Below are 72,089 nucleotides of genomic sequence, written 5' to 3' on the forward strand. Positions count from 1 at the left end.
GATACGCCTCTAAATTTTTAAGATAAACCTCTAAAACTTCGTAGCCATAGTCTCAATCATGTTTCTCACATTGTTGAGTTCCCGCGTTGTGACGAAATCATGTGATTCGGGAAAGGATTTTGGAATGGACCATTCACATCCTCGTGGTGGCTTGAGCTAGATGATATGAGGTGTTTTTTGCTTGTCATGTACATGTGTTGAGTTGTTTGGTTTCTATGATGTATATTCTATAATATCATGAGTCAACATTCTATCCCATGCACTTGAGCAAACTTTCTCGTTAGTCAAACTATGAAATATGATCAAAGTTCAAGGTAAGTGAATAAATACAAAGCATGTTAAACTAACAATCATTGAGATTAGCATGTAAAATAAGCTCTACGTAAGCATACTAGTTTAACTCATGATGCAATCCATTTGGATCCTCTTAATCATCAAGCCCAACTAAATTGGTTTCCACACAACAACAGGACACATCATCAAGGACGAGCACTTTAATGGTGCCAAACAGAACACTTGAGAAGGTTAAAATCATGTTTTGATTGATTTCCCGACTCTCATAGATCAATGTGTGGCCACCTATTCTCTTGCAAGTATTTCACCGTGCTTGCATCCTAGAAACTTGTGTGTACGACTAAGTGAATGCTACCCTCTGTACCTTCATACATCTGATGGCGGCTGTACCTCCATGGGTAACTTTTTTGTCAAGGCTAGAAACCAGCTGCATAGCATGCATAGATGGAGTCAACAGCCTGAAGCAGGATAGGAAAAGGCATATCAAAAATGGGATGAAGTAGAAAAACAAGAATTTAGTTTGAAATCATGCCTCCGGGTGTCATTGTCATAGAGATGTTAAGGAAAACGGATACCTGTGGCAGACAGCTTGAGCCCCTCTGTGATGTTGCTGGATTGGGGCAGATTCATCATAGGAAAAAAAGCAAGGGAAAAATGGTGGGGCGTGGGCTGCTGGGCAGGCGCAAAAAAGTACCGACTGCCTATTTTTTGTGAAAATGATCATTTGACCTGTCCATATGACTAGTATGAACTACCCTAAGGGCTTGCCAGACAGGTATACCCTACGTCTACGAGCGCAGTCTTCAGGTGCGTCGACCAACAAGCTCACATTTGGTGCAAATACTTCAACAAGAAACACGCTCAGACAGTTTCTGTGATGACATGACTTCACTACGAGCATTCTTTTGTAATCCCTCCAAATTAGGCATCGACGAGATTTGAAACGATAGACCAGTGCAAACAAAGGTGGGTTGTACAGAAATTAATACGTAATGAAACGAGACATCGAGCTTTCTTGTGTCTCACCTGCCGCGTAGCATAGTGGTGAGGGGGCTGGAGTCTCAAGCAGGTCGTCTTCAGTTCATCCCTGCTCACGCGACATGACAAGGGGCAGAGGGAGGGACCGCTCTGGGTGCGTGAGTATGGATGTGTAAATCTCTCGAAAGAATAAAAAAACCATCCAGTTCTTTCAAGGCTACTTAATGGAAATGAGAAGAGAACCATCAACTTGATGAGGAAATTTCTCGAAAGATTGGTCCTGGACTAGTAAGCATGCAAGCCCAAACTCTGGAGGTAGAAGCGTCTTGTCTTAAAACCAGGGTTCTATAGTGCATACGTATTGAAGCCGAAAGATTATGTACAACAAACACCTCACGCACACAGTAGCAGTAGCCTTTCATTTGTAGCCAGTTCTTTGGGGGGGAAAAACCTCCACATAACCTACACATTGGTAGTCCAGTCATAAGGCTGGTAGACAATCTTGAACTGATTACCATCTAGCAACTCCAGCAGATTCTCAGCTTTGCTTGGCTCCAAGTGATTGACAAGCCATCTCAAAATCTCCGACTCATTTTTGCCAAAGTCGACACTATACCTACATTTATATCCAAAGTCAAAGATCAGCCCGCTTCCAAAAGCTGTCATCAGTGGAAAGCAAAGATAAAGATACTGATTTTTCATCTTGTCCGAACAGTAAACAATCTCTATGACAAAGCAGAAGCCCGCTTTTACCATTTGATGATTTTGCTGAGTGAAACAGTCTTTGAATCCATGTCAATAACCACACCACCGTCCAGAAAAAATGCTCTTACTGCAGCTCTAAGCTCCGCATCTATAGCTTCAGGTGAATAGCACTTGAGGGCAGGGCTTGACTGAGATGCACTTGTGAGAGCAAAATGAATAAGAGATTCTGGTTCTGACAATGCCACCTAAACAGAACAAAAAACACACGATATATTAGAGTCATTAACTACCCAATAACACCAAAATGCACTTCTTTACTCAATCTTGATCTTTTCCAAACCCAGTTAAGTTCCCGTTCCCATTATGTCCTTTCCAGGAAGCAGCCTCTCAGATGTATGACTGTTGTCATAATCCATTGATCTGATTGCATTCGACAAAGTTGCCATGAAGTCAAAGGTGCTGCCCCTCACTGCTCCTATGAGCAAGGGTTTCAGTGGTCATACTCATAGTTGCCATGAAATACATTTTTCATAAACGTTTCATACATATGAAACAGACCTTTTCATAGTTGCCATGAAACACATTCTTCGTAAACGTTTCATGAATATGAAACGTTTTTCAGACAGGCCTTTTTTCTAAATCGAGTTTTGGGCCCCTATACAGGCAGAATTTGAAATTTACTCGTGTTTTTAATGTAATTCATAGGACGGGCACATGAAAAACAGAGAGAGGGGGGAGGGAGGCAGAAAAGAGCAAAGGGAGGAGAGGGCGGGTGCAGGAGCAGCAGACGGCAGGGCAGGGGGGGCGGACACAGGCGCAAACAGGGGGAAAGACGGGCAAGGGGAGGCACAAGCAGCACACAGAGCAGGAGCGGGGAGAGCGCAGCTCGCTTGTTAGCCATTGTACATACAGGCAATAACCTGAGACCCGTGGTTTTTGGGAAAGAATGTGGGTAGGAACTTCTTGTTGAACATAGTCTTGAAGTCAGTCCATGTCTTCGGCTTGGTCCCTTCGTGTACTACTTCTAGCCACCAATTCAAGGCGGCATCCTTCAAATGGATGCGAAGCTTTGACTTTTCGGAGTGGTGCTCTCCTCCAAAACCGGCATTGAATGTTTAACAAAAGATAATGCTTCTTCTGTATCCCGCTTTTCATGAAAAGCATCGAACTTGACGCTCCTCTCCCAGCTTGAAGTCCATCTTGCCGGTTGATGTAGGCTCCTTCGCCTTTCTTTCCCTTACCTGTCCTAACGAAGCTGCATCTGAGAAAGCAGGCCTGGGAATAGCCTCCATGTTTCCTCCACGAGAAATAGACCAGGTAGCTCTAGATGCTTCTGCAATGGTGACTCCTTTGGCCCGAAGATAGGCTTTAGCAACTTCAACAAAGTACCAAGATTTTCAGCTCCTTCGGCTTCGGTGGCCCGATCCTTGATGAAATCTTCAAACATCCGAGCCCTTCTTTGGTCTTTGTTCCGTCTTGGCTCTCCAAGCTAGGAATTCTTCATCTTGGAGAAAATGTCTAAACTGTTGAAAATCTTGGTACTCTGCTTATGTCATGGCCGCGGTTTCAAAGATGTCCAAGTGAACTCAATACCCAATCTTCAAGAAAATCCTCAGGAAGCTTCTCGAAAAAGCAAACACCAAGGTGGCAGGGCTTGGTGGCTATGGGCGGCACTACACAGGCGGCAGTGGCGACGGACAGCGGCGCACAGGGGTGGCGGCGACAGTGACAGGGGTTGAGCTCGACGATGACAGCTCTGAGCAGCAACGGGCCGGTATGAGCTAGGCAGAGGTGGCGCAAGGAGGTGAAGCATGTGGTGAGGTAGATGATGAAGATGATGATCTCCACAATTTATGCACTTGATGCCAAGAGAAAGTCTTTTTATACTTGGGGAGGGCCCCACGTTTTTCCAAAAAGCTCTAACCAAGCTTTGCTCTTCTTTGCCAAAGATCTTGATTTATGCTTTTCTTAACTTCAAGGCCTTGCTTTTTGGCCTTGGAGCTAGCTGCATTTTGGAAAAGCGGCTTTTAGCTTTATGATCCGACTGAGTCTCCTCTTTCCAATGGTGCCCTTGACTTGCGGTCAACTCATTTTTACTTTTCTGCTTTTCCCTACTTTTGACCAAAACTGGTCCTTTTTCCTATGTCAACTTCATGAACTGTCACCATTGAGCTATCTAATGGTCCTCTTATCTTCTTGTGTGAGCTTTGGGCTCTGGATGAGCATACTCCGTAGTGGTGCTCCATCGCTAGGACTGGCACGACGTGATTCGTAGTGCCAGGGACGGGTGGATTGCACACGGTGTATGTTTCTGGATTACCACCGCTAGGACTGGCACGGCATGATCCGTAGTGCCAGGGACGGGTGGATTGTACACTGTGTGTGTACCTGGAATTGACTTTCCGGTGGGCCTGCTTGTGCCCGGAAATGTCGAGTATTGTGCAAGTACATGAACGGAGATTATCCTTTAACAATGTTGCATTGTGCACTCATGTTTGCCTGCCTTTGAAATGTTTTCGCGTGAACTGGTTTCGTTTGCATGCCTGACATGTGTGTCTAGCTCAGGGGTCGGGGACGCCCTCCCGTGAGCCGTGGAATGCCTTGTCTTCTGACAGGTTTTGTGGCGTGTGAACAGGTGGGAAATCCTTATTTTAATAAGAGTTTTAAGTTATAAGCCTTATAACTTACAGGTTTCATACTTCATTAAAAGTAGGTGGACACTTTATAAGTGTGGGCACCCTCTTTTGGTCTGGGCACCCTTTTATAGCATGTGGGGTGGGGGTTGGCCACCTACCCCACCTACCACACCCAATCCTTTGCATGGGAAGAAGGCGCCTCACTTCCAGCCCTCTCCCTTGCATTCGTGAGGAGAAAAACACGACTGCTTGCTGGGATTTTGAGAAAACAGGCCGTACAGCAGCTGGAGCACTCATTATTCTCATGAAACAGGTCGTACAGCTCCTATTCCAACTATTGTTTGAGGACTGAACCACACAGCAGGTACAGCAGGTATATTATCCTCATTTCTTGCTGATTCTGGTCGTACAGTAGGTACAGCAGGTACAGGAAGTACAATATCATCATTACCTGTTGATTCTGGCCGTACAGCATCTTTGGAACCCTTTTCCCATGGACTGAATGGTACAGCTTCTCTCTTTTCACTTCCACGCGTGGATTCAGGTCTGGACAGCTCTCTTTTTCTCTCACGTGTGTACTCAAAACAGCTAGCAGGTGCTCTCTTCACTCCCACGTGTGATTCAGGTCAGGCCAGTGGGGTTCTCCGCGTGGATTTAGGTCATACGCATTCCCTACAAGTGGCCCAGGTTGTTTCACTCTTCCTACTGGCTGTACGGTGGCTCCAGAAGATTTTCATCGCGAAGAACGAGGAATTCTCCTGCTCTCCTATGTCTGGACTCCTCTTCCATTCACCGAGTCAACTCCGTGAGGGTGCCCCATCGCTAGGACTGGCACGGCGTGATCCGTAGTGCCAGGGACGGGTGGATTGCACGCGGAGTGTGACTCTGGAAGGTGCTATGGACGGGGCAGCCCTTGGTGACTGCAGACTTGGCATCAACAAACATATTCGAGTTTGATACTTTGTTTTCATTGTGCATTGCTTATTGGAAATCTGGCCTTGGGCCCGTGTACTTGTAACAAATTCTCCCAAGTAATAATATCATTTTCCTTGGGGGGGGGCCGCCCGTTCCGGCCTCAGTGTGGTGTCATCTATCTATGCTCAGAGTTGTTAATTACTTTTTGCTATTTTGTCTTGTGCTATTGTCTTTTAAGAGTGTATATTAAAGTGCTAACTGGAGAAGTGAGTCCAGGAAGGGGTGACCCCTGCTTGGGTCTCGTTTCATGAACCATGTTTCCATGCTTTCATCAATCTGACCATGCATCCGAACATGAGTTCCATTATGTGAAAAAGAGCTAGGAGGGCCAAATAGTTACAAATTGATTTGACATGCATGGACTTCACATTGACCGTCTTCCATCTTTTGAGGTCAATCTAGACTCCCCATTCTTGGATCTCTCCCAACAGAAGATCAACATCACCATCCACCTAGAGCATAACTTAGGTTGGCTGGTGTCGACCACCTTTGGTCATGTCCAACAAAATCAAACTGACTATACCACCAAACCCACATATTATTAGACTGTACAAGCAAGCAAAGTTTGGCGCGCTTTTGAAACCCAGCAGAGATTGTTTGGGCGCCTATTTGGGCCCCACAACTCAAGGACAAACTGTCTTGGAAAGATTAACCCTTAATGGGGCCACTTCTAAGCATAACCTGCACTTGCATGTGGCCTATTTGGCACTATATCAACTATCCAAGCCATCTAAAACGGTTTGGCCCCAATCAACCACCGTCCAATGCCCAAACTAAGACATATCGGGCTTTTTGGCCTCTCAAACAAAGTGATTTCTCCTTGTAAAGCAAGCCTTACAACTTAGAACTGACCACAAAATTATAATTACAAGGGTGGAGCATTGCTTTCCAACAATCATTACCCGCCACATACTACACCCTGTTGTCCCTTACCTACTACAACCTACCTTATCATTTCTCTTCCTCTCCTTGGTTACTCCCAATTTGGCCTAACAATTGAAGCCCCAATACAAGTGAAATCAAGAGGTGTTAGAAAGAACCCCTCATTTACTAAGAAATTTCGAAGGAGTTCTGCAATTTCACCCAAACATGTTAGTTTAACCTAAAATGGGACTAATTGCCACCCAATTGTGGCAAAGTTCAAAATTCTGACGAACTTGTTAAAAATACCCCTTTTTTCAATAAAATTGCATGTTGAAGTTGGAGCTTATTTTCACCCAATTGAGGGAAATTTTAAAAAACTCCCAACTTTTCATTAGAAAATAAGTTGGAGTTTGGAATTTCACCACAATCTTCAACTTTCAAGTTAAATTCCATATATTTCAATCTCAAAATCTAAACATTTGCCCAGATTACAAAAAACCCCCGAGTTTTTTAGAAAAGCTTTATATATCTTTGATATATTTTTTATTCAGTTTTGAAAACCTCACACTTTTGGTACAAAGGAACGAAACCTTAATTCCTCACAGCTTCTGTTTTGCTACTGTTCATGAGTGGCATGTGGAGCCTGACATGACATACATGTATGGTTGGTGGAGCCTGACATGGTGTGTCTATGTTGCATATGAAGCCTGACATGACAGTACATGTATGGCTCATGGAGCTTAACATGATGGTACATGTGTGGCTTGTGGGGCTTGACATGGTATACATGTATGGCTCATGGAGCCCAATATGATGTGATTCATTAAGACTAGCTATCTTGGAGATCTTCTGTATTCCTGCTGTAGGAAAGTTTCGGAAGGATCATGAGACCCTGAACATTTTATCTGATATAACTGAACAAATGGGTGTTCTTCCAGTCTTGCTGCACTCACGTGTGTGCATGACTTTGATTTTACCTTTGGATGACTTGTCTTGTTTGCCTAAAATTTCTGCCTACGTTGTCCATGGAGCCAAGGACACCAGGGCACCTTGTGGACGTGTATGTGCACACCTGTTTGGGACTGACAGGTGGTCTACGTGTGTTTTGCAAGTGGTAAGTGTCCCCAAAAACCCAATTTACAGCTCTATGATTTCACATACTAATAATTATGGGTGCAAGTTCACACACACTTATAAGTGATCAGACAACTTATAAGATGTACACACTAGACAGGACTTATTTAATACACGTGGCGGTCAAAAGTCGGGCTATGGACAATATTTGGGCCATCTTCAAGTAGGCACCCCCTTCTAGACCTAAAAAGCACATGTTTGTGCTATTTCTGGCAGGGAGCCCTTATTATTGGCAAAAAACTCCAGTTTTGGGGATGCGCATGCTTTTCAGTGTGCATGAGGGCTGGTCGACTGGTTTTCAGCCTGTTGGCAGCCTGCTACAACTATCTACCACGACTGATGTTCACCAGATGCATGGGGGATGCTGGCCGAGCTGGTCGTGATCATCTGGACAATTCCCCTTCTCACCGAGAGCTTGCAGGCTTGTGAACAGCTGCTGGTCGCTTCTTTCTGTGGCTACTGAGGGCTGGTCAACTGCTGTAAACAGCCTCTCTAGGCTGGTCGACTTGTCCTGTGAGCCATACAAGAGAAGAGTGAAGATACAGGGTTGTTCCGGGCTGATGCGGGAGTGCTATGGGCTGTCCATAGTTCTCCTGCATGTGCTTGATGCCGGAAGTGCCCTCTTATGCTGAGGAACATCAACAACTTCTGCATATGTTTTTGTTTTTGCTTTCATACTGTACTGGAAGAGATAGGTGCTAGCCAGTGGAGAATCCCTGGGCACCCGTGAAGTTGTATTTGGAAGCAGACTCCTTTTTGGTAATCTAACCATAAAGGGAGGGAGAGGGAGGGGGGGAGGGGGGGGGGGGGGATCTTTTGGCCCCAAGTGTGGTGTATTGTGCAAAGTTGTCATCTGTTTTTATCTGGCATGCTTATGTGTATTTGCAGTTTTCAAGATTGATAAGATTTCCGTGTTACAATTGCCCTTCCATTTACATAAGGAAGCATCTGTTAGCAGTTATCTCCTGTCTGTACCATATTACTCAGTAGGGAGTGAGGGCCTCTGTTGTGGGTGTGCTCGCCCAGGTTAGGAGTAGTCTCCATTTTTTCTCATCTTCCGTGTTGTTTTCCCAGTTTTTGCTAGTCGTGGGGGACTTCTTGTGCTGGCCGACTGATCTGTGTTGGCCAACTGGTTTTATTCAGTTGTGGACGTGTATGCAACCTGTCAACTGTTTTTGAGCTGGCCGACCAGCAGCATAGGGTGGTAATTAGCCCCCCACTTCCATTTGTAATGGATCTTGTGTATATAGTAGAGTTTATGCAGCTTTCTCTCTCTCTACACTTCTGCGTTTTCTTTCTCACAGCAGTTGTCTCATTTTCCGTTGTGCATTCCAACATGGTATCAGAGCCCTCCAAGATAAAGCAACAAGCCAGGTTGTTTGGGAAGGCGGAGTGGAGAATGGGATTTACAGACTCTCCGCACTGTCTCTTACAGGTTCTCAGTTGGGTGATTTGTGGTAGTTTCGTCATGGCTACTTGAATGTGGATACGTTGCGGCAGGCTTTCCGGGACCAGATGGTGGATGGCTTGCCAGATGTTGATAACAGGCACGGACATTCCAGTTCTTGTGTTCATCAATCAAAGGAGCCTTTATAGGTGAACTATGCTTTGATGTCTCATATCATTCCAGACAAAGAGCCCACATCCGTTAAGGAAGCTCTTTTCCAAGAGACTTGGAGGAAAGCCATGCAAGTGGAACTTGAAGCCATTGAGAAGAATAACACTTGGGAGTTGGTTCCAACGCCGTCAAAACAGTTAGTCATTGGTATCAAGTGGGTCTATAAGACCAAGTATACGTCTGATGGGTCGGTGGACAAGCATAAGGCCAGACTTGTGGCTAACGGCTATGCTCAGCGGCTTGTCATCGACTATGAGGATACCTTTGCACCGACAACGAGGATGACCACAATTCAGACAGTTCTTGCCCTTGCCTCTTCTCAACGGTGATGGATGTAAAATCTGCGTTCCTTAATGGTGACTTACAAGAGGAGATGTATGTTGAGCAACCTCCAAGCTTTAAGGTTCCGGGATCAAAGGGGATGGTTTACAGGTTACGGAAGGTCTTATATGGTCTTAAGCACGCTTCCAGGACTTGGAATCAGAAGATTTATTCCTTCTTTCTACGGAAAGGTTTTCAAAGATCAATTGCAGATCCTAACTTGTATCTCTTTCGGGAACGTGGTATGGTCACGTTGATTATCCTTTATGTGGATGATCTTATTCTCGCTAGCGGTCATATGGAGCACATAGCTGTGACGAAAACTGCCTTGTCAAAGGAGTTTGAGATGACCGACTTAGGCTTACTCCATTTCTTTTTGGGATTGGAGATTTGACAGACCCAAAGGGGGTTTTTTGTCTCTCAGCAGCGATATGTTCATGAGTTGCTCGAGACCTTTGGGATGGAGAACTGCAAGCCCACTTCTTCACCGATGGACCCGAATACCAAACTTACAATTAATGATCCTTGTGAGCAAGTTGATGCCTCCTTGTATTGGAAGCTTGTTGGTTTATTGATTTGGTTGTTGAACACCAGATTGGACTTGAGCTTTCTAGTGGGGCTGTTGAGCTCATTCATGCAAACACCTTTGAAGACTCGTTGGGACGCAGGATTGCGGATCTTGCGGTATCTGTAGGGTACAAAGGATCTTGGACTCTTCTATGACACTAGAGGGGGAACGACGGAACGAGTCAGACTCCAAGATTGGAGCGACTCAAATTGGGGAGGAGATCCAGACACGAGGAGATCTACATCAGGCTACAGATTTACCCTTGGCTCAGGAGCTATTTCTTGGAGCAGCAAGAGACAGCCAACTATTGCCTTGTCTTCTACTGAGGCAAAGTACCAGGCTGCTTGTGGTGTTGCTTGCGAGGTTGAGTGGCTACGAAGGTTACTTAGCGAGATTGGGTTTTCCACAAAAGGAACCCACGGTCATCCAATGCGATAACTAGAGCTATATAGCTATTGCTCGGAACCCGGTCTTCCATGCCCGGACCAAGCACATAGAGATACAATATCACTTTGTTCGTGAGAAGATTTTGGCTGGTGACATCTTGCTTGTTTATTGCTCAACGGAGGACAATGCGACGGACCTCTTCACAAAGTCTCTACCTCATGCGATGCTCCGGCAACACTCCAGCTCACTGGGGTTGGTTCCACATCCAGGAGCTAAGAGGGGTGTGTTAGCAGTCATCTCCTGTCTGTACCATATAGGGAGTGAGGGCCTCTATTGTAGGTGTGCCCGCCTGAGTTAGGAGTAGTCTTCATTTTTTCTCATCTTCCGTGTTGTTTTCTCGATTTTCGCTAGTCGTAGGGGAGCCGACTGATCTATGCTGGCCGACTTCATTTTTCTCCTGGCTGACTGTCATATGTGCTAGCAGACTAGTTTTATTCAGTCGTGGACATGTATGCAGCCTGTCGGCTGTTTTTGGGCTGGCCGACCAGCAGTTCCATTTGTACCGGGTCTTGTATATATAGCAGAGTTTATACAGCTTCTCTCTCTCTACACTTCTGCATTTTCTTTCTCACAGCAGTTTTCTCATTTTCCGCTGTGCATTCCGGCAGCATCCTCCCAATGACTTCTTCACTCCTCGTGGTAAAACATCCTTGGTTATCTCTTCTATATTCTAGTCGTATCTCCAAACCTTGCTTCCTCGTGTTGAGCCCATCACTTTTACATTGCATGCTGGTTCTCACAAAGTTTCATCTCTCCTCAGCTTGCTTTCCCAGGCTCTTCTCATCACGCTAGTATTATGCATGTGTTGAAGCATGATCATCATCACCAATTACACATTTTCTACATCATCATGAGCCTCATGTCTGACCTTCAAGCAGCTACCTTAACAAGTGGTATGCATTTGCTCTCATACCAATGTAAGAGGGTGGAGAGAAACATGCTCAGACACAAACATCTGGCTTCAAGGAGAAACAAAGCTCTAATATTAATGTCAAGGTGCAATAATGGAGGTGTCAATTCTTGGAGTTTAAATACAAAACTTTGAAAACATATGAGTGGAGGAAGTGCTAACATTCTCTATATGATGAATTATTTTCAAAGAACCCTGCTAGATCTGCTGAAAACTAAACTGCATACTCAGCTAACTACAAACAAAGCAAGAAACCCTCATTTAGTCCTCTCCCAATTGCTGAAATCTGTTGCAATCAAGCTGAGCCAACTGCTGCTTCAAAACATTTGTAAAAAAAGTAGGTCAATTATGTTGGCCAACTAGTCTGCTAATTTTGCATTAATTTGTGTATTGCGTTACTTGGAATCCAACTTTTTGTGGGCAGTGTGTTGTTGCCTATCTCAATGCCTTCCTCGCCCCAATAGCCTCTTTGTCCCAAGCAAGAACACCTTAAAGAGAAACACCAAACATATGCACCAAGGGTTTTAAAATACCAGCAGCATTCATATAGATCATGCAAACAGCACAGGCAGCCAAACTGCTAGCATGACCTAGCTGGAGCTCGCATGTAGGAATGAGATGTCTCGCAATCTCCGCTACTGCTAACCGGCTGCTAAAGATAAGACTTGCCTGGCATGGCCCCTTTACTCTACTCGATCAGAAATAAGACCGACCCCTCTTCATGGCTAGCCAACGTAGAGGGCAGAGGGCTTCCCTCCAAACATAAAACCTTTACAAAATAACCCCAAAGGATTTACTGTTACGCATACATACACATTTGTATAGAGCATGGACAGCCCAACTGTCAGCAAAGAGCTGGCAAACCTTCCTTGGCTGAACCCATTCTCCTCATGACATGAACATCAACACCTACCAACTCCAAGTTACAATCGAAAGATTGGTCCACCTACCATGCTCAAGAAAAGAGCCCAGCCCAGCATCAGTGCTAATATAGTATCATCAGCCACAAGCACAAACACTCGTCCAAAATGCAATATTCCTGATTTTTCTATATGCATAGCATTCTTTGTGCACAACTATTCCAGTTTCCTGTTGGGGTATTGCGCCTTTCAGAAGCACATGCTTTTTGAACTTGTTTGTGACCATGTTATTAGTACTCTTCATAAATTCTAAGCACAAAACTTGATTCCCCGAGACCAAGCCTGGTACATTAACCAAAAATCTTGACACGCTTTTCATACCAAAAATTATAAAGATAAGTTAAGCCAGGAGTCATACTGGCAATCGCTTGTCTTTAGGTCCAAATGGCTTGATGAGTTGATATGGTGGTCGTTGATTCCCCCGCAATACTCCATTTTGAATCGCTGACAGTGAATAAGGGTAACCACCAACCAAATATTGAAAATCCCCAAACAGCCGCCTCCTGTCTAATGGCCCAGTCGGATGACCCAAGATAATAATTGCATGGATAGTCATGATATTGTAAAGGTTGATAAAAAAGGCAAGCTTCTCCTCTCGTGAAAATGAACTAAGATCAAAGCGATGCAGCTCTTCAGTCATTTTTAAATATCTGCAAACAAAGTCACCACAAAGCACGACTGTGAATTTCATGCAACAAGTAATTCGATTGCAAGCCTAAATCAAATGCATTCAAATTACATAACTCGTTAAATTTTCTTTTCCATGAAAACTTCTCCATAAAAACAATGCCATCTTTTATGTTGGCTATGGTGAAGAAACTTCACAACCATGGAACAGCCCACCTTCTGAATTCCTCACTCATAGATATGCTTTGGTAGTCAACATGCTTGCCATCATCTGACACATAAGAGTCGATGATAGCAAGGGTGAATTTTCTCAGGCTAGCCTCGATCTCAACGGTAGATAGAGGCTCCATGTCATTTGTGACTCCACTAAAGTTGAAACATTTTGATGAGATAACTGGGTCGTGCTCTAAAAACCTATAAAGGTGATTCCCTTCTTCAAATTTATTTTCCCTGAAAGCACAAAGTACAAAAGGTTGCACTTTGAAAGATGTTAAAAACAGCAAGAACATCAAAGCAGCTCAAAGCAACTTACTGCAATACATGACGGAAAAAATGTTTCGCCGCAACTTTCCTCCCATACTCCACTGCCTGGAACATATTCCATGACTTCAGCAAGATAAGCCAGAAGAAAACAAAACCAAGATGGTAAGAAGCATGCATTGAGAAAATATGCAACTCCTTTCAACAGCACCAACTTGTAGCATATATATCTCAGCCAAAAATACAGGGATTGAGAAGCCAAGATGACAAGATGTGCAAAGTGCCCTAGCAAGTTTCTAGGGGTGGCAAGCATGCAGCATTTACAACAGGGAGACTAAGGTTGATAATTAAACAAATGGAGCTATTATAAAAGAGAGGCAGAACCCTGGCTTCTCCCTTTAAGTCGTGCCTCAAGAAGGTCCACTTGCCACCAGAACCAGATCCACTGTTTAGGGCATTCGGTAAGACTGAGCTAAACAGAGAAACCTAACAGACTGGCTCTAGATACTCAAACTATTCAACATGCATGCCTGATGATGGCCATGGATCTCACAGCAGAAGCAAGCTAGCTCGACTTACTACTGAGTGGTAAATCTTTGCCACCAAGCTCTAGCCCGAATGGGCTAAAAGCTTATATTATTGCAGCAAAAAGCACGGGCTCTAAAATCCATTTTCCCTTGCAGATCATTTTAGTTGGCCTCGGGCTAAAAGCTTACATTATTGCAGCAAAAAGCACGGGCTCTAAAATCCATTTTCCCCTGCAGACATTTTAGTTGGCCTCGTAAAATGCCCAACTGAGATGAACATTTATGTCCACTCACTCCTACATGCTGTCACCATTTGGCCGCCCAAGTGGTCTTCCTTTATTTTCGTGCCAAGGTACGGGAGGCCAAGGAGCTTCATGTCACCCGTACTGAGGCCAAGACTCGTGTCACCTACAAGAGGTCAGGCCTTGCCTCACCCTTAGTGTGGCCACGATGTGAAACCCACTGTCAAGGATCCCAGTTTACGCTTCCCACTGAGCCAGTTCCATGCTCGGGAAGACTTGCTATTTACAAGTTCCGTGCTCGGGAAGACTTGCTATTTACAAGTTCCAAGAACGGGAGATATTTCCATCGCATATGCACGCATCTCTGCTTACTTGAAACTGTTTTCGTGTGAATGCCTGCTATGACGTGTCCAGTTCACGAGCAAGGAACGCCCACCCGTGAGCTGTGTGAATGCCCTATATTCTAACATGGTTTGTGGCATGTGAACAAGTAGTAAGTATTCATTTAACCCTTGCTTATTATTGTAAAGGTTTATAACCTTAGCAGTTCACAATTATTAAAGTTGGGCATCGGCCACTGGATCAATGCTCGGGGCCCAAGGCTAAAAGTGTGGCCAGCTCAAACTTTGGGCACCCACACATGGCTCATAATTGTGTGGACACTTAATGGAGGTGCCCACCATTAATTATGGTGGGTTGTGCCACATGGCACAAGGGGCTTGGACCCCTCCACCTCCTCTCCCCCATTCTTCTCCAACTTTTCCCACGGTTCCTTCTCATACAAGCTAGCACCCATCTCTCCCTTCCTCTCTTCCCTTTTTCTGCTGGTCGACGGCTCCCTGGTGGGTACCTGTTGTACCTTCTGTACCTATTGTGTACCTACTATGGGTACCTGATGTACCTTCTGTAGTTGCTGTGCCTTCTGTACCTAGTGTGGGCACATGCTGTACCTGTTGTATCACCTGTACCAACCACCGTACCTGCTAAAACCCTAACTGTACCAGCTGTACTAGCTGAAATCAGAACTGCACTCACTGTTTTACCTGCTGAAACCCTAACTGTACCAGTTGTACTTGTTGAAATCAGAACTGTACTCACTGTTGTATCTGCTGAAACCCTAATTGTACTTGCTGACTGTACCGACTGTACCTACTGCTGCCCCATTGGACAAAGGGAAGAGAAAGCTAGAAGATGAGGGTCACCATGCCAAGAGGCTTAAAGAATTTAACGCAGGTGACAAATCTGTGAAGTTTGATGCCTATCATGGTGATTATGATGCAAGCAAGACCATGGCTTTTATAACCCAGTTTGACATTGCCTTCAACGATGAGGAATTCTCTGAGAAATCCAAGATTCGCCATGTAAGCATGTTTCTAAAGGGCTCGGCTGCCCACTAGTGGATTACGGAAAAACTTTCTAGTAGCCATGTGCAAACATGGGAGAAGTTCAAAGAAAGGTTTTATGCGCCTCCCAATGCGGTAGAGAAGATCATGAGCCAATGGGACAAGATAGAGCAAAAGGGCAATGAGTCCGTGCAGGCATATGTAAACAGATTTTTGAAGATCTATTTGGAGGTGTCTCCATTTTTGTTTGTGGGTGAACCTGAGAAGAAAAGGAAGTTCAAGTCCGGGCTCCAACCGGTCTACAAATCCGGACTTGCTACGCATCATAATGCCGCTTTACAAGACTACATTGCCACCGAGCAATTGGAGCACAAATTACAGCGTTCTGGCAAAGGAGACCATGCATTCAAGGTCAAAGAAAGGGCTGGTCATAGCATGCAAAAGAGCGGACAGCATGCTAAACCTTTTGTGAAAGATGTAAAGAGTGGTGGGAAGGCTGAAAATAAGCAGTCAAAGGATGCCTCTCAGAAAAAGCACAAGTTTAGCCTCACTCCAGAGCAAAGGGAGCAATATGCCAAGGAGGATAAGTGCTTCTCATGTGGCAGCCAAGACCACATGTTTCGTGAATGTCCTAAACGCAAGAATAAGGACAATGAGAAGCAACAAAAGGCTAATGTGTATGCCATTCCCAATGTGCAAGGGAATACAAGTAAGGATGACACGTGGGGACAACTGAATGATCAGCCCGCACTCTTTATGTTTGATGATTGTGCCACAAACAACTTCATTTCTGTGGAGATGGCATCAGCATTGAACATTGATGTAGGGGACATGGGATCCCATATTGAGGCAAAGGCCGCTTTTGGGGGCAAACAAGTGCAAGTGACCCCTATCATTGGAAAGTTGCACATACACATCCAGAGGTATCTTGATCATGAGAATTTCTTGGTTACACCATTGCAGGGATGTGATGTATTGCCAGGAAAGCCGTGGCATCACTGCATTGATGCCACGTGAGGAGTACAAGACCAACCAGATTACGTTTATGCATAGAGGCTGCATACATGTTATTGATGATGGCCAACAAGGAGACTCCATCCCAGTTGTATCTCATGTTCAGATTAGTAAAGCAATGATAAAGAGTGTTTCCACGTACTTGGTCTTTCTTCGTGATAAGGTTGAATATAATGATGCATGTGTAGATACTCTCACAAGTGAAAGCCTGAAATTTTTAAATGCATACACAGATTGCTTTGCAGATGCATTACCAAGAGAGCTACCTCTTGAGATACCCGAGGATCATCACATTGATTTGGTGCCGAGTAACTCCCCACCAAATAGACCTACATATAGGGTAAGCGAAGCACAGCTAGAGGAGATTATGAAACAAGTGACAGAGCTTTTGAACCGAGGTTTGGTTGCAACTAATCCCCACGGGAGACCAACCACAATGGGAAAACAAATGCACAAACTTAGATCACTTAACCTTGACAATTACGAACAACAGAAGCATCCACAAATCTGAAAATGAAAAAAAACAACTTGACACCACCACTGGGGCCGAAAGGGCCGACCCTCCCCCTCAATACAAATTGTATTTCTCAGAGTATTTGATGATCACAAGTTTCACAAGCATATGAGCTAGATTCCTCCATTCATGAAATGAATACAAATGGATCAAATACCATAAATGTTGTCGGTGAAGACCGATTTGTTGATGAAGACCATGTCACAAACAACCTCCCACCTTCACTGGGCTAGGCACCCACACTACATTGGTCTTCCGGGACCGAGCACCAACAGGCACACCAGTACTAACACCTTGCAGGGTGATTCATCACGGAGGGAGGAAAACCTGGTACTCCCAATGAAAGCTTTGCTCCCAAATTCCCAAGCCCGCTGACCTTCATTGGCTCTCAAACTTGAGAGCACAGTCAAGCCAAGCCCAAGGAAATAGGATCTCGTAGAATCCCAAAAGAGAGAGAGAGAGAGAGAGAGAGAGAGAGAGAGAGAAAAGAAACATTTGCAAAAGAAACTCTGCAAAACAGAATAAATAGATTTGATTTGCCCAACAATCTTGCTAAACAAGAGCAGAATAACCTGTTTCTACAATGTGAACTATTGACATCCGACATGGAGTGTAGTACAGTGCAACCTACAGGCTGGTACAGATCAAGTACAGACTAGTTCCGGGGCAAGTACATGCTGTACGGAACAATAACCATGTTGACAGGGCGGGGATTCTCCAATTACAATGAGGTGTCCATAGCACCAGAGGACCAGCACAAGACAGCTTTCAACACAATGTGGGAGACATTTTCATACAAGGTTATGCCCTTCGGCCTCACCAACGCTCCAACAACCTTTCAACAACGGTTGATGTGCATAGCCTTCAAGGACTACTTACAAAAGTGGTTGGAGGTATTCATTGACGATCTATGTGCACACTCTCGATGGGCAGACCATCTGGCCTGTCTATTATATCGTATATCCCTGAACCCTTTGAAGTGTCAGTTTTGGGTTAAGCATGGTGTGATATTGGGACACATTGTCTCAAAGAATGGTATATCCACGATGGAGTATAGGCTGTACAGAGCTGGTACAATGTACAAAGCAGATACATGCTGTACGGGATGAGATACAGGTTGTACAGAGAAGGTACGACGTACGGGACAGATACGTGCTACACAAGCTGAAGTACAGGTTGCTCTCCCTTCGCTTCCACGCGCACTAGTCCCGGGGAGAGAGAGAGAGAGAGAGAGAGAGAGAGAGAGAGAGAGCTGGCGATCGATCCTTCCAACTTTCCTCCACGCCTTCGCATTTAAGTGGCCTCCGTCCAGCCTTCTTTCGTGTCTAACCTTCATGGCAAGTTTCATTTACACTAAACTTTCTTCAAATGAATATTTGGGCACCCACATTTATTATTGCCCATGGCCAATAATTTTAATGAATGTGAACACATAGCCTTGTAAATACAAAGGTTAGAATAACACATTAAAATAAATGAATACACCATACTTACCACCTGTTCACATGCAAAAAAACGTGTCAGAAGACAGGGCAAGCTTCACAGCTCACTAGCAAGCGTCACCGCTCAGTAAATGGCACGTCATAACAGGCAAACACACAAATACAAGTCATGCGAAAACAGTTTCAGACATGCAAAGATGGATGCACGTTCACATGTAATGAACAAAACCTTCCTTTCATGAAACTTGTGCAAGACATTCTCGTCGGGCACAAATCTGGCGCGACAGAATGTGAAAACCCTAGCCTTCCTATGGAGTGACAGTCCCATAGGGAAGGCACGGTACAAACACATGGAGTGACAGTCTCATGGACAAGACACCGTCTGGCCATACACAGGTGGCACGATACAGGCTCCCCTCCATATGACACGATCTTGGTCACACACAGGTGGCACGAAACTGACTCCCATCCATGTGACACAAAGTAACTGATCCTTTCACATGAGACACCGGCCTGGCCTCATGTGAATATGACACAAATTTGGCCGCTCTATGGAGTGGCAGTCCCATAGGAGTGGCACCAGAAATGGAGATGGACCAAATGGGCGACCAAATGGTGACATCCCCCCGGCTTCTAAGCAGTTGACCTTAACTAAAAATCCTCAAGATACGCCTGCAAAAGTTACGGGTAATCAACAAAGTAATCTTCATCTACCCACTTTGCATCAATGGGTAAATAATTCTTAAACTTCACAAGGTATCTCTTGGAAAGCTTTCCAACTGGTAGCTTTCTCTCCTTGTGAAACACAATCTACTCTGGCTGGAGGATCTCCTCAAGCTCATCAACCTCTGGCGGATCTTCTGTGACAGGCTCGTCAAGATCTGACCCCACGTACTTCCGCAAAAGACTCACGTGAAAGGCATTGTGAATATTCCAATGACTGGGTAAAGCAAGCCTGCAAGCCACTTCATTGATCTTCTCAATCACCTTGAAGGTGTTAGCAGTCTCTGTACATTATCTCACACAGGGCTTTTGTTGTGGGTGTGCCCGCCCAGGAGCATTGCTCAGTGTTCCTCCATTTTTTCCCACTTTTCGTATTTTTTTCCTATTTTTTCATGGTCATGGGGCTGGTTTTTGCTGGCCGACTGCTTGATGTAGTCGTGAGCTTTTCCAACGGCCAGTCGGCTACCTTATTGCTAGCCGACCAGCATAGGGGGGGGGTATAAATACCACCCCTGCCCCCACAACATTATACATTGGATATCCTACCGGATCTTGTATATAGTGCAGAGTTCATATAGCTTCACTCCCTCTCTTCTGCGTTTGCTCTTCCACACACAGTTCAGCGTTTTCCATGCTGGTGGTTCTCTTGCGTTTGCTCATCTTCATGTTGGTGTCTTGCTACGTTGTGCTCTCAGCAGCTTGTCTCGTATCCGCTACGTATTCCGACATGGTATCGGAGCTCCAGCTGGCTTGAAGGTTGGAGACATAGGAGAGCTTGTGGGACTATTTCTTGAAGACCTAGGAGCTTGCCGGAGATTTGAAGAGCTTGCGGGACTGCTGGTTATTTGGTGTTGATTCGAGATCTCTTGGATTGTTTGGGACTTGGAGATTGGGTAGAAGGCGGCTATCACGGTTGGACAGCCACCTTGCATATTAGTTGTAGCCTCTTCTTCATTTTTTTTCCCACCCACCCTCCCTTCACAAGACCAAAGTAGCCCCCCGAGATGGCAGACTTGCTTGAGATGGCTGAGAAGCACGTGAAGATCCCTACTCTCCCCACGTTCCCCATGGATCGACAGTTGGAAGAGACCAACTACGGCATATGGAAGGTAATGATGGAGTCTGTATTGGAGTCTTATGACTTGGCTGATTTCATTGTGGTTGGTGTTCCACGGCCGGAGTTGGAGGACGGGGAGTTGTTACCCTCTACTAGGAAAGAACTGGAGGCTCAAGCACAATTGTGGGATCATGTCAATGCCCGTGTGCGTTCTTTCATCTTCCTAAATTGCACACCACAGGTGATTAACCATATAAAACATATGACACTCGCCAGAGGGATTTGGCAGCATTTGGCTTCTCTGAAGTCATATCCACCATAGCATCAACTTTCTTTGCTTCAATTAAACTTTGTACATGAGGATCTTCATGCAAAAATCTCAACTCTTGCCCCTTTGCCTGCAAAAGTTTCTTCATGTGTTCCAATTCAGCTCTCAACACATCGGGCTCATCCTCATGCATAGGCTCCTTTCAACCGGATGGCTGCCCAACAAAACACTGTCATAAACTCTCTCAAGGGGCTTCTGCCTTCCCTGCAATGCATCAAAATCTCGAGAGGCACTTGAATTTGGCACTTCCAAAGGATTTCCTTGGCTGTCCATTGAGTCAAGTGTCTATGTGATCACTTCCGATTTCAACACACCGTGTCCCCTCTTGAGAAAGAGAGACGACCGGGCTCTGATACCAATGCAACTAATCCCCACGGGAGACCAACCACGATCAAAAAACAAATGCACAAACTTAGATCACTTAACCTTGACAATTATGAACAACATAAGCATCCACAAATCTGAAAATGACAAAATACAACTTGACACCACCACTGGAGCCGGAAAGGGCCGACCCCCCCCCCCTCGATACAAATTGTATTTCTCAGAGTATTTAATGATTACAAGTTTCACGGGTGTCATGTGCATGAAATGCCATGGACATTCTCAAAGCTAATCCAGAAGGGGCAGCCAAGAAAAAGACCATTAGAGCTAGGATTTGGAGCACAAGGTGCAGTGTGGACTTGGAGCAGGGCATGGAAGGCATTGAAGGATGTCTTGTCAGCTGCGTCAGATGAAAGGAAGCACATTCGGCTGAGACAAGGACTGACGGCTGTACAAGACTGCTGTCAGCTGCTTACAAGGTGGTCCGCTAAACCAGAGGACAAGGCGGGCTGCAGGCGCATCATGACAAATGAAGAAGCCCAGTCATGCTGCAGACGGGAAGAGCTCCCAAGAGGTTTGTTGGTGGTGTTCCACAAAGCCAGAGGGGATGGCAATCCTATGAGCCAGATAGGTGCCATCCCCTCTGGCTTTGTGGAACACTACCAACAAACCTCTTGGGAGCTCTTCCCGTTCCTGTATTAAGGACCCTAAGGACCCATTCCATAAAGGAATGAATGAATACAATGAGGAGCACCCTTGCCTATTTATGGCTTTCTGGAATATTTGGCATACTGGCCAACTGTTGGTCGGCCAATCCACAGTACATTATATGCTTTAAAATGCTGTCCGCCTGGGCTTCTTCATTTGTCATGATGCGCCTACAGCCCGCCTTGTCCTTAGGTTCATCCGACCACCCTGTAAGCAGCCGACAACAGTCTTGTACAGCCGACAGTCCTTGTCTCAGCCGATTGTCCTTCCTTTCATCTAACGAAGCTGACAGGGCATCCTTCAATGCCTTCATGCCCTGCTCCAAGTCCACACTGCACCTTGTGCTCCAAATCCTAGCTCTAATGGTCTTTTTCTTGGCTGCCCCTTCTAGATTAGCTCTGAGAATGTCCATGGCATTTCATGCACATGACATCGGGCTTATGAGTCAGATTCCTCCATTCATGGAGGGAATACAAATGGATCAAATATCATAAATGTTGTCGGTGAAGAACGATTTGTTGATGAAGACCGTGTCACAAGCAGTCTCCCACCTTACTCTTCCGGGACCGTGCACTAACAACCATGCCCATACTAACACCTGGCAGGGTGATTCACCGCGGAGGGAGGAAAACCTAGTACTCCCAATGAAAGCTTTGCTCCCAAATTCCCAAGCCCACTGACCTTCACTGGCTCTCAAAACTTGAGAGCACGGTCAGGGCAAGCCCAGGGAAATAGGATCTCACAGAATCCCAAAAGAGAGAGAGAAGAAACATTTGCAAAAGAAACTCTGCAAAACAAAATAAATAGATTTGATTTGCACGAAAATCTTGCTAAACAAGAGTAAAATAACCTGTTTCTACAATGTGAACTGTTGCCATCCCATGTGGAGTAGTACGGTGTAGCATACATGCCGGTACAGATCAAGTACAGACCATAGTTGCCTCCAAACTATGTTTGGATATAATCCAAACGTTTGAAACGTTTGGAAACGTTAGTGAACGTGCACTTTTGATTTTATAAGCTTAAAAAATGAACGCAAGTCAACGTCGTTTTTTTTTTCGCTTTTCCTTACGTGTGTGGCAAACTCTGTGCGGCACTCAAGTCTTCTCCTGCGGGCATCTCTATGCGGTGCTCAAGTCTCTCTCTCTCTCTCTCTTCCTCTCCCGCACACACTCAAGTCTCTCTCTCTCTCTCTCTCTCTCTCTCTCTCTCTCTCTCTCTCTCTCTCTCTCTCTCTCTCTCTCTCTCTCTCTCTCTCTCTCTCTCCCACAAAATTGAAAGTAAAGGTTGTATAGTATTAGTAAGTGTGTGGCAACCTCTGTGCGGCGCTCAAGTCTTCTCCTGCGGGCATCCCTATGCAGCGCTCAAGTCTCTCTCTCTCTCTCTCATAGGAGCACGGTCAGGGCAAGCCCAGGGAAATAGGATCTCACAGAATCCCAAAAGAGAGAGAGAAGAAACATTTGCAAAAGAAACTCTGCAAAACAGAATAAATAGATTTGATTTGCACAAAAATCTTGCTAAACAAGAGCAAAATAACCTGTTTCTACAATGTGAACTGTTTCCATCCCATGTGGCAACCTCTGTGCGGCGCTCAAGTCTTCTCTTGCGGGCATCTCTATGCGGCGCTCAAGTCTCTCTCTCTCTCTCTCTCTTCCTCTCCCGCACACGCTCAAGTCTCTCTCTCTCTCTCTCTCCCACAAAATTGAAACTAAAGGTTGTATAGTATTAGTAAGTGCTTTAATATTAGTTCATTGATGAATCTTCAAACTTCATATTTCAAAATTTTATAAGTAAACTATAAATTTTGTATATATAAATGTCGAGGGCAACGTTCACTACGTTTGGAATCTTTTCAGCACGTTTTCCAAACGTACTAAACGTATCTTTCACTACGTTTGGAACCACCTTGGTACAGACTAGTTCGGGCAAGTACATGTTGTACGGAACAATAACCATGTTGCACAGGGTGGGTATAGGCTATACAGAGCAAATACGATGTACGGGCTGAGATACAGGTTGTTCAGAGAGGGCACAACATACGGGGCGAATACGTGCTATACAGGCTGAAGTACAGGCTGCTCTCCCTTCGCTTCCGCGCGCACTAGTCCCACGAGGAGAGAGAGCTGGCGATCGATCCTTCCAACTTTCCTCCACGCCTTCACATTTACGTGGCCTTCGTCCAGCCTTCTTTCGTGTCTAACCTTCATGGCATGTTTCATTTACACTAAACTTTCTTCAAATGAATTTTTGGGCACCCACATTTATTATTGCCCATGGCCAATAATTTTAATGAATGTTAACACATAGCGTTATATATACAAAGGTTAGAATAACACATTAAAATAAATGAATACACCATACTTACCACCTATTCACATGCAACAAAACATATCAGAAGACAGGGCAACCTTCACACCTCATTGGCAAGCATCCCCACTCAGTAGGTGACACATCATAGCAGGCAAATACACAAATACAAGTCACGCGAAAACAGTTTCACACATACAAAGATGGATGCACGTGCACATGCAATGGACAAAAACATTCTCGTCAAGCACAAATCTAGCGCGACAAAATGTGGGAGTGACAATCCCATAGGAAAGACGCAATACAAACACAAGTCCTTCCATGGAGTGACAGTCCCATGGATAAGACACCGTCCTGGCCATACACGAGTGGCACGATACAGGCTCCCATCCATATGACACGATCCTGGTCACAGACGGACAACACGAAACTGACTCCTGTCCATGTGACACAAAGTAGCTGGCCCCTTTCACATGAGACACCGGCTTGGCCCCATGTGAACATGACACAAATCTGGCCGCTCTATGGAGTAACAGTCCCATAGGAGTGGCACTAGAAATGGAGATGGACCAAATGGGCGACCAAATGGTGACATTGGTTCAGCCAAGGTCTTCACCATATTGCTCATCGGTCTTGCTAGTGCAAAAGAAGGATAGTTCCTTCCGTACGTGTGGATTATTGGGCTTTAAATAAGCTTACTATCAAGAACCGGTTTCCAATCCCACGGATAGCTGACATCCTCGATAAACTTGATGGGTCTGCATGTTTCAGCCACATTGATCTTAAGAGTTGGTATCACCAGGTGCGTGTGGCACTGCCGGTTATACACAAAACGGCATTCAAGACATCATTTGGGCTATATGAGTTTTTTGTTATGCTGTTTGGTCTTGAGAATGCCCTAGCCACGTTCGATAGAATGATGGATCGCATTTTTTGTAAGCATCAAAAATTCAGAGGTGTGTTTTATGATGATATCTTAGTATTTTCCAAGAATGAGCAAGAACACCGCCAACATTTGGCCATTGTTTTTGAAGAGCTTCGTAAGTATCAAAGAGTGGCGTCAGGATAGATCCTACAAAGATTGAAGCCATTCAAAATTGGCCTGAGATATCTTCCGTACATGAAGTACGAAGCTTTTTGGGTTTATGCTCATATTACAAGTGTTCTATCAGACACTTTGCATGGATTGCTTTGCCATTGCATGAGCTCACTAAGAAGAAGGTAGTCTTCAAATGGACAGTTGACGAGAAACAGGCTTTCGTTCGCCTTAAGAATGCCGTTATGAGTGGGTGTGTTAGTCATTCCTGACTTGCAGAAACCTTTCTGTGTGGAGTGTGATGCATCCGGAAGTTGCATTAAGGCTGTCCTAAATCAAGGAGGACATGCCATAGCTTATGAAAGCCATCGTTTGCATGACTTTCTTTGGGCATTTATGAGGAGTTGTTGGTTGTGATTCACGCCTTGACTATTTGGAAACACTACCTTCTTGGGGCTGATTTTATGGTCAAAACAAATCATCAAAGCCAAAGGTACTTCTTCATGCAAACAAAGATTTCAGAGAAGCATATGAGAATGCCAAACTGCTTATCTATGTTTCATTTTCAGATTATATACCTAGATGAATCCAGGAACATGTCCAAATTCACCTTTTAGGAACGTGCATGTTATATACTCATGGTAGTCAACCCACAAGACTATATAGCTATCAACTCCATTATGCATAGTATGGACTAGATACTACGACATCCCCACTAACATCCTCAGTGTCCAACAATGGGCGTAGAACTCTGTATCAAGATATGCTCTCACACACGCACTCCACACACACACACACACACACATATTCACAAAAAGCCCTTCGTATTGAGTTTCTGTCAAACCTCCGGAGATGCAGGGCAGACTCAACCATAATCTAAGGGAAGTAGCAAATAGAAAGAATTAGTACAGCAAATGAGTAGTTGATAGGGCAAATGCACCGCTAAAGATAGAAAGAATAAGCACAATATCACCAAATTATGCACACTCCAAGAAAGAAAAATGTGGTGGCAGATGCATTGCCTAGAAAACCATGTGGCTGCAATGTCAATTGCATCACATGGGGACTTGTCTGCCCATGAGTGAATGGTACCATATGGATGCTGATTTTGGGCATATATGGACTGACTTAGTGGCTGGACATGCACATGCCTCTTATGTGATCAAAGAGGGATATATAACTACCTATAAGTTGTATCAAACATGAGGCAAAAGGTCATTGATCAATGCCATGCTCCTCCATATACAAGACATGAGGTATAATGCCTACTACGTGCATAATTGAGCATTACTCTTTTGGCCAGGAATGTGCAAAGTTATAGAGGCATATATACGTGCATGTATCACTTGCCAGAAAGTCAAGTTTGACAGGCAAAAGACGCCTGGTTAGCTCCAGCCTTGGCCTATTCCCTTGCAGGCATGGGAAAGTATTGCAATGGACTTTATCATGGATTTGCCTCATTCTCAACAAGGCAATAATGCTATTTGGACCATTGTTGACAAGTTTAGCAAGCAAGCACACTTCCTGCCGGTCAGGAAGACCATTAAGCCTAAGCATATGGTCAAGATATTTGTGGCACAAGTGTTCAAGCACCATGGTATGCCTAAATCCTGTCACATGCACTCTGCACCCAGTGCATGGTGACAAGATGGCTCATCATCAGAAGTGCAGCAGTTGTACAGTTTTAGAACCCAATAGGATGATATTTGTCGTACGCCGTGACCCCATTGTACATCCTCAGTCCAGGATAAGTCAGGCACGAGCTACGTAGGTCATTCCTCAGCCTTAGTGGGTCACTCAGTCAGTCAAGTCCCTTAACCCACTTGGAGAGAATCATTCATGCATGTAGAGTCAATAGAAGCCTTAGGGTTTGCATCAGAAAGCACTCTGCATCTTGCATAATATGCATACTTATGCCTGTGCATCATTTAGAACATCCCCAAAGCCTTAGGGAATTTACTGGGATTTATCTGGTATTTTTCCCATATTTATTAGTATTTATTTAGCATGATTTGCATTATTGGGCATTTATAAATATTAACTTTATTAAATGACCAACCTCCAGTTAGTATAAATAGGCTTGCCTAGAGCCTCTTTTCTCATTCAGTCTTCATTGTGCTAAGAGCTCTCCTCTCTCTTGCTTTCAGCCCAAGACTAATCCAACCCTAGAGCCCATAAGCTTGCTTCTCCAGCCCTTGAGAAACCCTAGCTTCATTCAGCCCTAGGTGCTTGCATTCAGCCCTGAATTCAGCACTCAGTTCAGGCCCAGATTCAGCATACCCTTCACCTTCAGTTCAACGCCAGTTTGCAGCCTGCATACACCTGCGTTTTCTGATCCAGCAGTACAGTAGGCTGCGTTTCTGTCCCAGCCGTACAGCAGCAGCTCCGAAGTCCCTGATTCACCTGCGTTTCAGTCCACAGCATCCTCCACACCTCAGCGTTTCTGTCCACAGCAAATTCCAGCCCTGAAGCAACAGTCTACAGCAGTTTCCAGCCCTGAAACTGTTGTTTGCATCAGTGTCCAGCCTTCTATGCATCATCAACACATTCAGCAGTCATCTGGTGAAGGTAACACAGCATTCATATGTGTTTTCAGCATTCTAACAGTGTGTAGAACAGTCCACCTTCTTCTTCTTTGAGCCTCAGGTGTGCAGCCCTTCCTCATGCCCTTGGGAGGAGTGCATAGGCTCGAGATCAAGTCATTGAGGTGTTTCTACAGAGATCTTGCGTTTGGCTTATCTACAGTCCAAAGTCATTCTCTCTAAAGTAATAAAGCAAATACTATCTCGTTATCGGGATAAAGGGCCCTTCAGTGGGTAATTCGGGACCCAATCTGGTGTACAGTTATCATATCTCTCTCTCTCATCTCTTTAAAGTTTGAAGTAAATGAAATGGATTGCTAAACTCACGAAACTCAGGATACAGAAGACGGTGTGAGCATATTGTGTGACAGGATCAACCAATACAAAGACTTCCGCTGCATATCACAAATCCATTGTGGAGGACAGAGATCCTAGGACTACAAGCCTCTTTTGGAGAGCTCTGTTTGACAATATGGGTACTAAGCTGGACTTCTCGTCGGCTTTTCACCCCCAAATGGATGGGCAAAGTGAGGCTGCAAATTCAGCTATGTCGGATCTTCTCAAATGCTATGTTGCAAACCAAAAAACAGCTTTGAAAAAGTATCTACCATTGGTGGAGTTTGCATACAACAACACAGTGCATGCCTGCATGGGAAAGGCCCCATTTGAAATTGTTTATGACAGAGTGATATTACCGCCCATCCCGTCAAGTGGGAATAGACTCCGTTGGACACCCACACGCATAATAGCACAACTTAATATCACAATTTGAAATGGACAACTTCATAACAACTGAAATTTGAAATGAAATGAAATGAAATAGATGGACACCAGCACTGGGGCCAGAACGGGCCGACCCCCCCCTCAATATATGATATATTATTGGGAGTATTTAACAAATACAATGCTCCATGGGTTCAACGAACCAGATGATGTCCATGTACAAATGAATACAGTACCAAACAAGAGGCTCAAAGTCGACGTTCGAAGTAGAGCGACCACTTGAGTGGTCCAGTCTCTACGGTCCTGTGCCTTCACTGGGCTCCGCGGAGAGCGCCCCACTGGTGTTCCAAGACCACGCACAAACAGGCGCTCCCGTACTAACGCCTGGCTCTCCCGATCTCGGCACCTTTGGACCGTGGTTCTCCAAAAGCTTGGACTACCCGGCACCGAACGGTGGGTGTTAGCCGTAGAGAGAATCCTTTATCAGATTTACAACAAAAGTTGGCTGTAGGACAGCCCTAGGGCACAGATAAGGCAATCTCCAGGAGATTACAGCCTTTATATGGCTGTAGGGCATGTATGGGGCAGCCCATACAGGCTGCCCAGCCTTGGGATTGTGGACAAAAGTGGTGTCCAGCCAATCAGAAGCAGGCGCATCACTTTCAACCTGTTAGGAAAAAAAGGCAGTATTTTTTGAGATTTAATTCAGCCTTTATTGCTGAATTTCCACCAGTCGTGGGACATAGCCTGATTTTCAGCTGGCCGACTGCTCCTGAGGAGTAGTATAAATAGTGGAGGCCATAATCCCATCATTCATCTCAGTTTTCACCAAGTGCTCAAGCCAATCAAGGGCCAGTCAAGCCAAGGAGATTGCCAAGCAAAGGGGTGGACTTCTGAAGGTCAAGGGCAAGATTTTCCAGCCAAGAAAAGGTCAAGTTTTCTGTATTTGTTTTCAGATTTACATCATTCTAATAAAGCAAATACACCATCCGTGGTGGGGGCCCTACAGAGGGTAATTGGGACCCAATACTGTGTCCTCTCCATCTCCCCCTTCTCTCTCTATTTTCTGCACATCTCCTTTCAGTTTGTGCGTTAATTCCGTCGCGAAAAGAGTGCTGATTTCTGAGTTTTGAAGTACCGATCCTTCTCCGAAGCTTCCGCATATTACATCAGTACCTAATATGACTCCATTTGAGGCATACTTTGGCAGGAAACCTGATGTCTCCCACTTCCGTGTTTTTGGGAGCGATGCGTATGTACATATTTCGAAGAAGCAGAGGGAGAAGCTTGACTCCAAATCCCGTAAGCTTATATTTGTGGGGTATAATTCTCTTTCCAAGGGATACAGATTGTATGATCCAGAGAGGAATGAGATTGTTGTCAACCGAGATGTGGTCTTTGATGAGCATGTTCCAGTATCCACTGTCGAGGAGCCGCCACTGCTTGGAGATCCAGAGGAGTCTGATGAAGATTCCCATACCATTGTTCCAGTTGGTCAACTGGAGTCAGTACATGAAGTTGAGCCCGTAGCTGGAGTAGAGCCCTCGCAAGAGCAAGAGGCTCCATGATCTGTTCGAGTACCCAGGTGGTTGATGGACACCCTTCGGGAGTCGGGTGTCACAGAGCTACCCTCCGAGTGGACCACAAAGGACGGCCCTCGAAGATCGCACAGAGTCCGCAACAAAAGCAATACAGCGAAGCTTCTTCAGGTAAACTACGCTTTGATGTCTCGTATTATGCGGGACAAGGAGCCCACTTCCGTTAAGGAAGCCCTTTCACAAGATACTTGGAGGAAAGCCATGCAGGTGGAACTTGATGCCATCGAGAAGAAGAACACATGGGAGTTGGTACCGAGGTCGTCGAAACAGTCAGTCATTGGTGTCAAATGGGTCTTTAAGACCAAATATGCGTCAGATGGGTCGGTGGACAAACACAAAGCCAGACTCGTGGCTAAAGGTTATGCTCAGCGGCCAGGCATCGACTACGAGGATACCTTTGCACCGACAGCAAGGATGACCACGATTCAGACCGTTCTTGCCCTTGCTTCTTCTCAGAGGTGGCCTGTGTATCAAATGGATGTAAAATCTGCGTTCCTTAATGGTGACCTGCAGGAGGAGGTGTATGTTGAGTAGCCTCCAGGCTTTGTTGTTCCAGGATAAGAAGGGATGGTTTACAGGTTACGTAAGACCTTGTATGGTCTTAAACAAGCTCCCAAGGCTTGGAATCAGAAGATTGATTCCTTCTTTGTTCGGACCACAAGCTTTGAGGGCCTTACTCTCCCCACTGGAGATGCCGGATTATCCATATACAAATGCCATAACACAGCCCAACACGAGGCTACCAAGCCGAAATACAGGCTGTAGAAATGTTGAACCAACAATATAATCCATATACCGTGTGGATACTGATTCTTCCCCAAAAACCACGGCTCTTCATGCAATAGAGTTGGTACAGCAAGTACAACTCTACATTGAGTCGGTACAATGGCTGGTACAGTAGGTACATCAAGTACAAATGCTAGTACAATGGTTGGTACTACAAGTACAAAAGCTGATACAACTAGTACAATGGCTAGTACAACAAGTACAAGGACTGGTACAGCCAATACAATGGCTAGTACAACAAGTACAAGGGCTAGAAATCATAATAAATGATTAAATACCCTTGCCTTCAGTATTTCTTCGCGATGGAAGCCTCCAAAACAATCCCCAACAGCCGGTATTCTTCATGGGCAGCCTTCAAGAGAGAGAGAAAGAGAGTAGCCATCATTAGGGCAGCCTGTAATGGTGGTAGAGGCTAGTGTGCAACAAGAGAGCCTCCATTAATGAAGAGAGAGGGCTCCAATTTATAGATTTGGGTCTCCCATGAGCTAAAATGGCAAGAGAAGGCTACAATGACAAGTGGCGAGCCACACAATAGCTGAAGTGACAAGTGTGAGGCCACTTGTCTCACTTTGATCCACTTTCTAACAAGTGTCAAGCCACTTGTCTCACTTTGGTCCACTTTCTTGCCACATGTTCCAATCTAAGAGATGGGTCCTTCCATAAACTCTCTCTAAAAATATCCCACTTGGTAGACATTCTGTCATAGGCACTTTGCCAACTCTTGGTATCTACTCAATTCGAGATGTAATGACGCGAACAAAATTTCCATCGGAGTCAGGCCAAAAATAGCAACTCTAAGAAGAGTAAAGTAAATAGCCTGAAGAATGAAGCTGCATGGGAAAGTAAAGCCCGGGTAGCTATGGTTCTAGCACAATATGGACGTAATCCAAATTATATGGTTTCTACTTGCAAGCCCTGACTTAATTTATGGATGTTACTGTAAAATCACATTTTTTATAGAGCTGATGTCTCCTGACCTCTGCACAAACCATGCAGCTGTATAGTTGTCCAATGGTGGAAGGGGTAGACTTCAAAGCTCCCATGGTCTTAGGAACATGTTGGCTTATTAGGCTTACTATGTAACCTAAGCACAAGCTTCTAACCTAGCTCATTTTTTTTGTGTGGTGGAGGAAGAGGAGGGGAGAGGGGAGGAAGGGGTGTTTTGGGGGTGTGAGATGCCCTGGCTGCAGATCCAGGTTGTCATGCAAGTTTGAGATGAGCAATTCTCGAACAGAAACATTGGTAGTTTTTATTAATTTTGGCAATCTGAGCATGACATAGGCATGTTGTTACAACAGTTTGAAAGTTTTTAAACTTGTAAATACATCAACACAACACAGAAGACGAAAAAACTTACTTCCTCTTTCTCACAATACTGATCTTCTGCAAGGATCTCCACAGCTTCAGACGCAGGGAAACACCTGCTAACCAATCTCATCTTGTAGAACCGATCTTTGACCTGAACCTTCTCTCTCAGTTTTCTGACAACTTCTGCAAACTCGTCCAGCTTCCCACTGTAAGGCTCATCCTCTCCATACACAGGAGCTTGAGGGGCACTTGAGGGGCATTCATTTTCAAAGACCTCCTTGAGTCTTTCATCCAGCTCTTTCTTCTCCTCCAGAGCATTAAGTTCATCTATCCCTCCTACAAAGGATTCGTTGAAGAATACCTGAGGGACACTTGCAGTCCCTGTTCTCTCTTCCAGCTCCAGTTTTCGCTGTGGGAAGACATCCACATTAACTTCCACAAAGCTGACACCCTTTCTTCCAAGCAAGGACCTGGCAGCTCTACTGTCCTGGCATCCAGATTTGGAAAAAAGAGTTATCCTACCTTTCACTTTGGGCCCTTTACCTTGCAGCGAGCCGTCCAATATAGCGTTTTCAGAGTGCTCAGTGTCGGAACTGTCTTTCTCCGGCAGCAGGCCTATGTCCTTCATTTTGTCTGAAAGCCTTCGTAAGGCATTCGTTACTACAACTCTCCGCTCCTTCACGAAACTCTTAAGCGCTGCAGCCTTCTCAGGCCAATCCACACCTTTCCTAGCGAAATCAAGGGGCGAAAAGCGACTTTTGTCATCGTTCTGAACGAATCCAGCGCCGTCGTCGCCGGACGACCTCTCGGCAGTGGCAGCAGCTTTCTCCGTGCCGTCAAATACAGGCTCCTCCGGAATGCGTTCAAGGGGAACATCTGCTGCAGATACTGCTGCCAGAGCCATCGCCTCGTTTTCTCCTGCGGAAACACCCCCCTTCTCTTTGGGGACGATCTCCGCTCCGTTCTCTTGAGCCACGATCTCCCCTTCTGATGGAGGACTCATCTGATCTGCGTGAATTTTATGTTCTGAGGCGGCCTCCAGGGGCCGATCCGCGTTCGCGGCAGGAGCATCCATGGCGAAAACGGCACAAAAATGCAGATCGTAGGAAGGGACCAGTTACACAGATTGCTGCAGCTGCTTTTAAAGGTTTTGCAGATCACAGGAAGAATCTGGCTATGGCGTACACTCACCTTTGCAGCTGGAAGAGGTCTAGCTAGCACCGGCGGAACTCCAGGGTTTGCAAGTGTTGCAGGAGCAGAGAACGATCTAGAGCTTTGTACAGTGCCGGCTATGCTAGCTAGGGTTCTGCAGGCGTCTGCGAAGGCGAGGTCGGAGAGCGCGACAGAAGACGTTCCATTGTCCAAGTTCGAGCGGGAAGCCCGGTCCTACATTCACACCGAGATTCTCCTTTTTTTTAATAAACAAGTATTTTCTGAAACGCCATATATCTCCATTATTTTAGGACAACCAAGGCACAAGGAGAGGACTGAAGAGAAAAAAGAAATCCTGGATTTTTAAAAAATAAGAGGAAAAAATCTCTTCCATTGACCCTTTGTATTCAGACTGACCCTTTGTATTCCGGCTTTCATTCCTGCGTTTAGCTTCTTAATGTCTTTTACATACCGCGCAGCAACATGCGAGTTGAGTACTAGTTTCCTCAATGCTGAAATTTGAAGCCTTCAAAGGCCTCTTCTAAAGTTGGGTTGTAGGTAGAAGGCCATCAATCCATTTTTTTTTAAAAAAAATTATACATAGATATGCATATTTATGTGAATTTGAAGGCTAGCTAAGTTCAAAGTAAAATTTGGCCTTCTAATTGAAGGTTGGGATCGGCCTTCAAATTTTAGCCCTAAATTTATTTATTTTTCTCAAGGGCTTCCCCCGCCGCCGCCGGGAAAATACTAAGCTAGATGATGTCAATAAACCATTTCCTCGATGGCAGTCTCATTAATTGGGAAGGAGAAGGCATCTCTAAATACCAGCATGTCATTCTTTTCACAAAGAGAGGCTATGGGACTCCTTCCTCTATGACACAACTAGTGCCTCACTATGTTATTTGCACCATTTTTGCCACTTGACTCTACTCCGACCACCATCTACAATGTGGCATTCAATTGTGGAATGGGGGCTCCCAGTCACATAGAACATGCACACTTTGCTCTTTTAGTGTGTGGGAAACGGAGCCATGGATATGCTTCCTGACATCTAGGTCCATTGAAATAAATTTATAGTTTTTTGTAACACTTTAAGGTGAGAGCAGTAATAAAAGAAAGTTCCTCTCTAGTCCTCTTCTCTTGCGTCTTTTAGTTTTGATTTTGAGTGTACACCCTTCTTTTCATGTTCTTTTAGTTTTGATTTTGAGTGTACACCCTTCTTTTCGTGTTCTTTTGCACTTACTCTTTTGTAATGCTCCTCTTTGGCCCATTTTCCGATGTGATTCTTCTTTTGGATTCCCTTTTTCTTGTTAACTCCTAGCCTCATGTCTCAAATGACAACGCTTCATTTAGTGACTTTAGGCCTTCATTTTCCTATGTGGACTTCTACTTCATACTTTGTTTCTTTTCGTGTTTTAAGTAATGTTTGGTTCAAGAATCATAAAACAATACATGTTTTCATATATCTGTGTGCTCCTCAAAACGATAAAAGATCTTGCTAAATTTTCATTAAAAGGGTAATATCCTTTTTAATAACTTCTTCATTTATTTTAAGCTTTAACTTTATCTAAAGTTGACAATTGAGGGGTGAAAATGTGCTACTTCAACTCATAGTACACTCTCTCTTGACATTTGTGTGTGGTATTGAGGAGTGAAAATGTGCTTCCACTCATAGTAAGCTCTCTTGGGACTATGCTGGTACCTTTTTTAAAACAATGTAAACCCCAAGGGTAAAGTAATATAAGATGGTGAGATAACATACCCGACTAGATTGAGACTAGACTTAAGCCTAAAGCAACAAAATTTGAAAGAAGCAAGGGACAAAAAACTGATGTTTTTTTTTAGCTAACCTTGTTCGACACTCATCACCAAGAAAACATTGATTTTTTCAAGCTAACCTTGTTCGTCACTAAAAAAAACATTGATTTTTTCAAGCTAACCTTGTTTGTCACTCACATCACCAAGAATTTTTCTCAACAACTTTTCATGACTCATAGCCACGTGCAAAAAAAACAAAATCAACACTTACAAGCTTTTTTTGAGTGTGCTATGCCACTTTCATCAACAAGTGTTGCTTGTAATGCTATATAGAATCAACTCCCTAATCGACTTTGAAAGCACAAGCCTACAACCCTTATCTGCACCAACATCTAGTAGTCATCATCTATGGCAATGGTATTTAAGTGGGTCTATTTATATTATAAGGGCTATATGTGTTTTTGGCATGAAATTAAGTTAGATTAGGAAGATTACTCACCTTTTCAGTAGAGGACGAACAAAGTATCTTTTCAATGGGTAGTTAAAGTGGTGTTAGTTTGGTGACTCGGCAAGGGCAGGGGCAATAGAAGTGGAGGGTTGATCTTCTTCTAGGATGCACCTCCTTATAGATCCTTCCAGATCTTCATCTTCGTTATTGGAGTTGAGGCCATCAAAGAAGGCGCCAGCACTTAAAATTCATCCTCATAGATCTCGAGGGGGTAGGCAACATGCTTTTTTTCTATTGTAGAGACCACAATCAAGGGGAAGACCTATGGTAGCCATGAACTCAATATTTTAATTGCCAATCGACAATGGTGGTTATAGCATCCACCTCTTTGGCCAAGTTCGTGGCCTTGTTCAATTCTATCTGAAGGGTTGCCATGTATGTTGAATGCCTCTACTCTCTTGCCATGTATCTTGAATGCCTCTACTCTATTGCTTCCCACTTTGTCTTTGACAAAATTGATTTTGGCTTGTAGCTCTTTATTCACCTACTTATCCAAAATCAAAATTGTCTCTAACAAAATTGATTTTGGCTTCTAGCTCTTTGTTCACCTTCTCGAAAGTGCAAACTTAGCCTTTGCCTTTGGCTTAATTCGAAATCCAGCTTGTGGTCTTTGGCCTCTATCTCCTCGAGCTTACATGTCATCATTTGTTTTAAGGATTTCGCCACGTTCTTATAGCATGTAGTACCCTTTGTGAAGAATTGATCACGTGACATGTTATGACTCAGTGGCCCAGTGAGATTTAATGAGCTAAACATGTAAAGAAAAGTAATCTCTCTTTGATCCAATCTTCCAACATCCGAAGATTGGATCAAGAGAAGCAATCTCTCTTTTATCCATGTAAAGAGAAGTGATCTCTCTTTTATCCAAGCTTCCAAAATTGGTTCCAAGCTTTTGTGGAAGAGTGTCCATGGTGGTGGTGGGGCCAAAATGTGTATCCATTTTTTTGAGTCATCAAATCCAAGAAAAGGTACATATTTTGACTCTTCATATTCATTATCCATCAACTTATTGCATCGATTACATATGTTAATAAATGAAGTGCTTTGAGCGGTTGTTTTAGATCCTTGTGCTAGGATCTAGGAAATCTATTACTTTAAACATGTGGTAAAAACTCATCCCAAAAGGTTTTGATCTTTATGTCCTCTAGGACTCCCAATGGCTTTTATATATGTTCCCATTACTTCAACATTAGATATTTTTCATCAAGAACTATGGTGATTATGATAACTTTTTTTCAATAATTATGGTGATTATGCTAATTCCAATACCACCATTACTTCAACATTCGATTTTTTCGCACAGACACACACGCACACAATCAAATACAAGCTTAGAGAGCGAGAGAGACAAAGCTGCGATACCTGGAAGTACTCAATGATAATAATTATGAATGTGTGGAGTACAAAATACTAGAAGCCCTAGCCCTTGTTAATCCCATCTTGGATCAACAAGTATACTCCTCCATTTGAGGACATTAATGAGTGTCAAAGGCACTATAAAAGTTGTAACATTATGAGACACTGGCCACCTAAGGCCTTAGTTAGTAAGTTTTGGGCGCCCAAGTGTGAATAAGAGCTAGTTGTATATAAGTCATTTTCTCATAATGAATGAACACAATCCCCCTTTGTGCTATGAGAGCTCTTGCCTTGTCTTGAGAGAGAGTGTGAGAGTGTACTCTATTACATGTGTCTTCTCTATGCTTGTGTAGAGGAGTGAGAGAGAGAGAGATTACCTTATATGGTGGTGTGAGCGACTCTACAGTGTGAACGTGAAGGTGGATCTTGGAGGATTAGAGCTTCTCGAAGTGAGCTTGGAGACCTCAAGGGACACACGCTCAAAGCATTGGTAAGTTCCTTATGATGGTTGTGTGGTAGCCCATAACATTTTTAGCGTCGCTATCGGGGAAACACCATTTTTTCTTCCGTTCTCTTTGAGTTTTCGCTCCCACTATACATGTTTCATCATTGCCCTTGCATTTAGGTAGTGCATTGTGTAAAAAATAAATGGATAAGGTTTGAGTGGAAGTAAAGATTTGTGAGAAATTGTTTGTTTTTGGTGTGTGGGTGAGTACTTGGGCGACCTTGGAGGAAAACTACACTGTTTTTTCTTTTAAATTTTGATGTTTGTATCACCAAACCTGTTGTTGGCGTGAACGAGCAGGACGATACTGTGTTTTTTGTTTTTTCAAAAAAATCACAAAAATCAGGAGCCATTGGTTGTGCTTTAAACTTGAATTACACTTCTCATTACTAGCACAACCTTCACTCTGTCGATGCGGGAGTGAGCACGTGAAAGTGAAGGAAAACGGTTCACAATGTGAACCATTTTCTCCTATCTCATGGCGTGAATCGCTTTCGCAATTAGCACCGCAATTTGTGGGATTACCTTGCTAAAAATCGGGTACCTTATCCTGACACCTCTGACACAATGGATCCTACGAAACCTTATCCCGTGAATTAGCAAAAAAATCCTTCATGATGTGAACTGTCTACCTTTTCACGGCGTGAACCATTTTTGGTCTCACGATGTGAAACACATGCCTTTCACGGCGTGAACTATTTAACACTTCACGACGTGAAACACCCCTTGTTTCACGGCATGAACCATTGCTTACTATTTCATGACGTGAACTGTTTTCTACGGTTTCACGACATGAACTATCAGTAAACGGATCTAGTTCACGAACCAAGGACATTTAGATTAAAGTTAAGAAAGTGCTTTAAAATAAGCAAGTTCAAGCCAACTAACTCAGATCAGGGCACGCGGACGCAAAATTCGAATTAACCTTGAACACGTGAAAGTGTAGAAAATAGTTCACAACGTGGACCATTTCCTAATATCTCACAACATGAACTACTACCTGTAGTCTCACGGCCTAAAAATTCAGATCGACAGAACCCTACAAAAATTCAATTGGGGTAGTGATTTAGCCTATTAAATCATATGCACATGCACTTGAGGTCTTGCAAACTCCTCGGAGACGACCTTACTCCCAACGATAGTGCATTGAACTACCCAGGATCTTCTTATCAAAAGAATGTTAGTTTAGGCCATTCTGCGAGCACTCAATTGAGTGTTTCGGCTCAAAGAAATCTAACCACCATTGATATAAGTAGAGAAGAGTCCATGGAAGAAGGGCTATGATTCCCTGGGATTGGATCTTTCCCTACCAGATCCAGTGGTATCTTTGACATAGCCCATGGGATTTTTTGGTCTCCAAACCAGCACAGAAGATGAAGCGCAATCTAAGGGTGCAGGACCATCAACCAGCATTGGACAAGGTGTGAGACCAGAATACCAACCCAGCCTTCGAGTTCTATGCTGTCTAACACTGAGACTCCTAGGATGAGAAGGGACATGGAAAGTGCGGCCAGGATTGGTCAAATCTTTTTCCCAACCTTAGAGGAATTAGAATTAGACTTGAAGAAGGCTAAAGTAGAGCAACAACTGCAAGCATTGAGCTTAAGGAAACAAGAGCTCCATACTCAACGAACAAGGGCCGAACAAAAGGAAATGGAAAGGGTAGATCCATTTTAGTCACGTGGCAAGGAACCAGAAATGTTCAGGAATGCCACCAATAATATGGAAATGGGCAAGGCTAAGGGAGCCAACCCAAATTTAGAACCCATTAAATGAAGAGCCAAGATCGAAAGAGGGATTTGATGCCCAAAATGAAGCGGGCAACCTACCTAGAACTGTTGAAGTTGAGTGCGCTTGTACACAAAGAAAGACATAGAGTAAATGATTAATCATCCCACGTTCTTGCAGGACATGAAGCTCTTGATTCTACAAAGATGGACAGAGGCTGCTAATAATGAGCCAGGCCAAAATGAGGTGGCCAGCCCTACCCATAGACCTGAAATGCCTAGAAGAGCCAATGTAGGAAGAGGACAAGGTCTAGGTAGGGGGGGAGTAGCTCCTCAAAGACCAATGGTGGATCCAAATGTAGATCTTAATGCGGCCACAAGGACAGATTTGCTGAATATGGCTGCGGAAATGGGTCGAGAAATGGCTAGGGAACTAGGCACTGCTCTAGAATCCAGACCATCCCAAATGAAGCCACACATCATTTCCAAGCTCATACAAAAGTTCTCAAGGGATGGGGACCTGATCTAACATGTTGAGATATTTGAGTCCACATGCAAAACCTGTGGGCCAATGAGTGATGTAACCATGATTCATGTCTTCTCACTAATCATAGAAGGAAAGGCTCATCAATGGTTTCGAACCCTAAAGCTAGAAAATAAGATCAATTTCACTCTATTTAAGAATGTGTTTGTGCCAAGATTTTGACCGAAGTAGTGACAGATGGAGCCTTGTGGCACAATTGCATAATATTAAACAAAAAGAAAATGAGTCTATGCGAGACTGTGTATCCCGGCTCAAGCACTTGAATTTAAGATATAAACTACTGGAGAGGTTAACTGATGATCAGTTATTGCCTTGCTTCCAGAGAGGAGTCCGAGATCACAAAATTTATGATTATCTAGTATTAGCCCGATCGGCTACTCTGGATGCATGCTGTAAGTTGCCAATCGAATATGAAGACAATATGCTTGAATTTCCACAACCTGAAGATGTTAAGGCAGCTTCAGCAGAGCAACAACTTTGCGAGTCTCGAGTCACCAAGACATAGGAACTCGGAGCAAGCAAGTTGGGAAATGAACTGTGGACGAATTTAGTAATGCCATATTGGACAAGTTGAAGGTTAAAGATGGAAGAGAAGCATCAGGTCATGGGCGTGCTCATCTCTACCCTCAAAGAGATTTGGTATGATGTTCTATGTGCAGAATGAATCGTGCACCACTACTGAATGCCCTCAATTAAGGGTAAGGCCATTACTCTATTGAATTAGGGAACCATGACACTTCCATGTGTAGGTATCCAAGATTCCAAACTATAGCATGATTGTCGGGCACCTAGAGCGCAACTCGCCTTGCCAACACCACCAATGCAAATCACTGCTGCAAGTCAAACGAACCCATCCTTTTTACCAAGAGGGATGTTTCGGTTACATGATGCGTCGCCTCTACCGCCACATGTTCTCTACCGCCACAACCATCATAGGCTAAAATCAACCAAGTGTTGATTGAGGAGCCATCGGATGAGGGTGAAATGGTGCATGAGGTAGAAATCAATAGTGATGACTACTATGAGGAAGCCGTTGGAGATTGCGCCAGAATTTTATGTCTTACAAAATAACACGCTAGTACTAGTGTTCCAAACCACGGTACGGTGGAAAGGTAAGGACATAAACTCAAATATGAGAAGGGGGCCACTACAATGTTTTGGTTGTGTATGTGTCGATCTCAAAAACTTTAATGTAGCTACGAGGAAGGACCATTACCCCCTACCTTATAGTAAACACGTATTGGAACGGGTAGCTGGTGAAGAAGCTTACAGCTTCTTAGATGGATTTTCAGGTTACAATCAGGTGTCTATAGCACCCGAAGACCAGCATAAAACAACCTTCTTAGATGGATTTTCAAGTTACAATCAAGTGTCTATAGCACCCAAAGACCAGCATAAAACAACCTTCAATACAATGTGGGGAACATACGCTTCCAAGGTTATGCCTTTTGGCCTCACTAATGCCCTTTCAACTTTTCAACGGTTGATGTGCATAGCCTTCAAAGACTACTTTGCAAAAGTGGTTAAAAGTACTCATTGATGATCTATGTGCACACTCACGATGGTCAGAACATCTGGCATGTTTGAGAAAGGTGTTTGAGTGATGTTGATTATATTGAATATCCTTAAACCCTTTAAAATGCCAATTTTGGGTCAAACATGGTGTGATCTTGGGACACATTGTCTCTAGGAACGGCATTTCCACCACGGACAAAAGTAAGGTCAAACTAATCTTGGAATTTTTCCCACCCACCAATTACAAAGGTGTACAGAGGTTTATGGGCCACATTGGGTATTCTCGTCGTTTCAAAGTATTATGTGCAAAAATTGCGAGACCATTATAAAGACTGCTCATTGCCTTTAAATGGACTGAAGAATGCCAAGAAGCATATGATAAATTGAAGCAAGCACTGGCCAGTGCACCAATTCTGAGACCACCCATATGGAGGAAGAAATTATCGTTGGTTGATGATCCTGGATTTGTGCCAATAATTGTAATATCCAGTGGGAAAAGAGGGCTCCACAACTTGATGAGAGCAAGGATATCATTACCGTGCCATTATGGAGCCCGTTAAACAAGGGAAAGCAAGCTATGATAAATGACATAGAAACGCCAATGCTAATGAAATCAGCTATCGTACCTGAGAAGGCGTCAACATCATAGTCCCCACGCAAAAAACACCCAAAGTCTAGTAATTCAGCAGTGGGTTCCTAAGAACCAACTTCAAGCCCATAAATACTATGATGCAGAAGGAGTAATTGGGGGATCAAGGCAAAAAGTTCAAGCAACAGACAAGGGATAGAGATGGCTATCCAGTGTTAGTTATTAGCAGTATTCCAAACGAAGGCACCATCTACAAAAGCAATGGGCTCAAAAGGATTCGCTAGCTGCACAAGGCTAGTACCAGGGCAATACGACAATATGGTTGTTGCCAAAGTCCTACCCAAGGTTCAGTATACTGCAAATACTTTTAAAAAAACAGGGAAGGACAATAACAGCAAACAAGACCAATTTCTAGCTAAAGCAAATGCAAAGAAGGTACAAAAATTGGTTTGGAGAAAGAAGTCCATTTAACACAACGAACTGAAGATAGCACTACCGCCAACTACACCCACCAATATAAAAGAGGTGGAAAAAGTTAAGGAGAAAAGAAGAGAAAGTGTGCATCCACATGTAAAAGAGACAGAACCCAATCAACAAGATGGAGGCACTCTTCAGTTGGATGGAGGGAAAGATCAAGCACTCTCACACTGAACTTAAACCTTTGCAACAACAAAGTCCCACAAGTGCCAAGGTACCACATTGGTTTTCGTGGCAATAAATAGAGTTGAAGAACAAAAGGTATCCATTTCTCAATAATGGGTATAAGATAAAAATGTTTGATCTTCATGCCATGAAATGTGATTTTTCATTTCATGTGTATTCAACCATTTTTTGACTGCATGATTGAGTGTTTGAGCATGTAAGGAGCATAGGGTATCAACGTTGCATGCACAAAATCAAAAGTAGTTCATGTCATGAAATGCCTTAGTCCTTCATGCCGTGAAACGATTAGAAATGGTTCACGTCATGAGACCCTTAGCACTTCATGTCGTGAACTGGTTCGAAATGGTTCACGTCGTGAACCGCCTTACTCCTTCACGGCATGAAGAAACGGTCACATTTCCTCCGCCAATCATAGAATGCCACGTGGTATACTTCATTAAAATAGACGCCAAGGCTAACAACCGCTCAATAAAATCGTATTTTTTCCTCTTTTGTGCATTCCACTTGTGCGATTTCTTCAACTCTTGCATCGCTCGCGAAGAACTGCAGCTCATCACTCTTGGATTTCCAAGTGCTCTTCTACCTAATTTTATTAACATAAAAACATTAAATTACTATTTTCTTAACCTCTAGATTAACAAGCTTAGAGTTTGGTTTTGAATTAAGAATTTATCAATGAGAAGCATTCTTTTTCTAAAGAATTAGCCATAGGAATGACTATTCTTTTGGGAGAGAGAGATATACATAAAAAACATTCAAAATAAGCATAAAGATTAACTTTTTTGTGATTAATCATTAAAATTCTTAGAGAAAGCTTGATTTGTATTAAAAACAACTAATTAGAAACTTCTCAAGCTTGAGAGGGGTTGAGAAGTGAAATCATTTGAGAATATTAACAAAAACCATGAAATTCCTTCTTACCTCTAGGTTTGGCTTGCTTCTTTATCTAGAAGTGAAGCCCCCAACCAATCAATTGGTTTAGTGAGTTGAGAAGAAAGCTCCAAGAGTTGTTGAAGAGAGAGAGAAGCTCCAAGCTCTCAAAAAGTAGAGGATTTTTAAGGGATAATAGAAAATATCATTATTTTAATGTAATACTGGCATGGTATAGTTCACAGATTTTTTTACAAAAGACTAAGGATCTATTTATAGGTGAGGGAGGCCACTAACCAAGTCCAACTGGGCTCTAAAAATTTTCAGGTTCAGTTTGACTCAATTTGGACAAGATTTGGACTAGTTTGGCTCCCTTTTTGATTTGGTTTGATCCAAGAGAGAGGAGAGATAAAAATATCACATTTTTTTGATTTAAAACCCCTTCCACATGTGTGAAATAGGTGCCTACCTCAAGAGTCCCCCTCTCCTTACGAAGGTGTCAAAAATGCATCATTATTCCAAAATATCTCATTTTTTTAGTAATATCTTATATTTTTTTTAACTAATAAACCTTGTACCCAGTCAACTCTTCATCTTATGTGAGCATTTACTCATTTTTTGGTATTTTCTTTTATTCGGCGTTCATCTTGGTTTCCAAAAAGCCAGGAGGACAGAATCTCTTCCTTAGGTAAATCTTGAGATCATTCCACGTCTGGGTGTTCCGATCCACACGGTTTGTCTCGTAGTGGTTTCTCCATGCCACTCTGGCTGTTTCTACTATCTTCAGCCTTGCAAGAGCCATTTTACTTTTCTCGTTGTACCCGGTGACATCGAAGTACCCGGTGACATCGAAGTATTCTTTCATTGCTTTGATCCACTTCTCCACAGCCTCGCCCAAGTTTTCTCCTTCACCCTTGAAAGGTCCAAGCTGCGATCTATGAAGAGATTTACGAACATCTGGGTTTAGCTCTTCCTCATCGAGTTGGGGATTAACATTCCTACGATCCATGATCCTATCAATACAAAAATTCTTGTTAAGTCCCTTTTTCCCAAATTAACCAAGACACTCAGGTGAAAAGATCACTTTATTTATAATTCAATTCCGACTTTAGATCCAACTGAATTCTGGGGTTCCTTATAGTCAAGTCAACCCATGCAGAATCCTGGGATAAAGATCCCTTCTACAAGAAGAACACACAGAACTCATTATCAGAGAACAATTCATTCAGAACATATCATTCATATCCTTAACACAATAATGGTCCATCATACCGAAAATTTCATCTGAACATTCCTCCATGAGGATTTCAGTTATGCAGGTTCTCAATTTGTCATCCCTTAATTAGATTCACTGGGTCAAAGGTTAACAACAACATAGCAATCTGGGTCAAAGGTTAACAGCAGCAGCAGCAATCTGGGTCAAAGGTTAACAGCAGCAGAAGCAATCTGTCAGCACAATCCACTAATCTCATAGTGATTTGCTGAATCGTCATTCCAGTTACTAACATCATCACTGGGATTCGTCCCATTCATCCTCATTGTGGCTTTGTTCAACTTATCTTCCTTCAACCAAAATTCAGGAATCATCATCTTTCAATCAGAATCCAAATCAACTCATCAATTCTCAACCAGAATTCTAAAATCATATCAACTAGCATTCGAATTCATCCTCTGGATAGCATTTTTGCTTATAACTTTAAGGTCTTAGATTTTCTCGTATATATTGCCAGTAAAGAGCTACAGTTATACTCACGGTATATACGCGTAGTCACGGTCCTTGGAGTTATAAGGTAAATACTATCATATCTAGGCCTCAAGCAAGTCAGGGATTCCATACAATTGCGGTACTTCATAAAATTTTGACATTTCTTACTTCTTGGTTGATCCACTTTAGCGAATTTGCTCTGATACCAGCTGAAAGATCCCTGCCACCTTTACGCAACGAGCGAATTCAAGGGTGCTAGCAGTGAAAATAGCACTTCTTGCGCAGGGCAGAGCCTCTCACTCGGGGCCTCACCCACGGATATCTGGACCAAGAGACTAATCCCTCGGTTCTTCCAAAACCGAACCCAAAAAAACTTCCCTTGCCCAGCAAACATAGGCGATTCCTTCAGGATAATTTTATTCTAACGTAGTCAAGGTCATCGCTAACCAAATTGATCCGACTGAACCCGTAAGTCTCATGGTCAGATCAAGGAAAAGACTTGCACTTGGATCATAGAGTCCAACGCTTTTTTCCTCATCAAGAGGCACAGCCGCCGTTGATTCTTTTCCATAGAACAAAGACTATCTAGGATTTACTTCATCTATCGTACAAAACAGAATTGAGTCTCATTTTAGGGATCCATCAGTCCAGCCTAACCCCATTGAGTCCCATGGGTTAGCCAACCACCCAACCACTGTAGTGATAGGATCCATTTAGGAATTTGGTTATGTTTTGCCCAGGGTACCAAGGAAAATATCACATCACATCACATCTCTTCACATCCACATCCACATCCATTTACATCATATCACATCCTTTCACATATCATCACATCTCAATCTCATCTCATCACATTCACATCCACATCCATTTACATCACATCACATCCCATCCACATCTCTTCACATCCACATCCACATCCACATCCATTTACATCACATCACATCCTTTCACATATCATCACATCTCAATCTCATCTCATCACATTCACATCCTCATCCATTTACATCACATCACATCCCATCCACATCTCTTCACATTCACATCCACATCCATTTACATCACATCACATCTCTTCACATCCACATCCATTTACATCACATCACATCCCACCCACATCTCATCACATCCTATCATATCGCATTTATATCTTATCACATCCTATCATATCGCATTTACATCTTATCACATCCTATTACATCGCATTTACATCTTATCATATCCACTCACATCGCATTCACATCTTATCACATCGTATTCACATCTATTCATATTTAGTAACATTTTCTACTTTCGATAGCGATGATGGGACTTTTCTAAATTTCTACCAATTGCTTGGCCTAGTTAAAGGTACTTTTTCTCAATGAATATTTTCATATTCTTTCTAAGATTTCTCAAGTGATATATATTCAATATTCTTCTTTTGAGTAAAAGATTCATGGGATTTACAAAAATCAATTCAACCCATATTTTCCAATAAAATTAATAATACTCAAAATTTCACTTTTGATAAATACTCATAATTTGAATTATGCTAAAAATTCCTCTTTTACCATTTAATTTCTTGGATCTCAATTATCATGGGAATTCCTCTTTTTATATAAAAATAAATTTATCAAAATTTTCTCTTTTTCCATTTAATTACTCGATTCTCAAATATCATGGGAATTTCTCTTTTTGCATAAAAATAAATATACCAAAAACTCATCTTTTTCCATTTAATTACTTGATTTTCAAATATCATGGGAATTCCTCTTTTTGCATAAAAATAAATTTACCAAAAATTCATCTTTTTTCATTTAATTATTTGATTCTCAAATATCATGGGAATTCCTCTTTTTGCATAAAAATAAATTTACCAAAAATTCATCTTTTTTCAATTTAATTACTTAATTCTCAAATATCATGGAAATTTCTCTTTTTTGCATAAAAATAAATTTACCAAAAATTACTCTTTTCTCTTAATCAATTAATTAAGCATAATTATAAAAAAATTATTTCTCCTCATGAATATGATGAAAATCATTCTTTTTGCATAGGATGTCTAATCCTGGAATATGGTAGGAAGTCCTCTTTTAGCATTATTCATAAAAATAAGATATGTGTTAATTTCTAAAAATTTACCATAGCTTTGCTGCTATTATAGATAATTTTTGATTTTTCTAGAAAAGAGTAAGACTTTGTAATACAATTATGATAGAAGAACTATCCTTAAACTTAAATCTAAATTATGGAATTAAATCATAATTTTACCATAATTTTATTAACATAAAAGTATAAAAATACTATTTTCTTAACCTCTAGCTTAACAAGCTTAGAGTTTGGTTTTGAATTAAGAATTTATCAATGAGAAGCATTCTTTTTCTAAAGAATTAGCCATAGGAATGACTACTCTTTTGGGAGAGAGAGATATACATAAAAAGCATTTAAAATAAGCATAAAGATTAACTTTTTTGTGATTAATCATTAAATTTCTTAGAGAAAGCTTGATTTGCATTAAAAACAACTAATTAGAAACTTCTCAAGCTTGAGAGGGGTTGAGAAGTGAAATCATTTGAGAATATTAACAAAAACCATGAAATTCCTTCTTACCTTTAGGTTTGGCTTGCTTCTTTATCTAGAAGTGAAGCCCCCAACCAATCAATTGGTTTAGTGAGTTGAGAAGAAAGCTCCAAGAGTTGTTGAAGAGAGAGAGAAGCTCCAAGCTCTCCAAAAGTAGAGGATTTTTAAGGGATAATAGAAAATATCATTATTTTAATGTAATACTAGCATGGTATAGTTCACAGATTTTTTTACAAAGGACTAAGGATCTATTTATAGGTGAGGGAGGCCACTCACCAAGTCCAACAGGGTTCTAGAAATTTTTAGGTTCAGTTTGACTGTGGCTGCATTAAGTTCCATGGTCGGATCCAACCTTGGCCCTTTGAGGAATCGCTCCCTCCCTTCCTAGACCTCGTCCCCTTCCTGTATTGGCTCTTCTAGGTATTTCTGATCCATGGGATGGTCCTACCGCGTTGTACCTTGGAGTGGCTCATCATTAGTTACCTCCATACATCTTTGCAGAATCAGAAGTTCCATGTCTTATAGGAACGTAGGGTGATTGATCATCTTCTCAATATCCTTTTTGGTGTACAGACAGTCCTCTACTTCACCCACCACTCTTGCTAGGTTATCCTCCTCTTCTATGGTTGTAAAACCTTCCTCCGCTTTGGATTCCTCATTTATGGGTTCCAAGTTTAGAATTTCTCCCTCACTTCTTCCAATAACTAATTCTGGTTCCTTACCTCATGTGATTGGAGTGGGTTTACACTTCCCTTTTCCTTTTGCTCAGCTCTCGCTCTTCGAGTATCGAGCTCTTGTTTCCTTGAGCTCAATTCTTCATAGCTATCGTTCCACCTCGCTTGTTCTAAGATCTAACTCTCCTTCCTCGGAGGTGGAGAAGAATATTTGACCCGTCTTGGCCACACTTTCCATGTCCCATCTTATTCGGGGGGTGCCAGTATTCAACAGCCTAGAATTCAATGTTTGGATGGGCACTTCTTGTTGTGGACTGAGTCTCGCACGCTGTTGACGGACCCATGCCCGCAGATTGTGCTTCTTCATCTCATGATTGGTTTGGAGACCAAAAAATCCCTGGACGATATCAAAATGATACCACTGGACCTGGTTGGGGAGGGTGGTTTCTCCTCTTCCCCAAAGCCAGTGTATCTTAGCCCTTCTTCCATGGACTCTTCGCTACTAGTTTCAACGGCGGTGGTCATGTTTCTTAAGACACTTAGGTGTGTCCTGATCCCACACTTCTTGATAGGGAGATCCTGGGTGATTCGATGCACTATCATCAGGTGTAAGATTATCTCCGATGAGTTTTCTAGATCTTAAGTGCATGTATGTACGATTTGATAAGCTACTTTGTCGACCCAATTTGATTTTGCTTCCGATTCTATCACTCTGTTTTTGAAGCCGTGAAATTGCAAAGAATGGTTTACGGTGTGAAGTGGCAGAAAAAGGTTCACGACGTGAACGTTATTCTACACTTTCATGTGATCAAGGATTTTTGCTTTTAGGGTCAGACCCCCTCTCTTTACTGCTATAGGCTGCCTTCCCTTACCGACCTTCATGGCCTTGGCCTGACTATTCGTTGGATTGGACCAACCGTGAGTCTACAGAAAAAGTTTATGTCGTGAAGATTTTCAAAGGGGTTCACATCGTGAAGATTTTCAAAGGGGTTCACGTCGTGAAGATTTTCAGGAAACGTTCACGGCGTGAACGTTTTTCTGAACTTTCACGTGATCAAAAATTTTAGCAGACTTCGTGGCGTAAGAGGTGTTAGGATAAGGTTGCCTATTTTTGGCAAGGCAATCTCGTGATTTGCGGTGCTGATTTCGGGAGCGATTCGCGGTGTGAAGTTGCAGAAAAATTTCACGACGTGAACGTTTTTTTGCAGTTTCACGTGGAACTTCTCACATCGAAAGTTATGTTTTTGGGTGCAAAATACTTATCCAATTGATCCCAAATTGATTGTGCCATTCCTAAGGAATGGAATGCAAGTTCTTGGCATAGTTAATGGCTCCTTATGTTTTTTATTTTTGTGAATTTTTAAAAAATAAGAAAAACAGAACATCAAACTGTTCGTTCACGTTGGTGCTTCCAATGATGCAAATATCAAATTAACAAGAAAAAACAATGAAGCTCTATCCTAAGACCACTCCACCAACACATACACAACATCATAACCAATTTCTCACGATTTCTTCCTACCATCACACAAATCTTATCCATTCATTTTCTACACAATGCACTACCAGAATGCAAGGGCAATCATGAATCTTATGTAGTGGGAGCTGAAACTCCAAGAGGATGGAAGAAACAAAGGTGTTTCCCCGGTAGCGGCACCAAAAATGTTATGGAGGACTACCACACCTCTTGTCCGAATTGGAATTTTAATGGTTTTTATTTCAATTCTCTCAATGATTTTCTTCTTCTCAACCCCTCTAAAGCTTGAGAAGCTTTCTAAGCAATGCCTTTTTTTCAAATAAAGCTTTCCAAAGATTCATAACGTCTATTTAGATTAATGTTAATTTTTATACTTAATCTTAATATTTTCTTTAAGAAAATCTCTCTTTTGAAAAGATTACTCATTCTTATGGCTAGATCCTTGGTAGAAGGATGATTCTTATTCATAATCTCTTTATCTTAAGCCAAACTCTAAGATCGACAAGCTAGAGAAAGAGATTAGTTATTTTCATGATTTTTAATTTAGGAAAAAGGATGATTAATTCTTTTAAACTTGTTTATGATATGGAAAAATCATATTAACTCATCCTAAATTGGAAAAGAGTTATGCTAACCTTTTTAGAAATAAGGAATGGTTATTTTAGTTTAATCTAGAGAATTAATCATAATTATGTTTATAATTATGGTTATAATTATGCTATGTGTGCATAATTCAATTTTAGTTTAAAGAGGAGTTTCTATCCATATCCAACCAAATGTGAGCTAGAGAGGCTGCTCATGATGATTAGTTTACTATACTTTGGATTTTATTATCGTATATTATAGGTGTCTCACTTTTATCATTGTAATTTACTTTCTCTATTTGATTGTTGCATCATTTGGTCTCTATTTAATTGTTTTGTGTCTTTCTATTTGCAAAGCTAGGTGAAGTTTAGAGCCATGAACATTTTACTTTTTTTATTCTATCAACTTACCATATGCTCTTTGGTCTTTATTTATGTATTGGGTCTCAATTTATTTTGGCCATCCGTAAATGTTAATAAATCTCTCTCTCTCTCTCTCTCTCTCTCTCTCTCTCTCTCTCTCTTAAGCATTAAGCAATTAAAAGTATGTATATAATGTCTAGGAAGAGAGGGGAACTTTGTGCTTGGGTTTTTTGTAGTGATTAATATGTACATGGTCCTTCTCACCCAAGGTGAATCTCCATGCCACAACTTTAGATTTAAGGATTTTTATAGAAGCATAAGGATGCCCCCTCCTATATGCATTAAATCCAGATAGCCTCTTTTGAGGTCATAGTTTTATATATTATTTATATTTTGAATTCATGATAAGGATATATCACCCCTATTATCTCTCATTTTCCTAAGACTATCTTACACCCTCCTAACCACATTTTGCATCAACATCATTACCATCATATTGCTAACCTTTGCAATTTTGAGTTTCAACAAATGAGTCGGTAGTCTCATGCATTCATTATACTTCTTTAGGGCTTTCAAAATCATTCATACATCTCTTTCTCTCTTTTTGTGTGTGTGTGTGTGTGTACACACACGTGCACACACACATAAAGATATAACCTATACACATCTCTTTCTCTCTCTTTGTGTGTGTGTGTGTGTGTGTGTGTGTGTACACACACACACATCAAGATATAATCTATAGAAATATGTACTATTTATCTTGAGACTAGACATGTTAATATATGTGTGTGTACACATCAAGGTATAATCTACATTTTTATGTATTATTTATCTTGAGACTAGACATGTACATATATGTGTCAAGATATATAATCTATGAATATATATATGATTTATCTTGAGACTAGGAATGTAAATGTATGTGTGTGTCCGTGTGTTCAAGGCCATAGTCATCAATATTCAAGATGCTATAATATGAATAAATAAATAAACACACACACACACACACACACACACACACACACGAAATTGGAGATATTCAAGACAATACTATCAATATTCATACCAATATTCGAAGAACAAGATAGAAGAGGAAGTATTGTAGGTTAAATGAGCCAAATCAAAATACGTAGAGGATATGATGACATTAGTGCCCTTCTTCACTTGGTGAGGCGACATGAATTCCCAGATCTTCATGATAGAGTCACTAGTTTCTTTTGTTACAACTTTCATTTTATAATAGTCATAGGTGGCCTTTTTGGGCACATGACCTTATGCTAAAAAATAGTTAGGTTGTCGAAGTCAAATCTCAATGCACGATATCCTAAGAATGTTTTAACATGGTATAAGAGTAATGGTTCTGCCTATTCTTCCAACCTAGTATGAAGCAGTTGTGTGGGAAGATTGCCCCCTACACCCAAAACAGTTGTGGGCTCCACTGATTGTCACACAAAACAAAATGAGGAGCTTGGGATTCAGGATCCACGAGTTGTCACAAAAAGGACAAAGTTTCTCGGGCTATGTGTTGGCATCCCTTATGGAGTATGGATATCCTTTTGGGATGAAACTAACAAGGTGTGGCTAGGTGGGCTTCTTGGCTCAAGATCTCATGCTAGGATATGGCTGCACATAAGGATGATTTTTTACAGTTACCTTTCAAAATAAAGGGTTTATAAGTAGAAATAATAGCCCTTTTTAATCCCCCTTGGCTCAACTCAATACTAGGACATCTAGAAGATTAAAAAAATCATTTAGTTCATAAGTAAAGAGGGGTTGTTTTATTGGGGGGGAAATTTTAGTTAAGGGGTTTTTAAAATACCTCTTGAACGCACGTGATACCTAGGGTTTTCTAGTAGTGCATCCCCCGAGACTTTATCCCTTGGATTCAAACTGCTACAAAGAAACTTTACTACTGGAATGTGTCCTAGATGCAAATCAGCAACAATTGAAGAGGGGAAGCGTGCTTTTTTGGGACTGTCTTGCAGTTAGGAGATTTTGGGGTAGGATAGGTAAATGGGTGGATGAGAGCTTGGGGGTTAAGGGGTCCTAGTAGGGAGATTAATTAATGGGGCAGGAGAGGTGGATTTAATATTCTGTATTATAAGATATTGTTGCCTGTGTGGGGGATCTGGGTTTCTAGGAATTTGTAGATATTCTAGCCTGCGGCGGGTAGGTGTGTTAGAGATGATGTTCAGATGTGTGCACCATTGTTGGTCTGTATATTAGATACATAAGCTGAACAATAATTTGTTTGTTGAGGCTCTTCAGAACAGGCAAGGATTAGTTGATGTAGGCCTCAGCTCTGATGGGATATTAACACATACTAGGGTACCCTAATACGCTGTGGGAAAGAGACCAGTGATGAAGGTGTGAACTAAAGGGGACTATTTTGGAGAGAAGACCCCTAAGGGCTTCACTTCTGATATTCTTCTTTTGTTTGGGAGGATGAGAGATGGGATTTAATACGCAATAGAAGTGATGTGGTAATGGCATAAAAAGACTTATAGTACGTGGCTATTTCTGCCCTGTAAATATAAATATATAATATTATTGTTCCTAAAAAAGAAATAATAACCATTTTTTTTAACGATCACTCAAAATAAGTGGTGGTATTTTCATCCAAAATGCCCGACTCGTGTGAAAAAGCACCCTTGGCTGTTAACTAAAAGTTGGACACGTAAGGGCTGTAAGGTTGGCGACGCAAGAAATATTGCCGACGTGCTTATACGATAGCTATAAAAAGCTCACGGAACCAAAAAGCGTCTCTCCGTCTCTCTCTCTCTCTCTCTCTCTCTCTCTCTCTCTCTCGGGCGTCGCTGTACATGGGAAATCATTTTGACAGTTGCTGCGGGCGACCCAATACAGATGGCGAGGACTGGATCGAGGTTGTGCAGTACTCAGAGGAAGGCGGCGCACCCCATCTCTCCGAACTGCGCGCGAGGCCGAACTGCAAGGCAGCTGATTTGATGTTGGATCACGTGGGCCATTTGGTGTGGCGAGTGGAGCGCAGCAGGTTTGGGAACCACAGCATGAGCGTGCTGTCGGACGACCAAGAGCTGAAAATGGGCCAGATTTACCTGTTGATTCCCGTCACTCTGCGCCACGTCACTGCCGGCGATATCGCGCTCATGCTTAGCGCCGGCCGTTTCTGCCGTCGGCGCCACCGTCAATCGCTCCTGCGGCCCACTACTTCTCCAGAAGTGCCGAAGCAGCCAGCCTCTGATGGCATCCTGCAGCCACAGGCTTCGATGCGCAGAAGGCGGCGGGCTTATTCCTGGCAGCCTATGCTGGAAACCATCAGCGAATGCAGTGACTGTAATCTCTGTTAGCACTGTAACGTGATCTTCTAAGTAACAGAAGTTGCGTTGTAAAACCTCATGCCCTAAAGCTTCTATGAAAACTACTAGCAGCTTTAATGCTTGATTTTCTTTTCTTGGGCTTATGATTTGTATATCCTATAACATGCATGCTTTAGGGTTCTGTTTTTTCCATAAGGTTACTCACCCCACACACACAGGTAGGGTACCACCCTTCTAAATATGAGATTTATGGCATTTATAATATGATTTTCATTTGTTGATATCCCTATCATTGCTCAAGATGGCCTAGACGATCAGCGTCATGCGCATGCATAGAGAAGCCTGAGACAATTTGTTGATGTGCCTAATGCGAACTCAATTTAGCTAGAAGAAGAATTTTCAACCTCTAATGCAGCTCGTAGCTCGCTGAAGCTCCCGCCTCCACCCTGCACTGCGCGCCCTTCGCCTTCCCTCCCTCGCGTCCCTTCCTTCCACCCCCCGCCTGCCATCGCCCCCTTCTTCTCGCCGTTGTGCCCCCTCCTTCCTCGCTGCCTGCTGCGCCTCCCCCCTCCTCGCCATCTCGTCCCCCCCTCCTAGCCTCTTCGTCTGTTCGCCCCCCCCCTCTTCGCCTGTTCGCCCCCCTCCCTTTGCCGCCTGTTCGCCCCCCACCTCTTCGCCTGTTCGCGCCCGCCTCCCTTCAGCAGCGCCCCGCCTCCCCTCCCTTTCGCGTTGTTGCCGCCCCCCCCTCAGGGCTTCTCCTTCGTTTTCGCCCCTTCCCTCCTCTTTCGTGCTGTTTCTCACCCCCAGGGGGTTTTGTTTTTCTTCATTTTCATCCGGTCTTCCGCCTCTTTGTGTGCAGCCCGTTTCTTGCAGGTTTTCCGCTTTCGCCTCGCCTTCGCCTGAGCTTCAGACTCTGATGGAGACTCCTCCCGCCTCGCCTCAGTCAGAGGGACTCATCCGCAGCCCCCTCGCCCGCCCCCGAGGACATCCCCATCAGGCTTTCTCTTTCGCCGGAAGAGGAAGTGAGCCTCACCGCAGAGGTGGAACGCCTCCAGGCTCATTCCACCATCTGCCGTATAGTCGGCACTCGCCCCAGCAGAGGGGAGATCAGGGATCTTCTTCAGGCTCGCCTTCTTGCAGATGTGGGCAAGATCCTGGATGTACAGCTCCTGGGCCGGGGTCATTATCAGATCGCCGCCCAGAGCGTTGCCAAGGTCCTTGCCATGAGTCCTCTGGACATCAGGGGTGCTCGGGCTTTCTTCAGACCTTGGCAGCATGGATTTGACCCAGCAGCGGCGGCGGAGCAGGGAGAGTGCCTCTTCCATATTACAGTTTGTTTCCCTGGTCTCCGCTCGGAGTATCTTCCGCTCCTCTCCAGGCTCGGAGCATTGGTGGGCTCGGTACTAGAGACGGGCCCCTCAGCAGCTTCAATGGTGGCCAGAGCAGCTGGGCCAGAGTGTTGGTGTCTGACATCTCCTCCCTTCCTAAGGTCATTCAGCTACCTAGGATAGGGGGGGTGGATAGATCAGAGAGTGGAGTTCTCGGGGCTCCCGAACCAGTGCTTCATTTGCAGGCAGGTCGGTCATCTGCTGGCCAAGGCCTGCCCTCGCAGGAGACCTCGACCCTCACCACAGCAAGCAGGCTACTGATGGCCCGCCCAACCACAGATTCGGCTCGGCAGGCTGCCTCAGGGACACCTGCTCAGGCCACAGATACCTCGGAGTGGCAGCCTGGACAGGGGCGCCGCCAAGGGAGACAGCCACAGCAGCACGCCCAGAGATCGCAGCAGCAGCAGCAGCCACAGTCTCAGCCTCACTGGGTTCCCGTGAGGAACAGCTTTGCTCCCCTTCAGGAGGAGACCCCTGCAGCGACCGAGGACCAGGAGATGCCAGCTCCCCCTCCTTCACCCCCCCCACCCCCGTCCCCTCCCACCGCCTCGCTTCCACCATCGCCTCCTCCCGCCTCCGGTTTCGGCAGCGGCTCCCTCTCCACCTCCCTCGCCTCCCCCTCCTCCCCCTCCGCCTGCCTCACCTTCCTGGGAGACCCTGGCAGTTCCCTGGCGCTCACCTGCAGTCCGGAGAGCGCTGAGCACTGACGTCGCTCGAGCATCACCACAGAGGAGACCTATGCCGATTAGGGCCTCACGGATTTCATCTATCCGTAGTCGGCTGAGTCGCCTTGGCATTAGACAGCGCTCGGAGGCCTTCGATTATACCTTCACACGGCTTTTTGGAGCAAAGGGCCCCCATGAGCCAGCACCCATTCGAGTTCATGTAGTGATACCTCCGGCCCGCGGGGAGGAGGCACTAGACTCAGCGGTGGCGTTCTCGTTCCCTCTATGTGGACCTTGTGATCGGGAGTGGACTCTAGAGCTCGCTCTCAGCACTTTGAAGACTCAGGCAGTTGAGTTTTCTCACCACATGAGCGATCTGGAGGTGACAGATGTGATAGGCCGACTTTGGGAGTTGGCTCATTTTTTCTTGGATCCCGGGAGTGTGGATACCTCAGGGATTCGGCATTTGGTCGTGCGCATAGTGGCAGACTTGGCACGCAACCCTGGATATGTGAGTATACACGAGGTTTCTCTGTCAGAGCAGGAGGCAGTCGCCATGGGCCACAGCCCCACTAGCGCCTAATCCGGGATTCTTGCAGTACACCGGGTGGGCAGATTCGCAGCCGTTCGGATGGGGACTACTCTCCATCCAAGCCGCTTGCGAAGGCCCGCCGTACGGCTGAGACAGCATCCACCTCAGCAGGGCATCCATGAGGATCATCTCAAGGAATGTATAGGGCCTTGGCGGAGCACACTTTATACGCTATCGAGGTTGCTTGAGGCAGGAGCTTCAGAGATGCCTGGTTGGTGGCAGCATTGACATTTTGATGATGCAGGAGCACCACTTGGGTGAGAGCAGGATCCGGAGATATGGTTCGGTGATGCCTGGTAGATGGGACACTTTTTGGTCTGCAGGGTTTGGTCCTTTGGGTGGATAGGGAGGAGTATGCATGGTTATTGCAGATGTATGGCAGCAGGCCATTGTGGATCGAGGGATCATTGTGCCTGGTAGAGCACAGTATGTCATTCTGAGGATGCATGATGAGCTACTGGGTGTGCTCAACATCTATGCGCCCAATCATGCTAGTGCCAGAGCAGAGTTCTGGGGACTCAGGTTACAGATGCATTGCCAGAGGCCGCACATTGGTGTGTTGGGGGAGACTTCAACATGCTTGAGGACCTGGCAGATAGGGTGGGAGGCAGTCATGTTACAGTGCACGGCACGGAGCTTGCAGCTTGGGACCGGTTTTGCATGTCACTGAGGATCACTGATGCATGGCAGCATGGGGCTTTCTCCCGGTCTCAGGACAGTCTTAGTTTCTCTCAGTCGGATCGCCGACAGGGAGGGACTAATCTATCACGGATTGATCGCTTTTATGTGGGCGATTGGTTAGGGGAGCGAGGGGGCTCCGTCGGCATTCTCGCTGGCACCTCATTTTCAGATCATGCGCCAGTTATATTGACATTGGAGGAGGGGACACGGGAGCCTAGCTTGCAGTTGAGGATCCCAGAGAGGGTACTTGCAGATCCCAGTCTCGCTGAGGACATTGAGAGGATCTGGTATGATAGTCAGTGCTCTGACCAGGATGCAGCGGGCCAGTGTGCCCAGGGACTCATTGATCTTAGCTCTTTTCTACACGCCGCAGCTTTGACATGACTGGGAGAGATTCGCGAGTGGGAGCAACGGCTGAGACGCAGCCTTGCTTCGCTACAGCGCCTTCAGGAGCAGCAGCCTGCATGTGAGTGGGTGGCGTCCCAGCTGAGCCAGGCACGCCAGGAGGTTAGAGAGGTAGAGGAGCAGAGACATGAGTTTTACTATCGTCGTCAGGCCTCTCAGTGGATGCAGCTTGGTGATAGAGTGACTGGGGAGTTTTTTGAGATCACTGGACCCCGTCATGCGCGAGCAGGAGTCCGCCAGCTTGGTAGACCGGATGGATCGGTAGCTACTGAGCTCGGGGAGATCAGAGCCATTGCCACCACTGCATTTTATAGTGACCTGCTTTCAGCGGAGCCAGCCACTGAGGATCGAGATGTTTGCAGACAGACTGTGTGGGCCCATGTGCAGAGGAGGGTCATAGACCATATGCGTACAGTTCTAGGTGCGCCTCTGTCAGAGATTGAGCTTGCCGAGGCCTTGAGGGTCCTGCCGCGACATAGTTGCCCAGGGGAGGATGGACTGACGCCGGCCTTTTTTATGCGCTATTGGGACCTTTTGGGGCCAGGCCTCCGTAGGGGCTTTCAGCATGTTTTGGACACTGGGGTGATGCCGCAGAGCTTTTCAGAGGGCTTGATCTATCTTATCCCCAAGGGGGAGGGAGTATCAGATGACATTCGGCATTGGAGGCCTATCACGATCCTCAATACTGTCTACAAGGTCTTAGCAAAGGCCTTGAGTTTGAGGATCCAGCCCTTCCTGGGGGAGTTGATTCATGCTACTCAGACAGGATTTGTCAAGGAGTGCAGTATCCTTGACAACATCTTTACTTTTTGGGAGGCGACGGCCCGAGCTAGATTTCTTGGCGAGGACTTGGTCGTGATGCTTCTCGATTTTGAGAAGGCATACGATAGAGTTGATTGGGGATTCTTAGAGGGCACTATGCTTCGCTTGTGCTTTGAGCCAGGATGGATCAGAGGGGTGGCAGCTCTGTATTCCATAGGTCGTAGCCAGGTGCTGATTGCAGGAGGACGGGGGCCGACCGAGTTTTAAGCTGACCAGATCAGTCCGTCAGGGGTGTCCTCTCGCCCCTTTCCTTTTTCTCTTCTTTGCGGAGGCTATGAGTATGTATTTGACGGCAGAGGAGGTTGGTTTGAGAGGACTTCAGCTCCCAGTCCGAGGGAGGATTTGCTTGATGCTGAGTTTGCAGACGACACGGGCTTATTTTTGCATGGCCAAGAGGCCAATCTTATTCGGGCTGAGCAGTCGCTCCAGGTTTTTAGTGCAGCTTCGGGAGCATTGATCAATTGGCGCAAGATAGTGGCCTTTTGGATCAGTAGTGCTCCCACTCCGGCATGGAGCCCGGACCCCGGTTTTAGATGGATTCCTCCAGGCACAGCAGTGCGGTATTTGGGATGCCAGATTGGCCTCGATTTGTCACCTGGCAGCAGATTGCTCCGCTTCTTCTGAGCATTCGGAAGAAGCTATTGTATTGGAGTACAGCTCGACTATCCTTGGCTGGGAGGGTGGTGGTGGCAAATCAGGTGCTGTTAGCGACCATGTGGTACATTACGTCTTGCTGGATTTTCTCGAGCTCTTGCATCAGCCAGGTACAAAGGCTGATCAGGAACTTTCTATGGTCTGGGCGGGACGGTCAGCCAGCTCGGGCAAAGGTTGCATGGGCAGTTATTACACTTCCGCTGACTCAGGGCGGTTTGGGCATTATAGATCCAGTCGATCAGAGTAGAGCCTTATTGGGGAAGCTTATTGTTTGGGGGTTGCTTCTAGGCGCTGAGCCTTGGAAAGAGCTCCTCTTGCAACGACTGCAGGCTCGGGCGCCCCCTGCAGGGGGTACTTGGGCACCAGAGATTCGCTGGATCTTCATAGAGATGAGGAGGACAGGCCTCAGTAGAGGATGGGAGGACAGATTTGCTTTGAGTATCCTGAGAGCTTGGGAGCTGCTGAGACCGGGGCTCTCTCAGTGGCCTCCTTCTTGTGTTGAGGAGCGGGCCAGGCAGCCGCTCATCTGGAGCCCAACGGTTCGTACGGAGCAGGGTCATATGCTGGGTTCTCGGCCTCGTCTAGCCTGGGGACCTTTAGCGACAGGCCCAGCTCGTAGTTTTGGAGACTGGCAGGCTTTCTGCAGTCTACCAGAGGAGATCCAGGTGGAGAGGCTGAGTCACTTCAGAGGGGGGTTGATTATGAGGGATGACATTCAGGAGGCACTCACAGAGGAGTGGTTCACACCTCTCGAGCCAGTGGCCCCACGGTGGATGGGAGCCTTTACACAGTTGGAGATCCTGATTGCTGTCAGAGCTAGCACTGAGGATGGCAGATGCCTCTACTATGAGATTCAGGATGAGGGCAGACTCCAGAGAGTGGAGGTGGAGTCGCCTTTGGTTGCAGAGTGCACCTTTCAGAGGAATCGGGTAGTGGCATATTGACCCCGACCCTGCTGATGTGCTCCCAGATTGGCGCATATGGGTATATGCAGCGCGCCCCTTGGCCCGGGACCCCGGGGAGTACGAGTGGCATGATCCTTATGCATCCCTTGTTGAGGCCACAGAGATCACCTTTTTCCAGTATACTGTTCGGCTGGGATGGTATATTTTGACGGCGAGGAGGATGGTTTCTCCAGTGGCAACGGGGCATTGGCGATTGTTGCAGGGACTCTCACAGGAGTTCCTGGAGGATTTCTGGGCTCGGCTCTGGGCTAGTCGGCAGGCCCGCAGGATCTCGGCTTTTCAGTGGCTGGTCGCCCACAGGGGCTCAGCAGTTGGCACTTGGCACTTGGCTTGTTTACAGCGGTCTTCCGGCGGCCTGCGTCCGATGCGGCCACCCTATGGAGACACAGAGACATTGCCTTTGGGACTGCCCTCAGGCACAGCAGATTTGGCTGCGGATGCTGCGTATTCTGGCCCCCCTCTCTCCAGAGGGTATGTTTACGTGGGGTGCCGCTGCTTGGTCGACTTCGTCAGGGCCTGCTATGGGCTATGAGATGGAGCAGGGCAGTCAGGCCATCAGATTTATTAGGGGCCAGCCTCGCCTGGTTCCGGCACCGGATTTCTCGTCCGCCAGCTGGACACAGGAGAGGATGGGAGCTCCTCAGCAGTCTCACCATCTGGTTCACCTGGAGGGCCCGGTGCTTTACGGCCTTTGAGGGGAGATTGGAGCCACCAGCAGAGACTGTTCGGGGGATTTGGCAGGAGTTGATCCACACCCTGCGAGGACAGTACGACCGCATCCGGATGAGGCGATCTTACGGCGCCAGGCCTTTCACACCACTTGGCGCTGTGGCCCGTTCTACAACTTACACACGGGATCCCCCCGTTGGCACTACAGGCCACCTGTTTGGCTCTTCCCCCCCCTATTGTATGATTTAGCCGCTCAGTTCTTTATACTGATGCTTGTATTTTGCAGCACCTAGGGAGAGTCTCCCGGGCTGCCATGATGTATTCGCTGCTCTTCTCTCTCTTAGGAGCAGGAGAGATCTTTTGTAGCCCTTCGGGCGTTTTTATATAACTAATGAAAGGATCTTTTCTCGGAAAAAAAAAGAAGAAAAGCATAGCAAAGCAAAGAATAAGCTTTAGGGTATGGTGTCTAGCTCTCCTCTTTGATGTTGGGGATCTCAAGGGATTTACTTTTTATAAACAAGATTAAGGGATTAATTGAAGAGGTCCCTCACTACAAGAGATGGGGAGCATAGCTACATGAAGAGGAGAGAGAGAGTAGAGAGAGGGGACTCGGGCAACAAGTGCACAGGGTGTACACAATTTCAGTACGTGGCTTTGCACGTGGCTATAGCCGTGTGCGGCTACTATGCAACTATGGTCGTGTTTATAGTCGCGTGTATAGCCTCGTGTATAGTCGCGTACTCGAAAAAAAAATCCATACATTGTAGAGAGCATTCCAAAGAGATCAAAATATCCCAATATCACAAAAGAAGAAGCACAAAATGTGATCCCAAAAGAAGAAGCACCAAATGTATTATAATACAATCAAACATGGACTAAATCAAGACTGGCAAATTGAGAAATTGTTTAATGAATTAGGGTGAGCTTGGTCCAACATCTGTCGTATCTTCCATCAAATTTATACATACTAATCGGTCTATCTCAAGATCCGTATGTCCCATTGCAAGATCAACAAAAAGATCTATCCCACAAGCAGTGGACTCATCATCATCATCATCATCATGCTCATATTTAACACCTTCCTTGTTATCTTGGATAGGTACACCTTCATCTTGATTAGTTGGTGGTATCTCGCGTTCGTCATCTTGTACTTGACCCTCCGCATGTTCATTTTCGACTACCACTTTGTCCATGATAATAAAAGCTTATGGTTAAAAATTAGTTGTTTACAATGGTGAGGTAGCACAACCTCTCTATTTGCCAAAATTTTATGGAATCGACTGCCATAAATCCATTGGATGCCTTTTCACACGGTTTCTTATCCAAGTACATTTAGTTAGATTATGTGGCCCAAAGGCCCAATTTTTAAGGGGCTTTCTAAGCCTAAGACACATGTAGACCCCACTCTCACTCTTACAAAGTTTCGTTTAGCATCTAAGCTCATTTTGGTTACAATGTGGGGACCAAAATGCCTACTTTTACATGTATACACTTGCAAAGTTTGGTCCCTATACGAGCACATTTGCTTGCAATGGGCATGCCAAAGGCCCAATTTTGAGAGGGGTCTCTTAGTAGTCCAAGACACATTAAAAATTAGGCATCTGGCCTGCACGTTCCAACCAAATGAGCTCATATGGTGATCAAACTTTAAGCTGTTTAGTGTTTCTCAGCCTTAGAAAGAGAGTGTCCTATACCTCACTATTTACTATCTCTTGGCCTTAGAGAGCCCCCTCCACTAGAAGAGCATGCATACATAACCGTGTCCAATACTACAGTGCAATAAAGGAAATTTGGAGTCTCAAATTTCTCTTGCGCAGCTCTACGGGCATGCGGCTAGAGCCACTCATATAGCCATGGGCATAATTGTGCATATAGTTGTGTGTATAGATGTGTTACAATCTACACAAATAAAATGGGGGGATAGAATGGGAGAGAAACAGATCTACTTCTCTCCTATTCTATCTCCCCTTGGCCAATTTTAATGTTTAAGAAAACTAACACATGCATGAAAAATATAACATATTATAAAAAACTTAAAATGCATTTACATGAACAAGCTTCGTTCAAAAATACAAAATATATTGAGAGTAGTCCACATCAAGTTTTGCATAGCACTTATACAAAGGCCTAAAAAAATAAGATGTTCATATTACGAATAAAGGAAGCATGTGCAAGGTCAAAATGATGTTTTTGAAAATAGAGTGTAATAAAAAACAAGAAAATTAAACTAATCTTCATAAAGATTATCTTCAAATGTAATCATCCTCCTCCTCATTGTCATTTATATCATCCCCATTCACAAGTACACACATTTACTAAGCTAAAACCTCTGAGCTAGAAACCCCGAGGTGGAATTTTTCATGTATCATATTTTATATATTTATCCAAGAAATGTAAAAAATAAAAGGGAAAAAAAATTGGGCAATGTATTCTCAATAGCATTTCTTCGCATGGCCTCCTTTATAAGACAGTTTTCTACATTCTTTGGGAAAGTACTTTAAAAAGAGTTCCTAATATGGGTATATTTTTCTTTACATGCCCATGAGTTCCTTGCCTTCTCTAACTTTCCCTAGGAAAATTACATGGGAAAGAGTATCAAACATGGGTTACATATTCTATAAATTTACATGACTTTGTCTAGCTTCATGTGAAAAAGTCTATCCCAAGGACTTTCACTAGCAAAAGTACTTGGGACAACTTTTTAAAATTGCCATAACTTTCACATCTGATGCCAAAATATAATAATTCAACCACTCAAATCGAAGGGAAAGTGCTATTTGAGTTCATTTCTTAGGGTAAATATTATAAAATGAATGAAATAATATGCTGAATTACTTCCTATATTTTCTTAAACAAAGTATTGATACTAACTTCTAAATATCTTAGAATTATCTCCTGACATACTCATGTTTTCCATGTCCTCCTCCCTAATTTCCTTAGGGAAAGCACATGTGAATGATCTCTAACATGGACATGTTTAAATTACTCAACTGTATTGCTACACTTCAATGTGCAATACTCTGTGCAAACCTTGGTAAAAAATTAAACTTTACTCACTCAATCTTTCCCATGGTTCCCAATGTGAGTTAAGATGCTTGGTTCATGACACATAATCTCTAACTGATTCACCCTAGTTTTGTTTCAAATTACTTAACTGGATCGCTGCACTCCAACGTGCACCACTCCGTGCAAACCCTGGTATAAAAAGAGACTTTAAAACACATAAGTCACCTTTTTCTTTGGGTCGAAGACCATGATACCATTGTCTAGCTCTTCCATCTAAGTTTAGAGTGAAGGTATGAACCTTGGTCAGGTTATCAAGATTCTCATAGGTCTCTCAAATTGTTTCAAACTTTTCCAAATTTTTGATGGGGTCAGCGTCACCTATGAATTTAGTCATTAGCTTGGCAATGTGAGCTAGCTTCATTTGATTACTTCTCAAATCTCTTTTTGTTACAAGTTTGATAGCTACCCCTTTTATACTTCTCTCACATTTCTAAAATATCATTAGGCATTGCAAGAAGTATTATTAGAGGTGTAACCCCTAGTGGTGCAACATAATGATAGTCAGGTGGTGGAACACCGCGATCCATTATTGGTCTCATTACGGGGCATGCATGGTTTTTGGGAATTGGTCTACATAGGGATTTATATAAGGTGGTTCATGTATCCCTTATCTCCCCTTCCTCATCTTCCTAGGATAGGTGTTACAATTGTTGAAATGAGTGATGCTAGAGTGCCAAGTCACCTAGCCAAGTTATCCCACATGAGCTATCATAGCTTTATTGTACTTTCCTCATACCTAGCCAAGATATCCCACATGAGCTATCATAGCTTTGTTGTACTTTCCTCATATAAAAGGAGGTCATTTGAAGCATTGGAATACAACAACAACATCTCAAGTCTTTTTATAAGTACAAGTTTCCATCTTGTGACCTAACTGAACTTGAGTCTAAACTGAATTAGCACACACTCATCACCATGAGTATTGTTCATTTTTATCCACCTTAGATTAGTGTTGTCATTAGTGTAGGATTAGATCAAGATTAGGATCTAATTAGATAGTTGATAGCACAACTGAGAGGTCAAATGCATAAGTGACTACATACATCACCAACAATAATACACAACATGTGTCCCCCCTTAAATGCAACTACCATAGAGACAATTCAGGTGACAAGTGCTAGAAAGCATAATTAGCTGAGAGGATGGATCATCACCAAGATCAATGTCAGGCATAACACCAACAGACAATCCTGATTCAGAGTACAAATCAACATCCGATTATGGTAGACAAGAAGTAGGAAAATCACTGCCTGTGAATGACTGTTAAAGCATAGCCATCATGTGCAAAATTGGCTTCCTCTGCATTGTCAGCTGTGGTGGTAGTAAGATCTTGCTGCTTCTTCTTCTACCCACTCTGTTTCCACTTCCAACATTCCTCAAAGACATGACCAAGTTTCCAACAATAGTTGCATCTCTTTTTCTCACATTTCACTCCTTTGGACTTAGGAGGATCTGAATTGTGCTTTGCCCTTTAGATTTAGCACCAAAAGCAGCCCTAGATTTTCCTTGCCATAATGGGAGGCAACAAAAGCCTAATCAAAAGCAAGCATGTTGTTTTAATTGGAACAAAACTTCTCTTCGTGTAACAAGAGAGCTACCAACTCATCAAATGTGTACAAATTTGTATTGCTCTTTGTCAGGAGACGAAGAGTGGTAGCAAATCCTTGATAGGATTCAAGCAAGCCATTGAGAACTATAGAGACAAGAAAACGAGCTCAAAGAGCAAGAGAGAGAAAGCTACAATAGCTAGAAATACTCAATGATAGTAGTTGTGAATGTGTGGAGTACAAAATACTAGTAGCCCTAGCCCTAGGGATGATGTGGCTAACACACAAGAGTGTGTTCACATGGGGAAAAAATCATTGCTTAGCATAGGGTAAAAGTGTGCATGTGTAGGGCTGTTCACACCGGAGCTTCTAAGGATAATAACATCTAGACACTGAGAGCAAGAATGGCTAGATATAACATTGAGGCTTCATTTCCCTCATCTCTGACAAATCACAATATGATACTCTAACACTACAAGAGATGGTAGGAAATTCGGAGCTGAATCCTTAAGTAGGGGCATATGCACATTCTCACATGCATGAACCTACTTCTTCTCTTGACCAATCGAGGTTCTCAAGTAAGGGAATTTGAAGTTCTAATAGCCTCTAACAAAGGGACACATTATGTGTGGAAGAAAACTTAGCGCCAATGCTAGTGGAGATTAACAACATTTTGAGGTTGGCGAAGCCCCCACACGAGAGCATAAGAAATCAATGAAACGAGAGTTGTTTAGTCCATGGTGGATGTGGAAAAAAATTGGGATCTTAGAGCTCTTAGTAGAAGTGGCTCGATGGCATGCATAGCTAGAAGAAAAGGCTCGACAAGCAAGGGAAAGACTAATCCTCCAAGGCATTCCTCTAGAAACTGTCATTGTTGTAAGGGGACCATAAACAATTGTAACACCTATCCTTGGAAGATAGGGAAGGGGGGATGAGGGATACACGAACCACCTTATATAAATCCCTATGTAGACCAATTCCCCAAAACCATGCATGCCCTGTAATGAGACCAATAATGGATCATGATGTTCCACCACCCGACTATCATTATGTTGCACCACTAGGGGTTACACCTCTAATAATACTTCTTGTAATGCCTAATGATATTTTAGAAATGCGAGAGAAGTATGAAAGGGGGTAGCTATCAAACTTGTTAAAAAAAAAGAGATTTGAGAAGTAATCAAGTGAAGCCAGTTCACATTGCCAAACTAATGACTAAATTCACAGGTACAGTGACCCATCCCACATTTGGAAACATGTGAGAAGTCTAAGAGACCTATGAGAATCTCAACAACCTTACCCAAGTTCATACCTTCACTCTAACCTTAGATGGAAGAGCTAGACAATGGTATCGTGGTCTTCGAGCCAAAGAAAAAGGTGACTTATGTGTTTTAAAGTCTCTTTTTATACCAGGGTTTGCACGGAGTGGTGCACGTTGGAGTGCAGCGATACAGTCGAGTAATTTGAAACAAAACTAGGGTGAATCAGTTAGAGATTATGTGTCATGAACCAAGCATCTTAACTCACAATGGGAACCATGGGAAAGACTGAGTGGTGAGTAAAGTCTCTTTTTTTACCAGGGTTTGCACAGAGTAGTGTACATTGGAGTGCAGTGATACAGTTGAGTAATTTAAACATGCCCATGTTAGAGATCATTCACATGTACTTTCCCTAAGGAAATTAGGGAGGACGTTGAAAACATGAGTATGTCAGGAGATAATTCTAAGATACTTAGAAGCTAGCATCAATACTTTGTTTAAGAAAATATAGGAAGTAATTCAACATATTATTTCATTCATTTTATAATATTTACCCTAAGAAATGAACGCAAATAGCACTTTCCCTTCGATTTGAGTGGTTGAATTACTATAAATATGATACATGAAAAATTCCACCTCGAGGTTTCTAGCTCGGTAAATGTGCGTACCCGTGAACGGGAAGGATATAAAGGTGGAGGATGATTACATTTGAAGATAATCTTTATGAAGATTATCTTAGTTTTCTTGTTTTTTATTACACTCTATTTTGAAAAACATCATTTTGACCTTACACATGCTTCCTTTATTTGTAATATGAACATCTTATTTTTTTAGTCCCTTGTATAAGTGATATGCAAAACTTGATGTGGACTACTCTCAATATATTTTTGTATTTTTGAATGAAGCTTGTTCATGTAAATGTATTTTAAGTTTTTTATACTATGTTATATTTTTCATGCATGTGTTAGTTTTCTTAAACAAAATTGGCCAAGGGGAGATAGAATAGGAGAGAAGTAGATCTATTTCTCTCCCATTCTATCCCCCCATTTTATTTGTGTAGATTGCAACACAGCTATACACATAGCTATATGCACAATTATGCCCATGGCTATATGAGTGGCTCTAGCCGCATGCCCGTAGAGCTGCGCAAGAGAAATTTGAGACTCCAAATTTCCTTTATTGCACTGTAGTATTGGACACGGTTATGTATGCATGCTCTTCTAGTGGAGGGGGCTCTCTACTAAGGCCAAGAGATAGTAAATAGTGAGGTATAGGACACTCTCTTTCTAAGGCTGAGAAACACTAAACAGCTTAAAGTTTGATCACCATATGAGCTCATTTGGTTGGAACGTGCAGGTCAGATGCCTAATTTTTAATGTGTCTTGGCCTAAGAGACCCCTCTCAAAATTGGGCCTTTGGCATGCCCATTGCAAGCAAATGTGCTCGTATAGGGACCAAACTTTGCAAGTGTATACATGTAAAAGTAGGCATTTTGGTCCCCACATTGTAACCAAAATGAGCTTAGATGCTAAACGAAACTTTGTAAGAGTGAGAGTGGGGTCTACATGTGTCTTAGGCTTAGAAAGCCCCTTAAAAATTGGGCCTTTGGGCCACATAATCTAACTAAATCTACTTGGATAAGAAACCGTGTGAAAAGGCATCCAAATGGATTTATGGCAGTCGATTCCATAAAATTTTGGCAAATAGAGAGGTTGTGCTACCTCACCATTGTAAACAACTAATTTTTAACCATAAGCTTTTATTATCATGGACAAAGTGGTAGTCGAAAATGAACATGCGGAGGGTCAAGTACAAGATGACGAACGCGAGATACCACCAACTAATCAAGATGAAGGTGTACCTATCCAAGATAACGAGGAAGGTGTTAAATATGAGCATGATGATGATGATGATGATGAGTCCACTGCTTGTGGGATAGATCTTTTTGTTGATCTTGCAATGGGACATACGGATCTTGAGATAGACCGATTAGTATGTATAAATTTGATGGAAGATACGACAGATGTTGGACCAAGCTCACCCTAATTCATTAAACAATTTCTCAATTTGCCAGTCTTGATTTAGTCCATGTTTGATTGTATTATAATACATTTGGTGCTTCTTCTTTTGGGATCACATTTTGTGCTTCTTCTTTTGTGATATTGGGATATTTTGATCTCTTTGGAATGCTCTCTACAATGTATGGATTTTTTTTTCGAGTACGCGACTATACACGAGGCTATACACGCGACTATAAACACGACCATAGTTGCATAGTAGCCGCACACGGCTATAGCCACGTGCAAAGCCACGTATTGAAATTGTGTACACCCTGTGCACTTGCCCGGGTCCCCTCTCTCTACTCTCTCTCTCCTCTTCATGTAGCTATGCTCCCCATCTCTTGTAGTGAGGGACCTCTTCAATTAATCAGTGTGATGTCTCCTTAATCTTGTTTATAAAAAGTAAATCCCTTGAGATCCCCAACATCAAAGAGGAGAGCTAGACACCATACCCTAAAGCTTATTCTTTGCTTTGCTATGCTTTTCTAGCTAAATTGAGTTCGCATAGGCACATCAACAAATTGTCTCAGGCTCCTCTGTGCATGCGCATGACGCTGATCGTCTAGGCCATCTTGAGCAATGATAGGGATATCAACAAATGAAAATCATATTATAAATGCCATAAATCTCATATTTAGAAGGGTGGTACCCTACCTGTGTGTGTGGGGTGAGTAACCTTATGGAAAAAACAGAACCCTAAAGCATGCATGTTATAGGATATACAAATCATAAGCCCAAGAAAAGAAAATCAAGCATTAAAGCTGCTAGTAGTTTTCATAGAAGCTTTAGGGCATGAGGTTTTACAACGCAACTTCTGTTACTTAGAAGATCACGTTACAGTGCTAACAGAGATTACAGTCACTGCATTCGCTGATGGTTTCCAGCATAGGCTGCCAGGAATAAGCCCGCCGCCTTCTGCGCATCGAAGCCTGTGGCTGCAGGATGCCATCAGAGGCTGGCTGCTTCGGCACTTCTGGAGAAGTAGTGGGCCGCAGGAGCGATTGACGGTGGCGCCGACGGCAGAAACGGCCGGCGCTAAGCATGAGCGCGATATCGCCGGCAGTGACGTGGCGCAGAGTGACGGGAATCAACAGGTAAATCTGGCCCATTTTCAGCTCTTGGTCGTCCGACAGCACGCTCATGCTGTGGTTCCCAAACCTGCTGCGCTCCACTCGCCACACCAAATGGCCCACGTGATCCAACATCAAATCAGCTGCCTTGCAGTTCGGCCTCGCGCGCAGTTCGGAGAGATGGGGTGCGCCGCCTTCCTCTGAGTACTGCACAACCTCGATCCAGTCCTCGCCATCTGTATTGGGTCGCCCGCAGCAACTGTCAAAATGATTTCCCATGTACAGCGACGCCCGAGAGAGAGAGAGAGAGAGAGAGAGAGAGAGAGACGGAGAGACGCTTTTTGGTTCCGTGAGCTTTTTATAGCTATCGTATAAGCACGTCGGCAATATTTCTTGCGTCGCCAACCTTACAGCCCTTACGTGTCCAACTTTTAGTTAACAGCCAAGGGTGCTTTTTCACACGAGTCGGGCATTTTGGATGAAAATACCACCACTTATTTTGAGTGATCGTTAAAAAAAATGGTTATTATTTCTTTTTTAGGAACAATAATATTATATATTTATATTTACAGGGCAGAAATAGCCACGTACTATAAGTCTTTTTATGCCATTACCACATCACTTCTATTGCGTATTAAATCCCATCTCTCATCCTCCCAAACAAAAGAAGAATATCAGAAGTGAAGCCCTTAGGGGTCTTCTCTCCAAAATAGTCCCCTTTAGTTCACACCTTCATCACTGGTCTCTTTCCCACAGCGTATTAGGGTACCCTAGTATGTGTTAATATCCCATCAGAGCTGAGGCCTACATCAACTAATCCTTGCCTGTTCTGAAGAGCCTCAACAAACAAATTATTGTTCAGCTTATGTATCTAATATACAGACCAACAATGGTGCACACATCTGAACATCATCTCTAACACACCTACCCGCCCCGCAGGCTAGAATATCTACAAATTCCTAGAAACCCAGATCCCCCACACAGGCAACAATATCTTATAATACAGAATATTAAATCCACCTCTCCTGCCCCATTAATTAATCTCCCTACTAGGACCCCTTAACCCCCAAGCTCTCATCCACCCATTTACCTATCCTACCCCAAAATCTCCTAACTGCAAGACAGTCCCAAAAAAGCACGCTTCCCCTCTTCAATTGTTGCTGATTTGCATCTAGGACACATTCCAGTAGTAAAGTTTCTTTGTAGCAGTTTGAATCCAAGGGGTAAAGCCAACAAACATACTCTCTTAAAGAAATGTATGAGCTTTCATTGGAACCTGGGATTCCCAAATTAGGCTCCACCTCTTTCTCCAAGTACTCAAGCACCACCTAAATTTCCAAATTTTGTTACAGTATTAGATATTAATCTCACTCTTGCTTATTTCCTCATATACTACCTTGGTAGTTATTCGATCTAGTTTGACCCCATTGAACCAGGCCTAATCATGTATCCAAGAAAGGTTGTGGAGGTCTAGCCTTTCTCAACTCCATAAGGGATGCCAACACATAGCCCGAGAAACTTTGTCCTTTTTGTGACAACTCGTGGATCCTGAATCCCAAGCTCCTCATTTTGTTTTGTGTGACAATTGGTGGAGCCCACAACTTTTTTGGGTGTGGGGGGGCAATCTTTCACCACAATTTCTTCATATGAGGTTGGAAGAATAGGCAGAACCATGACTCTTATACCATGTTAAAACATTCTTAGGATATCGTGCATTGAGATTCGACTTTGACAACCTAACCATTTTTACCATAAGGTCATGTGCCTAAAAAGGCCACCTATGACTATTACAAAATGAAAGTCCTAACAAAAGACATTAGTGACTCAATCATGAAGATTTGGGAATTCATGTCGCCTCACCAAGTGAAGAAGGGCACTAATGTCATTATATCCTCTACGTATTTTGATTTGGCTCATTTAACCTACAATACTTCCTCTTCTATCTTGTTTTTTGAATATTGGTATGAATATTGATAGTATTGTCTTGAATATCTCCAATTTCATGTGTGTGTGTGTGTTCATTTATTTATTCATATTATAGCATCTTGAATATTGATGACTATGGCCTTGAACACATGGACAAACACATATATTTACATACCTAGTCTCAAAGTAGATCATATATATATATATTCATAGATTATATATCTTGACACATATTTACATGTCTAGTCTCAAAATAAATAATACATATATGTGTAGATTATAACTTGATGTGTGCACACGCATATATTAACATGTCTAGTCTCAAGATAAATAGTACATATGTGTGTAGATTATATTTTGATGTGTGTGTGTGTGTACACGCACACATCAAGATACACACACACACACACACACACACACACACACA

The 72,089-nt window shown here is 43.6% G+C and overlaps 1 protein-coding gene across 4 annotated transcripts; it reads right to left on the reverse strand.

The window, feature by feature from the left end:
* Positions 1-1,499: 1,499 nt before the first annotated feature.
* Positions 1,500-33,461, reverse strand: LOC147627451 (electron carrier/ protein disulfide oxidoreductase). Of its 4 annotated transcripts, none has more exons than XM_086814342.1 (6): positions 32,089-33,461; positions 13,530-13,585; positions 13,214-13,447; positions 12,729-13,020; positions 2,026-2,222; positions 1,500-1,888 (listed from the first exon to the last, which is right to left on the reverse strand). In XM_086814342.1, exons 1-6 carry the CDS (start codon positions 33,112-33,114, stop codon positions 1,735-1,737), a joined length of 1,959 nt encoding a protein of 652 aa, XP_086670468.1. In that variant the 5' UTR covers positions 33,115-33,461; the 3' UTR covers positions 1,500-1,734. The 4 variants fall into 4 exon arrangements, with proteins under 4 accessions (XP_086670468.1, XP_086670467.1, XP_086670470.1 ...); XM_086814341.1 differs by having other exon boundaries at positions 13,530-13,603; positions 32,089-33,460; XM_086814344.1 differs by lacking the exon at positions 13,214-13,447 and having other exon boundaries at positions 32,089-33,460.
* Between the last annotated feature and the right edge of the window lie 38,628 nt (positions 33,462-72,089).

The sequence above is a fragment of the Cibotium barometz genome, chromosome 20 (genome assembly GCF_041138505.1).
Source record: "Cibotium barometz isolate CiBa-2024 chromosome 20, ASM4113850v1, whole genome shotgun sequence".
In the NCBI taxonomy this organism is placed as follows: domain Eukaryota; kingdom Viridiplantae; phylum Streptophyta; class Polypodiopsida; order Cyatheales; family Cibotiaceae; genus Cibotium; species Cibotium barometz.

Excerpts from the sequence above, each read along its gene's own strand:
- LOC147627451 (XM_086814341.1), bottom strand. The coding sequence starts at position 33,114 with ATGGATGCTCCTGCCGCGAACGCGGATCGGCCCCTGGAGGCCGCCTCA. Across the intron at positions 13,448-13,529 it reads TTTTTCCGTCATGTATTGCA|GGAAAATAAATTTGAAGAAG; the intron begins GTAAGTTGCTTT and ends TTGTGCTTTCAG. Across the intron at positions 2,223-12,728 it reads CTAAAGACAAGCGATTGCCA|GTGGCATTGTCAGAACCAGA; the intron begins GTATGACTCCTG and ends TGTTCTGTTTAG.